The sequence below is a fragment of the Sphaeramia orbicularis genome, chromosome 24 (assembly GCF_902148855.1).
Source record: "Sphaeramia orbicularis chromosome 24, fSphaOr1.1, whole genome shotgun sequence".
In the NCBI taxonomy this organism is placed as follows: domain Eukaryota; kingdom Metazoa; phylum Chordata; class Actinopteri; order Kurtiformes; family Apogonidae; genus Sphaeramia; species Sphaeramia orbicularis.
The window spans coordinates 46,090,201-46,162,289 of NC_043979.1; the positions used below are offsets into that span (position 1 = coordinate 46,090,201).

Here is a 72,089-nt window from a genome sequence, read left to right on the forward strand (position 1 = left end):
CATTTTCTTACTTATTTTGTTCAGTTTTTGTTTAATTTTTCAATAATTTTGTTGCAAATTTTTCGTCTTTACTCATTTTGATGCTTATGTTTGTCCATTTTTGATCACTTTTTTTTATTTTGTTAAATTTTTTTAATCAATCTAACATTTTTTCACGATTATCTATCTATCTATCTATCTATCTATCTATCTATCTATCTATCTATCTATCTATCTATCTATCTATCTATCTATCTATCTATCTATCTATCTATCTATCTATCTATCTATCTATCTAAATTGTGCCTCACTACTAAACATGAATGAGCTCAGATGATTCGCTGCAGTGTAATCGTGTTGACACTGATGGACAGACACACAATCACACAGTTCAACAAAACCTCTGTGGTCGGTCAGCCAGGGGTTAAAAACGGGAAAACACGGATCATTTACATGACGACTGACACCGAGACGGACTCCAAGAAGAACGTGAAGGGAGTGGGGAACCCTGGGTAATGGGGGGGGGGTTAAGTGTGTGTGTGTGTGTGTGTGTGTGTCAGCCTCCACCACTCAGCACCACTCCATTAAGTCAGTCTTTGTCACCACCTCAGTGTGACACAGACACACAAAGAGCCCATAGAAGCCATTCTATTAGACCAGAGTCATCCCAGTCTGAAAACCCTGACTGGACTGATGCATGATGGGAAGGAACTGACAGTGACACCGCTCATTGTGTCTCTGCTGTAAATGGTAAATGTCTTCTGTTTTGTATGTGTCTGTTTGTATTGTGTCGAATATCTGCGCTGATACCCAAACTTTTTAAGACGATAATATTTAGTTCTAGTATCTAATATTACACTGGGTTACAAAAAAATGTTTTTTTGTAAGTTCTCTAGGTTTTTTATTCTGTCTACAAGTGTTTTATTGGTGTGTTTATTGACACCAACGCATCATCACTTATTTTTACATCTATGATATAAATGGAAAATAAAGAATCTCAATCTATTTAAATCTCTGTATTATTCAGGTAAAATCAGGTATTTTCCTATAATTAATTTACTGTTTTCTATAATTTATCATTAACTGAACATAAAAACAAGTGTCTCAACAACCGTGGCTTAATTTTTTACACAAGAATAAATTGTTTTATTTCGATAAAGAAATTTTGTATTTAACCCTTAAACTCCTACAACTATTTTGGTGGAAAACCCCAAGCGAATATTTCCCTTCATTTGACATTTCCTAAGTGATTTATCACCAACTGAATTGTGGAGGATGACATTTTGTTGCCTGTTTTATTCTTTTTTCATTTTCTTCACTTTGTAGCCTTTTTTATTCATGTTACTTATTATTTTGCTAATTAATCATTTTATATTTTGTTAATTTTATTGAACACTTTGGCTGTTTTTGCTCATTTTGCTGCTAATTTTATTCTTTTTTACTTCATTTTAGTCTAACTTTTTCATGTTTATTATTTTTTTTTACTTTTTTTATTCATTTTTGTTCATTTTATTTACTATTTACTGGTGAATTGAAGAAGATGACATTTTGTTGCCTGCTTTTTTAAAAAAAAATTTCATTTTGTAGCTTTTTTTTATTCATGTTACTTATTATTTTGATTATTTCATATTTTGTTAATTTTATTGATCACTTTGGCTGTTTTTGCTCATTTTGTTGCTTATTTTACTCTTTTTTAACTTAATTTTACTCTAACTTTTTCATGTTTATTCCTTATTTTGTACTGTTTTTTTTTTATTTTTGTTCATTTTATTTATTATTTAATATTTCTAACCCAGTGTGTCCATCCACTGTCACTGATCCAACTCCATGGGTTTTACTGGTGAATCAATGTTGTTAATGACAGTGTTTCCACGGTAACTATGGAGCCTCTGAACGTCCAAAAGGGTCATATCTGATGACCATGAAAAGACGAATAACTGCATTTTACACCAATTATTTATATGGATTGACAGGTTTAGTAGATCAACAGGTATTAACCAGTTTAGATCAGTAGATGCTTTTGGTTCCTGGTGGATGTTTAGGTCTTTGAGGGTTAAAAACAGCATAAAAGTTTGCTAATAGTACATATATTCCAAAATTTTAAATACATCTGCACTGTACATACTTGTCCACTACAGGTGTATGTGTGTGTGTGTGTGTGTGTGTGTGTGTGTGTGTGTCAGTCAAATAAAACAATGAAATTGAAGTGTTTCGTCCTCCTTGACATGGAAAACTGAACCAAATAAACACTGCGCAGGCCTTTTCCCACGATAACCTGAGCTGTTTACATGACACAGGTCTGTTCACAGCACCTGCAGCTGCTGACTGCACATCCAGCTGATCGCATTTGTGTATCGGAGGACAGATAAGAGGCAGACGGCGGCCTGCACGACCAGTTCCACCTGCTTCAAATACTGAAACTACCAACATACCTGTCTACATATGTGTGTGTGTGTGTGTGTGTGTGTGTGTGTGTCCTGCAGAACCAGTTGGTGCAGAATCAGCTGGTCGACTGAATCCTAAGAACAATGGGATTATGGGTATTTGGCATCTATTCCGTCAAGTTCATAAACAGTGATTGAACTTAAACAACAATGAGATTAACACCTCAGACAATATGTTCACATTCAACTTCTATTCAGGAGGGAAATTCCACTGAAACCTGAAACACCTGTTGAAACAAAGCCTTGGTAAGAGCTAATAGAGTTCCTTCAAAACAGAGTAAAAGTGTGTTAACATTTACATACACTACAAACAAAAAGTGAAGGATAGTTTTATCTCATCCAGGAGCTATTGTGATCACTTTGCTTTGTGTGTGTGTGTGTTTGTTTGTTTGTTTGTTTGTTTGTTTGTGTGTTTGTAACTTTACAGGAAAACTCTTCCACCCATCTTTCCCAAACCTTCCCCACAGATAGGCCTAGGCCCTGGGACCAACCCAGTACATTTTGGTCCCAGTAGGCCAAAGTTCAAGGTCACAGCAAGGTCACAACATCTACAATTTTCCATCTGTCATCATTGAGCAATTTTCCAAAATTCATCAAAAATTCAAAACGACTCTGATTAGCCTCCAATTGGATCCAACTGTAGCTTAGAACAATCTCTTGTATCTGGGACAAAACTGTCCACATCCACAGTGGAATGTGGACTCTGTGGACATTTACATTTAACACTGAAAATCCCATTTGCCACATTTTTCATTAGAACTCAACAAATATTGATGTGAATTGAATCTAATTGGACAGACACATGACTGGTACCAAGCTTCAACTGTTTCTGCTGTATGGAACAACCTGGAAACTGTTGAATTTAAACAGAAACAGTCCATCCACACATGCACACTGTTCAGGGTGCTTGGCGGAGGTTTGCGTTCTCTGAACACTAGTTAATTTTTTGACCATTTTTTTAGTTGGGATTAGGGATGTCCGATATTGGCTTTTTTTGCCAAAAACCGATATGCTGATATTTTCCAAAGCTTAATTTCCGATTCCGATATCTACCGATACCGCTGCCGATATATGTGGGATATTAAACTAGTTTTAGGTAACATCACATATCTCCTGTCATGGAATTAACACATCATGCCTAATTTTACTGTGATGTCCCATTGGATGCATTCTCAAATGCAACAGGCTTTCAAAATGTAAACACTGTCTGTGCAAAGAATACATACTTCAACTTAAGTTGTGGAAAAAATGCCAGATTTATTTATTTTCTCTCCCTCCCTCCATGACTCTATCACAGTGTGGCAGCTCTACTGTACAGTTCTGAAAACTGCACATTTCTTTCAGCTACAAACGATGCTTCATTTACATGTTGGTAAATGCCGCTGAAATCAAGGCATTATTTTATCGGTTTTAATGATAGGCAAAAAAAAATGATAACAATATTCACCAATATTACATTTTTACGCCAATATCAGGCCGATAATATCGGTGGGCCGATATTATCGGACGTCCCTCGTTAGGATTCTTGCACAGCGCTTCTTACTTTTTCGTGTGTGAATTGAATTGAAACACATTTTTTAATGACCAGACATAGTTTTATTTACAAATGGTAAAAATGCAAAAAAAAGACAAAAAAAAAAAAAAAAAGAAATAGCCTTAACTTTTTGTTTGCAGTGTGTATTCTAACGTTTACAACACGTACAAGAACTAATGCTGTGATGAAAATACTGCACTACAAACTAATCCAGATTCATGTTATTTAACTAGTTTTGTCCTGACTTTTCTCTAAATGTAACCTTTCTGAAGTGATTTATCACCACTTATTTACATACTTTCCCCTGCATTTTGCATTTTTTCCACTCAAAATCAGGTATTTTCTTACATTTAACCTCCAGATTATGTAGATGTTCAGAAAAATGTGAAGTTTATTGCACCAAAACTGAGAAAGCCAAAGAAAAACTCACTTTTCCAATAACAAACAAGCATCTCCATCCACTGTCATTTATCAAACTACACTGGTTTTACTGGTCAGCCAATGTTTCAGAAGATGATGATGGAAAATTAATTTTTCTCCCTATTTTACTGTTAAGTGATTTATCATGATTTATAAAATTATCCTCTATTTTGTATTTTTAGTGTAAATCTTGTATTTTCCTCATTTGAACTTCCTATATTTAATGTATATGTTCATTAAAGCTCAGAGTTAATTCAAAGGTTATTATATCAAAGTTTATTATGTCACAAAAGAATAAAAAAGAGGAAAAAGTAGATTTTTTTCAAAAGCATATACCATTAACTGAACATAAAAACTGGCATCTACCCCCTTATTTTACTTTTATTAATTTTACCTCTTCTGTTTCATTCATCTTGTTACCTAACTTGTGACTTTTTTTCAATTTTTGTTCAGTTCAGCTTATTTTTTACATTATTTTTGAACTATTTTTATTCATTTTTTATTCACTTTATTATAAAAAATAAACCAAGTGTGTCCGTTCTCTGTCATTTATCAGACTACATGGGTTTTACTGGTGAATTGTAGAAGATGACATTTTGTTGCCTGTTTTATTCTTTTTTTTTTTTTTTCATTTTTCTTCAGTTTGTAGCCTGTTTTATTCACATTACTTATTTTGTTAATTATTTATTACATATTTTGCTAATTTTATTGATCACTTTGGCTGTTTTTGCTCATTTTGTTGCTTATTTTATTCTTTTTTACCTCAATTTAGTCTAACTTTTCCATGTTTATTTATTATTTTGTACTTTTTTTAATTCATTTTTGTTCATTTTATTTTTTATTTATTGGTGGATTGCAGAAGGTGACATTTTGTTGCCGGTTTTATTATCTTTTTTTCATTTGTATTTAGTTTGTAGCTTTTTTTTATTCATGTTACTTATTATTTGGTTTATTATTATATATTTTGTTCGTTTTATTGATCACTTTGGCTGTTTTTGCTAATTTTGTTGCTCATTTTATTCTTTTTTTTAACTTCATTTTAATCTAACTTTTTCATGTTTATTTATTATTTTGTAATTTTTTTTATTCATTTTTGTTCATTTTATTTATTATTTATTAGTAAATTCTAGAAAATGACATGTTGTCTGTTTTGTTCCTTTTTTTTCCCAGTTTTCTTCAGTTTGTAGCCTTTTTTATTCATGTTAATTATTTTGATGATTACCTCCGCCAAGGAGGTTATGTTTTTGCCAGGGTTTGTTTGTTTGTCTGTCTGTTTGTTTGTTTGTCTGTCCGTTAGTGTGCAACATAACTCAAAAAGTTATGGACAGATTTGGATGAAATTTTCAGGGTTTGTTGGAAATGGGATGAGGAAGAAATGATTAAATTTTGGTGGTGATCGGGGGTGGGGGGGCCCACGGGGGGGGGCACTGATCAGCCTTGGCGGAGGTCTGCGCTCTCCGAGTGCTTCTAGTTAATTATTATATATTCTGTTAATTTTACTGATCACTTTGGCTGTTTGTGCTCATTTTATTCTTTTTTACTTCAATTTAATCTAACTTTTTCATGTTTATTTATTTTGTAATTTTTTTTTATTCATTTTTGTTCATGTTATTTATTGTTTACTAGTAAATTCTAGAAAATGACATGTTGCCTGTTTTGTTCCTTTTTTTTTTCCATTTTTCTTCAGTTTGTAGCCTTTTTTATTCATGTTACTTATTTTGATGATTAATTATTATATATTCTGTTAATTTTACTGATCACTTTGGCTGCTTTTGCTCATTTTATTCTTTTTTACTTCAATTTAGTCTAACTTTTTCATGTTTATTCATTATTTTGTACTTTCTTTTAGTCATTTTTGTTCATTTTATTTATTATTTAATATTTATAACCCCAGTGTGTCCATCCACTGTCACTGATCCAACTCCATGGGTTTTACTGGTGAATCAATGTTGTAGAAGATGACGGTGTTTCCATGGTAACCAAGGAGCCTCTGAATGTCCAAATGGGTCATATCTGATGACCATGAAAAGATGAAGAACTGTATTTTATAATAATTATTTATATGTATTGATAGGATTCATGGATCAGAGCTTATTAAATATATTAGATGAGTAGATGCTTTTGGTCGTCTGTTTTTGTTTTTTTTTTTAGGCGTTTATGGGTTAACATAAAGTCTGTACCATCAGTAGGGTACAGATTGTAGACGGTCACTGCAGCCCAGTGAGACTAAATAAAGACGCTCCACTTTCCCTTTGTTGCTGTTTAATCGCTTGTTTGTCGAGTAATGGGTGAGTTTGTGTGAACTGGACATCACATTGGATCTGTGTCAAAGAAACGAGGCCGACAAAACTAAACGAACAAGAACAAGAGGGATCAGAGAGGAAAGTGACCCACGAGGACTGGATGTAGGACAGACGGTGGAGCAGAGGGAAAATAAAGAAGAAAAAAAAGACTGGTCGATACACAGAGCCCTGTTCCAACAGAGATACAAACGATAACGACTAATGTCAGAATATAGTTTTATATGATGGGATAAATATCATTGCATTAGTTAGTTAGTTTGGGTTAAATTGTTATCTTTGTTTCCAAAATGCCTCAGAGATGGTTTTGACTTAATTTTTCTTTTTTTTTTTTAATCCATGACTATGATTTTAAATGTTCTTCCTCTAAATTTCTAAAATATTTTTCTTGCTCTGACTCTAAATAATAATTTTCTAACACTACTAACCATCTACTTTCTTTTTTTGTCTGTATTTTGCTCATTATGACACTCTTTTCTTCATTTTTGTTCATTTTAATGCTTATTTTGTTTGTTTTCATGCTTTTTTGTTCTTTTGGATGACTGTGTTGTTCATTTTTATCAACTTTGTTGCTTATTCTGTTACTTTTTACTGATTTTTTTTGCTAACCCTCTTCTTCTCATATCTTATACCTACAGAACGTAGATGGTTAGTTGTGGTAGAAAATTATTATTTACAGAGCATAAAAAAACTACTTTCTTTCTCATTATCTACATTCTTCACATCTCACTGAGGATGAAAAATCTCCCTTTAAACTTTAAGGAAATATTTTGAATTGAATTTTGAATTGAATTGTTTATTCGCATGTATACACGACAAAAAAACATAATAATAATAATAACAGTAAAAGACATGCCGGGGAAGCCAAAAACCAAAGTGGTTTATCGAGGGCCTCCCCAAAGACTTGAAATAAAAAAAGTATTTGCTGTGTCTAATAATGACATACAATCATAAGTAAACAAAATTAACTAAATGAAGGAAATAAGTCATAAACAAGTATAACAAAAAACAAAGAATAAATAAATAAAATAAATGAATAATGAATAATATTGATGTTCTTATCTCAAATCCTCATGAACAGGACATCTTACAGCTGTAGACATGATGTGTCCCAATATTTATGTCCAAATAGTTTAGACACATCAATATTTCCTTAAAGTTTAATGGGAGATTTTTCTTCCTCAGTGAGATGTGAAGAAAGCAGGTGGTTAGTTGTGGTAGAAAATTATTATTTACAGTCAGAACACGAAACATATTTTAGAAATTTAGAGGAAGAAAACCATAGTCATGGATAAAAAAATATATATATAATTTTTTTTTTTTTTTTTTAAATCACTGTTGAGAGAAATTAACCCTGTAAAGCCTGAACCATTAAATCATTGACAGAAAATTCCACTTCTTTGATCTTTGGTCCTTCGGAAACAAAAAAAATTGCTTTTCAAATATCAATTTCCATGTATGATTTTCAATTTTGTATCATATTTGATCCATCGGGTCTCAGTGCTCAAATATTATTTTTGAACAAAAACATAACACAAACATATCGAGAAACTTGTTAATTCCTTTTCTAAATGGTCCCAGTTCTTCCTCCTTCCTCATTAACGTCAGTCCTCTAGTGTCACTAAAGGCCTCTGGAGAATCAGCTCCTCCCCCTGGTGGATTATCTGTGTATTGCATGTATCTAATTGTATACATCAGGTTTTCAAGACAAAAACTATCACACTGATCATGTAGAGGGCTTCAAAACTCATGGATCAAATATGATATGTTCAGCGTTATATGGTTAAGTTAAAACCATCTCATCTTGAAAGAAAAAAACAACAACAATTTAAACCAAACTAACCAACGTAATGATATTTATCCCAAAATGAAACTATATTCTGTCATTAGTCATTATTGTTTTTAGGGATGCACCGATACCATACCGATTTTTCCAGACCGAGTACGAGTACGAGTACTTACATTTGAGTACTTGCCAATACCGAGTACCGATACGAGTTCTTAATAATCCCATTCCAGTTGTTGATTCCTTTTGTAAATGTGCTTTATTGTCGTTGTCATTAGTCTGACTGGAACAAAGCGCTGCTACTGACATTTAATGTGTTGGAATGAGCGTTTGTCAATTAATCCACCAGGGGGCGCCGCTCTGAATTAACCATACTGGACAAATACCACGAAGAAGAGGAACGTTTTTTGAGAAGAAGAAGAAGAAAGTCAGTAATAACAAACATGGAGACAACAGAGGGAACACTAATGCGATACTAATGTTGCAGCATTTTCTCTGGTAAGGTTTAAAAGTTTAGCTTCAGCAGGAAGAGAAAAGAGACATGAGTGATCAGTTTGGTTTTCACTTCTGTTGGCGGTGGTCCGCACCGTTCTGTACACCTGCTGGTATTCTCATTCTGGGTACGCATCTGCCAGCACCTGGAAAACAGATGGAATGTATGCAGAGGACGGACAGAACGCTGCGTCTGTATCTTGTCTGTGTCTGGAACGTTACTGTCAGTCAGCGTTACTTTTATCACCGTCATTTATTTTGAAAAATCTCCACACTCTTCACACTCACACATTATTCCTCCTCCTCGTTCCTGCTGCACTGAACTGGGAATGTCACACGGCCGTAAGTGGTATCGGTGCATTTGTACTGGATTACTTTTACGAGTACAAGTATGAGTACACACACTGAGTATCGGAGCCGATGCCGATACTCGTATCGGTATTGGTGCATCCCTAATTGTTTTGTATCCCAGACCCCTGTTACAAAAAGAAACACCTGAATTCAATGTGTCCACATACTTTTGTCCATATAGTATATGACTTGGGTATTTATGCAACAATGAGGCTAACGATATGGAAATGAAAATAACACTTGGACTTCTTGAAACTGCGAAGGACTGTGCAGGTTGTGTGGACGTAAACACCCTGGAACAAAACCTCAGACTAAACTCCTGATGATCTTTGGGTGTAGCAGACCTTCTGATAAGCGCACGAACCCATGTCTTTAGAAATAAAAAAAACCCCTCCTGGTTCTCTGCCATCCCTGCAATAAAGGAAACACTTAAGCTGCCTACGTTTCCCACAGTCCTCAGCTGCACAGAGGTAGAAAGGGCTGTAATTTGCCTGTCTAATTACCGGTCTATTTAAAGTTGTGCGACTATGCGAGTGTATGCGCTCTATTATACAGCACGTACACATTTATACACACACATCACAACGCCCCGAGCCTCACACTAGAATAGAAACACACACACACACACATAGGACCGGGCGCTCCCAGCAGCTACAATAAAGCTGTCAGAGTCTGTAGCAGAGCAGAAAAAGAGAGGATTGAGAGATAAATGGAGAGCAGACAAAGAGAGAGCTGAATAATTCATGGAAGTCTTTTTTTTATTTTTTGGGATGGAGCTTTCCTTTGTCATCATCTGTGGATATCTGCACCTCGGCTCACACACACACACACACGCACGCACGCACACGCACACGCACACGCACACACGCACACGCACACACACACACACACACACACACACACACACACACACACACACAGCACTGAGCAACCACAGGAAGCGCCTTTAACTTCACTGGGATTTTTACTGAGAAAAATCACCAGAACAGCAACGGAATCCGTGATACGAGGCAGTTTGCGCTGCATCTGTAACACGTTCTGGATACTAGGCTTTTAATTTTTCAAAGATCATCACAGAAAGAACAGGAATGAGATCGATAATGGTGTACGCAGGAAGTTAGGGCAGCTTAAACAGGCGATATGTACATGATATGGACAAAAGTAATGGGATACGTTGAATTCAGGTGTTTCTTTTCGAACAAAACAATAATGACAAATGTTAGAATATAGTTTTATATTGGGATGAATATCTTTGCGTTGGTTAGTTTGGTTTAAATTCTTATCTTTGCTTCCGAAATGCCTCACAGATGGTTTTGACTTAACTTCTCTCATCATTGATTTAGTTTTTTTTTTTTTTATCCATGACTATGATTTTAAATGTTTCACTTCTAAATTTCTAAAATATTTTTCATGTAAGTAATAATTTTGTACCACAACTAACCATCTACTTTCTTCACATCTCACTGAGGAAGAAAAATTTACCATTAAACTTCAAAGAAATATTGATATTTATAAGTTAAATCCTCATGAACAGGACATCTTACAGCTGTAGACATGATGTGTCCACATACTTTTGTCCATATAGTTTAGAAACATCAATATTTCCTTAAAGTTTAATGGGAGATTTTTCTTCCTCAGTGAGATGTGAAGAAAGTAGATGGTTAGTTGTGGTTAAAAAAAAAAACAAAAAAAAAAAAATATATATATATATATATATATATATATATATATATATATAGTCAGATCATGAAAAATATTTTAGAAATTTAGAGGAAGAACATTTAAAATCCTAGTCATGGAAAAAATAAATTAAGTCAAAACCCTTTCTGAAGCATTTTAGAAGCAAATATAACAATTTAAACCAAACTAACAAATGTAATGATATTTATCCCAATATGAAACTCTATTCTAACATTAGTCATTATTATTTTGTATCCCAGACCCTTGTTAGAAAAGAAACACCTGAATACAACGTGTCCACATACTTTTGTCCATATAGTGCAGCTCCCAGTAACCCCCCCCCCCCCATATCACACCTCATATGTGCAACCATGATGTATATTTGTAAATAAGATTTAATTTCTAATTCTACTTCTTTATTTATATAAATATCGAATTACTTATTTTGGTCTTTATATTTTCACTTTTCACTTGTTTGTGGTTTTTCGACTCGTCTTTTTCACTGCACTTGCTTGTTGTTGCTGTTAACTGTGAAATTTCCCCACGGTGGGATGAACAAAATCTTATCTTATCTCATGACATGATATTTGAGAACACAAAAACATTGACATCCATATTAGGGCTGCATGATTTTGACCAAAAAATAAAATCCAGATTTTTTCCGCTAAAAACTTGACTTTCGATTTGTGTGTGGAGACCAAAACTGTGGAGGCCGCTCTCACAGTTAGGAGGAGGAGCTTATGGTAGCCCAGAGGAGGAGCCTATGGTAGCCCGGAGGCGTGGCCCAGAGACACAAAAGATGAAATTCGATCTGATGATTACCCTTTTTTAAACATTGTCCTAATTAAACCATAAGGACCCAGTTCCTAAATTAATTTTTCTCTCTATTTAACCTTTCCTAAGTGATTTATCACCATTTATTATAATATCATCCTCTGAATTTAGCATTTTTTCCCAGTGAAAATCATCTATTTTCATATTTTAATTCACTGATCATGTAGATGTTCATAAAAGCTCACAGTAAATTCAAAGGTTATTATATCAAAACAGAAAAAACAGAAGAAAAGTTGACTTTTTCAGTCCAGTCCAAGGTTATTATCGTTAACGAAAACGAACGAAATGACGAAAACTAAAATTGAAAAAACATTTTCGTTAACTGAAATTAATAAAAACTCTAATTAAAAGAAAAAAACGATAACTAACTGAAACTGTATCGTGAGCTTACAAAACTAACTAAAACGTATAAAAATTATGGATACAATTCCCTTCGTTTTCGTCTTTGTCAGTGTCGGATTGATATGAAATTGATTTATTTGGCTCCAGCAGTTTGAGCTGGTGACACCATACGACACTTCACAGTCTGTCATGTCTGCTCACTGTGGTTTCCAGTGGTCTTCTGGTCCCCACTCTACCTGGAACATACAGACTAAAGCTGGGACACAGCAGCACAGTCCTGTCTGGGGTTTACTGTAGTGATACATGGGTGGGTTTTTTTTTTTTTTGGCGTACCGTGTGTGTGCGCGTGAGTGACAGAGACAGAGCAGAGCTAAAGGACAGAGTCAGTGTTGAACTAGCATCCAGGTTAAAACTGGAGAGTTTATCACCATGAAAAGACCTTCCAAGCCCTGAACTGCACAGTTTAGAAGAGGAGAAAAGAGGAGGATGAAAACTAATCCAATTACAGAGGTATGGAACCTGTTAGAATGGTAAAAAACGTTTGATGTTACAGCTACAGCTAGCTGAACTGAACTGAAGCAAAGTTGGCTAATAATGGAACTGGAGATGATTAAGAGATGAGAGATCTGCTAAGGTGTGGTTTACTGATGAGGAACTGGGTTATATATGTTTATAAGTGGTTTATATATGTTTCTGTATGCTTTAACTGCTGGTTAGCTGGTTTATATGTTTCTGTCTGCTTTAACTGCTGGTTAGCTGGTTTATAATATGTTTCTGTCTGCTTTAACTGCTGGTTAGCTGGTTTATAATATGTTCCTATCTGCTTTAACTGCTGGTTAGCTGGTTTATAATATGTTTCTATCTGCTTTAACTGCTGGTTAGCTGGTTTATATATGTTTCTATCTGCTTTAACTGCTGGTTAGCTGGTTTATAATATGTTCCTATTTGCTTTAACTGCTGGTTAGCTGGTTATATATGTTTCTATCTGCTTTAACTGCTGGTTAGCTGGTTTATATATGTTTCTATCTGCTTAACTGCTGGTTAGCTGGTTTATATATGTTTCTATCTGCTTTAACTGCTGGTTAGCTGGTTATATATGTTTCTATCTGGTTTAACTGCTGGCTGCTTTGTGCATCTCCTCTCATGCTTTGCACATCTTCGCATTGTTTCACGTAAGTGACGTTGTGTATGGATTGCACCCCCCCTCAACCTGCTATAGGGAATTTAGACATTGTACGGTACATTGTGTCTCTGCTCAGTCCATGAGCCGCCCTAACCCGACCCCCAAATAAAGTGTCCAGGGTAACACATATCCATGCCTCACTAATTTCTTTGAATAGGATGATGAGGAAGATAAAATATATGAAATAACTAAAACTAATACTAAAACTAAACTAAACTAAACTAAAACTAAGCATTCAGAAAAAAAACGATAACTAATAAAAACTAACAAACCTGCTCTAAAAACTAATTAAAACTAACTGAATAAGAGAAAAAAAAGTCAAAACTAATTAAAACTAAACTATAATTAAAAATCCAAAACTATTATAACCTTGGTCCAGTCTCTCATTAACTGAACATAACCCCAGTGTGTCCATCCACTGTCATTGATCCAACTCCATGGGTTTAACTGGGGCAAAAATCTAACTCTTACCAAGTGTATTTTTCTCATTTCTAGTCCAAATATCTCATCACACTTACAATAAGACAGAATCACCTAAAGAGGAACTTTTCAGTGAGACAAAAGAACTGATTTATAGACAGTAGATCTGGAAAATCTGATTTCAAGAAATCTGATCAAGATAATTTTCACTTGTTCCACTGGCAGATTTTTTTGCTTGAATTAAACAAAAAAAATCTTGAATTAAGCATGCCTTTTTAACAGTATCATGATACACCAATAAATAAATAAATAAATAAATAATTGAGGCGACACGGTGGTGCAGTGGTTAGCACTCGTGCCTCACAGACAGAAGGTCCTGGGTTCAATTCCAACACCAGTCCACGGGGGGTGGGACCTTTCTGTGTGGAGTTTGCATGTTCTCCTCATATCTGTGTGGGTTCTCTCCGGGTACTCTGGCTCCTCCCACCATCCAAAGACATGCACTGATAGGTTAATTGGTTAATCTAAATTGCCCATAGGTGTAAATGTGACAGTGACTGTTTGTCTCTATATGTTCAGCCCTGAGATGAACTGCAGACATGTCCAGGATGTACCCCGCCTTCACCTGTAAGTAGCTGAGATAGGCTCCAAGTGACCCCCGTGACCCTGGTGAGGATAAAGCGGGTTCAGAAAAGGAATGAATATCATGATCCACTATTGTGATTGGATTGTATTGCCAGATTCTTGCCGATACACAGCCCTAGGGATTCCAGTGTTTCTCATCATTTGTTCAAACATGTGACTGTTGTTGGTTTGCGTGTGTGTGTGTGTGTGTGTGTGTGTGTGTGTGTTCGCTCAGTGTCATTCTCATAAATAAAGCCGTGGAGTGTTGGGGTCAGCATCTCTCTGCTGTCTGCTCATTGTGCTGATGGGAAAAAGCAACAGTAACAGCCCTGCACATGATGCACCATGTCAGCAAACACAGAACAATGGATCGTCTGGCGTTCACACACACACACACACACACACACACACACACACACACACACACACACACACACACACACACACAGGGAATGTTTAGGAGTGACTCCCGGCTGTCACCAGTGGAAAACACAAAGCCTGTTGGCAATATGCAGTGGAGTACAAACACACAGGGAGAAGCTGGCGGGGATAAAAACAGAATACCACAGCATCCTTCAGCAGCAGACGACAGCTTTAACGGCTTCGAAAACACATTTGACTGCAACAACTGAAGATACTGGAGCAAAAAGTGCAGATTGTAGAAACCAGGTTATACACCACGGCTAAAATGTGCTTAGAGGTCTTATTTGTGTCTTTGTTCATACTAAATCAATCTCAGTGAATCCAAAGGAACTTTGTGTTGGTAAATGACAGTTGTTCAAATGGACAGGATTTCAGTTCTGTTCAACATGTTGATGCTCATATGAACTATGTTTTCAGCTCCAAAATGAACCATTTCAGCACAATTAATGCTATATTTTCATCTCACAAATGGACAAGTTCTATTTGAACTGAATTTACCTGAAAAACAAATCTTCTGTTCTTTTAGATTCCCCAGTTTTTCTTCCCAGATTCTCTCCTCCATTTCACGTTTTATTTGTACAGGTTCAATCTGGAGTATGGTGCTGATCCATCCTGCTTCTGTTCCACCAATACATACATGAAGAATGGCACACAGCACTGTTTACATCAACAGTTTTACAATAATAAGCATTTTTATACACAAAGAACAATTCTATATTGTTCTTTCCTCTTTAGTCTGATGATAAACTATCCAATAAATAATAGTGCTCCTAGTTTTTGCACAGGGATCATTAGTGTAAACGCTGACATGGCTGCAGAGCATCAGTATGATGGGATCCACAACAACCATGTCACATCCGTCCACTGACACATTTAGTGTTTTTGTGTCAGCTGGGATTGTTTTAGATCCACAATACCAACATTTATGAAGAAGAGCAGAATTAGCAATTGTAAATCTATAAGTTTATTCCTAATAAAGTACTGGTACTGACCAGAGCATCATGGGTAATGTCACGTCCGTCCACCAGCAAAAGTTTTCACATACACGTGCTATTCCAAATCCAATATTTATGAAAATAGAGCTTCCACTGTCAGAGAATATCAGTAGTCTGTGCACAAATGGATTAGCATTATTTACACACAGTTCTGTGCATTTCTGACAACTTTTTTTTTTTTTTTTGACAAAAATGGCCACACATTTGACCCCCTAAGGAAATTTTAGCTGACTTCATCCTATTATTTTATAAGCACTTCTCTAAAACTGCACTAATATGATAATCTGAGCTCCAAAATTAATGAATATGAGTCTAAAAATAAGTTTATTCATCATGAAACTGGCACCAATTATCACTCAGAATACATAAAACACTCATAATTACCAAGAAGTATTACAGCTATACTGAAAATTAAATAAATATGATACTTCAGGTCATAAAATAGTCACAATATGAGGAGAAAAAGTTATAATTTCATGAGAATAAAGTCATAAAGAAGGACAAACACCAGAAGGACATGAAGGAAAATGAGGAATAAAATATACTTAACTATTGGCTTCACAAGTAACAAAATACTCCAATTTTATTCTCATTGAAATACAATTTTTAACTCATACAGTTACAAGTTTATTCTTATACTGGAGCAAAATGTGCAGATTGTTGAAACCAGATTATACACCACACCCTATCAGTTTATAAGCACTTCTCCAAAACTGCACTAATATGATAATCTGAGCTCCAAAACTAACAAATATGAGTCTAAAAATAAGTGTATTCATCATGAAACTGGCACCAATTATCACTTTGAAAACATAAAACACTCATAATTACCACGATGTATTAGAGCTATACTGAAAATTAAATAAATATGATACTTCAGGTCATAAAAAAGTCACAATATGAGGAGAAAATGTTTGAATTTCATGAGAATAAAGTCCTCAGGAAGGAGAAACACCAGAAGGACATGAAGGAAAATGAGGAATAAAACATACTTAACTATTGGCTTCACAAGTAACAAAATACTTCAATTTTATTCTCATCAAAATACAACTTTTAACTCAAACAATTACAAGTTTATTCTTATTCTGCTCTCAAAACATTGCAACTTCATTCTTGAAATATTTTGACTTTTTTCTGCCCAAATCTTGACTTAATTCCCTAAATTTTAAGCCGTTTTTCTTCCTAATATTCTGGCTTTTTTCTTGAAGTATAACAATTTTATTCTTGCTATTTTACGACTTTTTTGCATGAAAATTATGAATTTATTTGTGAAATATTTGGACTCTTTTCTTCAAATATTCTGACTTAATTTCCATTGTTTCATGCCTTTTTTCCTCATAATATTCTGACTTTTTTCTTGAAATATAACTTTATTCTTGCTATATTATGACTTTTTTGCACAAAAATGATGAATTCATTAGTGAAATATTTTGACATTTTTCTTCAAATATCCTGACTTAATGCTCACAATTCTATGTTTTTTTTCCCTCATAATATTGTGACTTTTTTCTTGAAATATAACAACTTTATTCTCATTATATTCTGACTTTTTTGCTTAAAAATTATGACTTTATTCTAATGATATTTTTATTTTTTTCTCTAAAGTTTCAGCTTTATTCTAGTTATACTATGACTTTTTCCCCCCAAATGATGACAGCTTCATACTTGTGATATTTTGTATTTTTTTTGTATATTATGACTTCATTCCTTTGTTACATTTACTTCTTTTCTTAACAAATTGGACTTTTTTTTTTTTTTTTTTATAACATTCAGGCTTTTTTCTAAACAGTGAGACTTTGTTTTTATTATATTCATTGTGACTGTAATCCTCTACTGTACAAATAAAAACATGAAGCTTTACATAAATTAATCTTTATACCTAGCTGAATGATTCTTAACATAACTCGGTATTTTATTGTAGAAGATTTTTTTTATTATCTTTTCTTTGCACTTCATTGATTGTATTTAGTACAAGAAACGATAAGTAAGTTCAATAACTTTTACTATAAAATTTGAATGATATAATAAATAACAGTAATATATAATTTTTTTGCACCATTTCAGTGCAAATTGAATATTTCTAGATTTTACAAAACTGTACATTTCAAGGACACAATTTCACTTTTCATAGCGTAAACAGACAAGAAAACAAATGACACAAGAGGTCAAAAATAACTCAAACCCACATAAAAGCAGGAAAAACTACTGTGTTCGTTCCCTCTTCGCTCGCATACTTGACATAACACACATGGAGACAAAGAGCGGAGCCACCGGCCAAGAAACTAAGGATGAGCTCATCTCTGGTTAAGCTGCAGAAAATACAGAAACCGCTAATGACGGCCAAGTGAAATACCCGCACATGTGACGGCGGCTGGCGGAGGCCGACACCTAAATACAGCGTCAGAGGCCCACAGCTAAAAGTGGAGCTGCACTTGTGTCGAATTCTACTCCCCCTTCTTAAGTCAGCCATGAAGAAGATAATACTGCAGTTATGTTTTTTATCTGTTTAATGTTAAAGAATGTGCAAACTAAAGGAAATCAACAATATGATAGGAATGGACGTACCATTTGATTTTATCGTAAACTACCTGGGTAACCTATAGGGGTGTTAGAAAATATCGGTTCAGCAATATATCGCAATATTTCATTTTACAATACTGTATCGGTATTAAAAAGTACTGTATCTTAAATTAAATAAATAAAAAATTACAAAAATTAAAATAATAATAATAATAATGATCATAAAGTACTGTATTGATATTTTTAGGTATTTATTCAAATACAGATATGGTGAAGGTTCATTTCGGTTTTTTGGTTTTCTTTCCTGTTTGTATTTTATTTATTATTATTTAACACTGTTTTATTACTTGTATATATTCAACATTATCTGTATATATTCTATATTACCTGCATATATATTCTAAATTACCTATATATATCCTATATCGTCTGTATATATCCTATATCGTCTGTGTATATTCTATATTACCTGCATATATATCCTATATTACCTATATATATCCTATATTGTCTGTGTATATTCTATATTACCTGCATATATATCCTATATTACCTATATATATCCTATATTGTCTGTGTATATTCTATATTATCTGCATATATATCCTGTATTGTCTGTATATATTCTATATTACCTGCATATATATTCTATATTGTCTGTATATATTCTATATTGTCTGCATGTATATTCCATATCATCTGTATATATTCTATAATACCTGCATATATATTCCATATCGTCTGTATACATTCTATAATACCTGCATATATATTCTATATTGTCTGTATATATTCTATATTATCTGCATGTATATTCCATATCGTCTGTATATATTCTATAATACCTGCATATATATTCCATATCGTCTGTATACATTCTATAATACCTGCATATATATTCTATATCGTCTGTATATATTCTATAATACCTGCATATATATTCCATATCTTCTGTATATATTCTATAATACCTGCATATATATTCTATATTGTCTGTATATATTCTATAATACCTGCATATATATTCTATATCGTCTGTATATATTCTATAATACCTGGATATGTATTCTATATTGTCTGTATATATTCTATATTACCTGCATATATATCCTACATTGTCTGTATATATTCTATATTGTTTGTATATATTCTATATTACCTGTACATATTCTATATTGTTTGTATATATTCTATATTACCTGTACATATTCTATATTGTTTGTATATATTCTATATTACCTGTACATATTCTATATTGTTTGTATATATTCTATATTACCTGTACATATTCTATATTGTCTGCATATATTCTATATTACCTGCATATATATTCTATATTGTCTGTATATATTCTATAATACCTGCATATATATTCTATATCGTCTGTATATATTCTATAATACCTGGATATGTATTCTATATTGTCTGCATATAATCTATATTACCTGCATATATCCTTATCTGTTGTACATATTTTTCATTTGTAGTATACAGTTAGCTTTTGTACATTGCAGTAGTTGTAGTAGTACTTCAGTAGTATATGTATATTTAATATTTTATCCTATAGATTTTTGCACATGCCTACATTTTTTCAGTATTTGTTTTTTTTTTCCCAAGTGTTTTTGCTGCTTTTCATTGTTCCTGTGACAGTGAAAATAAAGATCTGTTCTATTCCATTTTTTGGCTCTGACGTTGCTAAAACTCCTCCCAGGTCTTGGGGTCTGTACACATGTTCGTTCTAACTCTGCTCACATTCGGACCTGAAGCCCGTCGGTGTCTTCGGTCCAGAAGGATCAGCGTCGGCCTCCGTCTGTAAAAACTCATCTCAGTCTGATTCAGCCCGGTTCACACACAGGTCTGGGATTCCAGGAGGGATTTGAGCCAAAACGCCCCAGGATTGGGTGAGAAAAGAGTGTGGAGGAGGAGGAGAAAGTGTGAGAGCCATGAGGGAGGGTTTTTTCCCATGACTGGGCCTGGGTCCGACAGGTAGAGGTCTGAGATTAGACTGTGTGACCCGGCTCAGGGTGGAAGAATGAAGCCTTCCTTCACAGCTCCGGCTGACCTACATGAGGCATTAACCCCCTTAGACAGCATCAAAAGAACACAAAACCCCATAATCCTCTCCTTATGCGCCAATATTCAACTTACTTTTCACGCTGTAGAATAAAAAAAATGTAGAAAAAGAACAGTCGGTTATGGTTTTCTTTTAGACGATTATGTCTCTGGCGTCACATTTCTCCATTCACTGTCATTCCGACTGCGCTAACTCCTGATCCGTTTGATCTGTTGACAAATTCAAATGGCATCTGAAAGCTGAGATTAGGAGCTTTCATTTGATATACAACACATTAGGTTCGAGGGCATTAGAGCAGAGAGCGGCAGAGAGCGGCAGAGTGCAGTCGGTGAGTGAGAGATGGAAGATTTTATTACTTTTATCAATGTTTTAGTGAGGTTTTAGCGATGTTTTATGGTGAATTCTTGTAAATAATTGTATCTACTAGTGACAGTGCTGTTTTGGAGCGTTCTACTAGTGTGCGTTGTTTTTGGCTACGTTCAGACTGCAGGCAAATTTGGCCCAAATTCGATTTTTTTTGCCCATATGTGACCTGTATCCAGTCTGTTAAAGACACTTGAACAGCACAAATCCGACCCAGGCCACTTTCATACGTGGTCCTAAATCCGATATGTATCTGATATTTTGCAATGTGACTTCAGTCTGAACCAAGGTTCTAATAGTTTTGGATTTTTCATTATAGTTTAGTTTTATTTTTTTTTCTGTAATTCACTTAGTTTTAATTAGTTTTTAGAGCAGGTTTGTTAGTTTTTATTAGTTTTCGTTATTTTCTAAATGCTTAGTTTTTTTTAGATCTTTTCTCTTCTTCTCTGTCGTCGTATTCAAATAAATCCCAGACAGGACTCTGCTGCTTTCTCCCAACTTTAGTCTCCATGTTTCCAGGTAGAGTGGGGACCAGAAGACGACTGGAAACCACAAGTGAACACAGGTTAAATATCATTTGGCGCCAGCAGCTAAAATTGCTTGAGGGAAACAAATCAATTTTGTATCAATCCGACATTGACAAAGACGAAAACGAAGGGAATTTTATCCATCATTTTTACACATTTTACTTAGTTTTATAAACACACAATACAGTTTCAGTTAGTTATCATTTTCTTCTTTTAATTATAGTTTTTATTTATTTCAGTTAACAAAAATGTTTTTACAATTCTAGTTTTCGTCATTTCATTAGTTTTCGTTAACAATAATAACCTTGGTCTGAACAGCCAGGTTGCATTTATCCGACCTTTACATCATTGAAATGCAACAAATATCCCAATTCTGCGTCCTGATTTGATCTCAAGTGGGCCGGACCAGTAAAATAATAACATAATAACCAATGGATAATGACAACTCAAATTTTTGTCTTTGTTTTATTGCAAAGAAACCCATTCAATTATGAAAATAGTTTCTTTTACAAACTATCCAAACAAAAAAAGATGTGAATCACCTGAAAAAACAGAAATTTCTGAAGAAAAATAAGTGCAATTTTAACAATATTACGCCTCAACTTACCATTTCTCCATGTGCATTATGGATCAGATCTACAAAGACACTAAACACTGAGGAACAGGAAGAAAAGAGTTCAAATTGTGCTGAATTTTCTTTAGACATTTCAGGTTGTTCATATTTGTTCACGTTATTCACATTTTACTGTTACAGGATAGTTTGTAAATGTAAATATTTTCCTAATTGAATGTTATTTTTTGCACTAAAACAAAGACAAAAATTTGAAGTTGTCATTATTTATAGGCATCATGTAATATTATTTACACATCAAACCGAGAAGAAAACATGGAGTCATTATTTTTTGTAGGTTTTTATGCTGTTATTTTACTTGAGATCACATATGGAACCTGCACTAAAATGAATTCGACAGCCTTGACAGTGGAATTTTTGCACAGACACAGGCTGAATATTCAAATTAACATCTGATTAAAGTGGTTGTAACTAATCATCTGGATGTATCATGATGTTCCAGATGATGACGTGGTGTAAAACTGATCCATATTTAAACGTGTTCTTCATATTCGCGGTGTAGCTGTAAATGTTCAGACTGATACCGAGGGAACGGACTGATAGTTCACAGTCCAAACAGATAATGCAGTTTATGACGGTTCCACATTCCTTTAAAATGACTGAAATAAAACGTCACACAGACACAAACACCCTCAGCTGACTGCAACACGCCGGCGTCTGATTGGTCGGTTTGATTTAAACTCTGTTTCCTCGAGCGTTTATTGGCTGAAGGAGTAAGAACTGACCTCTGAGTGTTCACATAAACACACACACACACACACACACAGAGGCCTCGGGCTAAAGAATTACAGGTATTAGAGCGGCAGACAGACAGGTATGTCTGAGCAGACTGGCCCAGGGCTTTTTAATAACAGACTTTCAGCCAGAACATGTGTGTGTGTTCAGGAGGAGAATGTTTTATCTGTTACACACAAGAAAGAAAGGCGTTATCGTATTAAGTATTAACTGAGTTTATCACGACCAAGGTTATTAACAAGAACCAAATGACCAAAACTAGAAGTGTAAACACATTTTCGTTAACCGAAATAAAAATTATAATTTAAAAAAAAAAAAAAAAACTATAACTGAAACTGTATTGTGCGTTTACAAAAACTAACTAAAACATATAAAAATTATGGATAAAACTCTGTTCGTTTTCTTCTTTGTCAAAGTCGGATTGATGCGAAATCGATTTATTTCCCTCTAGCAATTTTCTCTGCTGGCACCATATGATATTTAAGGGTCCGTCACTTGTGTTCACTTGTGGTTTCCAGTCGTCTTCTGGTCCCCACTCTACCTGGAAACATGGAGACTAAAGTTGGGAGAAAGCAGCAGAGTCCTGTCTGGGATTTATTTGAATACGACGACAGAGAAGAAGAGAAAAGAGACGACTGAACTAAAATTAATACTAAAACTAAACATTTAGAAAATAACGAAAACTAATAAAAACTTGCAAACCTGCTCAAAAAACGAATTAAAACTAACTGAATTAGAGAAAAAAAAGTCAAAACTAAATAAAATTAAACTATAATGACAGTGATATAATGCACTGATAAAAGCTTCTGTTGCCCCACGACCACTCCGCTCGTCTGGGGAACGTTGTCCGGTGGTCCCGAAACCTTGTACAAGACAATCCAGGCTCTTTTCATGGGTCGTTCCACGTTGATGGAACGTTCTACCGAGCACTACCAGAACAGAGGCGTCCCTGCCTGTATTCAAGAAGCTCCTGCAGACCCAGCTCTGCACAGAGCACCTCCTGTCCTGGCACTGGCAGACATTCCATTTTGAATATATTAATAAGGTCTTCCAGGATCATCTCTGCTTGTTTGTTTTGTGTACAATACCTTCTTGAAAAAAAAAATTATATAAAAAAAAAATTGCACTGATTCTTCTTAAGACATTTCAGGTTGTTCAAGAGTGAGTAAGTCCTTTGGTTTTGTTGTTGAATGAATCAAAGGTTGAGATGAAATTCCATTGAACATGAATGCAGGTCATTTTGACCCACCTGTGGAAGCGAAAGTTAAGTTAAAAATTGAAATGGCGTGATGTTAATAACATGTTTTTTGAGGAATACCTGGAATATAAAATAACAACTTTACATTACAAAGTTATTACAAGAAAACCACTTTACCTGCTCATTTTGACCCACTTATGCATCTAAGGCTGTGGTTTCCAACTGTTTTTTACTCCTGACCCCATTTTAACATCACAAATTTCTGGTGACCCCAGACATTCAAAACGGAGACATTTTTTTGTTTTTGCTAAAATTAATTTGGTTTTGATCATGTAATAGTTTGCTATAGTATGTTGCAAATGAACATAAATTTTAGAGGACATTTAGTCTATATAATGTATATTATTGTGGACAGAGGCAGTAAATCCAGGTGTAGATTACTGCACAAAGGGAGAATTTTATTTTCCTTGGTCAGGATCTGTCCAGTCAGTCCAGCTGTGATTTACAAGGAGGACAATTAATACTGAACAAACAAGAACTGAAACTATGAATTATGAAAGAGCTGCAGCATCTGAAACTGACCACAATGAACATCTGACAGATAAACAGAACCACAGCGCTGCAGTTTCACACTCAGTTTGTCATGTTTTTTATGGATTATGATTGTCTCTGTCAACTCACCGTATATTTTTATTACTAAGTTTTTGTTTTATTATCAATTACTAGAAATGTCAGGCGACCCCAAGGCTGAAAAACACTGTTCTTAGGTTAATGTTGTTGACCAAAGTTTTATAATAACAGTAAAAATTCAGAAAACTACAGAAAAAAACTCACTTTTCTAACTATCCATAAACATTTTGTGAATAACTCGCTCATCCTGGAGCTGTTTGTTACTGTACGAGGCAGGTTTAACATGTTTGGATGAAAGTTCAACCTGCAGCACTAGGGAGGAAACAAAAAGAGTGAAAAAACCAGAGCAGATAGTGTGGGAGAGGAAGATAAAGGTGAAAAAGTGAGGGAGTTGCAGAGCGCTGTGACGAAAGGCAGACGGCGAAAAATAGAAATGAAGGAGATGTTTTTGTGCAGCCTGGTTTTTGTTTTTTCTTTTCTTCTGCAGGTTTAGAAAAGGCTGTGGATTAGAACGTTAAATGGAAACAACTGCTTGGGAGGTGAAATGTGCGCAGATTTCAATCAGGATTGGATGGGGGCAGATGGTGTCTTTCTATAAACCAGACTCATCTGAATCCTTTGGTTTTGACTGTATGTGTGGGCAGGTCAGAGCTGGAACACACCAGTATTCTAAGATCACTCTAATGTGGCTTCAGCTGGTATTAAACTGTCAACTCATGTTATTCACATTATTTTATATGTGAAAGGAGTGAACCGAACATTCAGAAGGTTTGTGTAAAAGTCACAGCACTGTAAAGTAACAATAACTTCACTCTAATGACTTTATTTTAGAATCACGTCATTATTAATTCAAGGTTCAGAGTGTGATATTTGGTGATGTATAGTTTTAAAGTTTTATGTTCCATTAGAGCCAGTGTTTGTTGGTCTCCTCTGGGCTTTTTAATGAAGTCCATGTCGCTATTTCTGTTCGACAGTAGTGTACCTTATTAACTAAAAAGGTAACGGACATTTAGGGATTCAAGGAGACTGGGTCCAAACAAGAACATGGAACATGAGAGGAACAAAATCAGTTACTCAAGTCCCAGTAAAAAAGACAATACCATAAAAGAAACTATAAAAATAGACAATACATCATTTATATTATACCAAAATATTATGTTTGTCAGTAAAAATATAAAATTTTATGTATTATTTTGCAACATTATCACTATAATTTTATACAAAATCATAGTGAGAGCTGGAGCTGATTATAACCAACATCAATTCACACATGATTTGAATTTGATTATGGTGCTGTAACAAAGTCTGATAATGTTACAAAAACACAAGGAAATAAAGAAAACACAACTTTTTGTGTTTTCTTAACTTATCCATAAACTAAGTTTATATTTTGACAATGTTACTACTTGTAGGATACAGTGAAAAGATTGGAATTCACCTAAAAAGGTCCTAAAATGTAGCGTGATGTAATTTACTTTAGTAAAAATATCTTAAATAGTGCTTCAGTACAACAGTACAATACTTCGGTTTTTTGGGGGTTTTTTGGGTTTTTTTTTCATCAAATATCAGAACATAACTATAAATTAATGAGTTTTAATTCATGTTTAAGTCAGTTTTTGTTAAAAAAAAAAAAAAAAGAAAAGAAAAAAAAACACATATCTGGTGTCTATTTCACTGTACGTTATGTGGAGTACAGATTTAAACACACTGAACATTCTGAAGAAATAAATTGAGAAAGATGTGATAATATTTGGAGAATAAAGTTGTAATTCTTTAGTAAAAATTACAGTCAAAATACTTTTACTTGCATCTAAAAAGACTAAATATGAAACCTGTGCAATAGTGTAACACAGATTACTGCCTTTGTGATGAAATATTATAAGTGTATTTTTGTTTTTTTTATTTTTAGTGTGTCCCTCATCCTCCTTTATACTTACCATCTCAGTTCATTTGGGTAGATGGTAATAAACTGATGTTATGTTGATGTTTCATGCAGAAAATACACACTACGTTTGAGAAACAGGAGCTGAAAGTGTCAGATTAATACTGTAGATTTGGAGGATATTAATACAGAGTAATAATACTTTAAAAGTTCTGGATGTTTTGAGGATAATTGAAGGTAAGGTTCTGAACTGCCATCAGTCGGTGGTCTCTGTCTCCCTCTAGTGGCCACATTCAGGCTCATTGTGTCATAGACTAAAAGACCTTTTTACTTAACACATTGAACACATCTAATAATTTTTGGTATCCACTGTCTCCAAATGTCTCTATATATTATTATCATATAGGTTATATATAATATCCTAGCATAAAAACACCCGATATTAGGAAATAATAATATATACAGGCTGGGGAAGCAAAATTTACACTGAACATTTAGTTTTTTCTCAGCAGACACTACGTCAATTGTTTTGAACCCAAACATATACTGATGTCATAATCATACCTAACACTATTATCCATACCTTTTCAGAAACTTTTGCCCATATGAATAATCAGGAAAGCAAACGTCAAAGAGTGTGTGATTTGCTGAATGCACTCGTCACACCAAAGGAGATTTCAAAAATAGTTGGAGTGTCCATAAAGACTGTTTATAATGGAAAGAAGAGAATGACTATGAGCAAAACTATTACCAGAAAGTCTGGAAGATACTATTAAAGAAGAATGGGAGAAGTTGTCACCCCAATATTTGAGGAACACTTGCGCAAGTTTCAGGAAGCGTGTGAAGGCAGTTATTGAGAAAGAAGGAAGACACATAGAATAAAAACAATTTTTATTATGGACATTTTCTTGTAGCAAATAAATTCTCATGACTTTCAATAAACTAATTGGTCATACACTGTCTTTCAATCCCTGCCTCAAGATATTGTAAATTTTGCCTCCCCACCCTGTACATAAAAGGTCCAAAGGTGTTAAAAGTTCGCTCAAAACACCAGACGTTAAAGTACATTTAAGACTAAAAAATAATAATAACTAATGCACAGGTGTTCGAACATATTTCCACACATTAAACTGTATTTTATCCTCATCTCTGTTAAACTACTCTATTAAAATTATTTGCTCTTAACATAAATTTAATTACTGGGCATATATTCCAGTATTTTCCTCTGAATTGCAGTAAAGTAAATGTATGGAGCTTGTGGAAGTGCCTTTCAGTCGTTCTAAACTCAGTATTACTACGACTATACTTAGGATTTGACTGGTCACTTAAGGACAGCCGCTGAAATGCTGCTTCTGCTGCTGAATAAACACAACAACAAACTTCATTTTCATTTATTACGTACATCTGAAGACAGTTTGTCATGGTTTTTAATCTTTGTTTTTTGTGTGATCTTCATTTCATAGATAACTAGAAGCACTCGGAGAGCGCAGACCTCCGCCAAGGCTGATCAGTGCCCCCCCCCCCCCCCCGTGGGCCCCCCCACCCCCGATCACCACCAAAATTTAATCATTTCTTCCTTATCCCATTTCCAACAAACCCTGAAAATTTCATCCAAATCTGTCCATAACTTTTTGAGTTATGTTGCACACTAACGGACAGACAAACAGACAAACAAACAAACAAACCCTGGCAAAAACATAACCTCCTTGGCGGAGGTAAAAATCCATCCTTTCATCACATTTGTTTTCAAGTTTTGCACGGCACACCCCACTTTTTTTAATGCTCCAAACTAGATGCCCCGCACTCCAACTTCCATGACAACTGAATCAACTAGAGCGGGGCGAGGTGGGGCACAGAGGAGGGCCTGAAGAGCAGTGGCATGGTCACACCTTACGTATTAGAAGAGTAAATGGTAAATGGACTGCACTTATATAGCGCTTCACAAAGCCTCACATTCACACTAGGGATGTAACGATATGAACATTTCATATCACAGTAGTTGTGACCAAAATTATCACGGTTATCATTATTATCGCGGTATTGTTGTAATGTGTTCAAAATGTTCAAAAAGTACTAATACACACTGAAATAATGGAACCAAGTTGTATTTTGAAAAAAAAACCCAAAAACAAATAAATAACACACACAATGTACTTTCTGTGGCAGAAACATTCAAATATTAACATGTCAACATCAAACATACAAATGTGTATTAAAGACAGCACCTGACGGCCATAAGAGATATCTGCACCAGGGGTGGAAATAATAGGATTTTATCAACATTAATGTTATTGTGGATTCTGTTTACCAGTCCAATTCCTGATCAAGTCTCCTATTGATTCCTGAGTGGTTTTTTTTTGAGTGGGAAAAAAAGGAGTTGGACAGGTCTGTCTGCTGGATGAGGATCTGAAGCAGTGTGGGGGGGGGGGTTTACAGTAAAGCAGACCCGGTCCGTGCGCGCTCGAACGAACCAGGTCCGCGTACTCGCTCGCTCGGACGGACCCGGGTCCGTGCGCACGGAATCGGACGGACCGGGTCCTTGCGGGAGCCCATTATCCCCAAACTGTGGAGCTGTGTCCACGCAGGTTCCTTCCACCATGTTTTCAGAGGCCAAACATTACAAACTGCACACACACGCCTGCAGTGGAGCTGCTTGACCAGGAAACGAAGAGCATCACCGTGATTTTCAAAGTGCGGTAATCGAACACGGTTATCATAATAATTAGAATTTAAACGGCAAAACTGACCGTCGGAAATTTTACCGCGGTTTATCATTGTACCAGTAATCGTTACATCCCTAATTCACACTTACATTCATACACCAGTAGGCGGCTGCATACAAGGACCTACTGGGAGCAATGGAGGGTTCAGTGTTTTGCCCAAGGACACTTCAACATGTGCACAGTCAAAGCCAGGATTCGAACTGCCAACCTTCAGTCAATGGGCAACCCGCTCTACCAACTGAGCCACATAGACACAAACACAATTCATACACAGGACAAGTAATTGTACAAATGTAAAACAGGTGTATGTGTCACTTTTAGCAAAAAAAAAAAAAAAGAAGAATGTTTTCACGTTATAGCACTTTGAAATGTGTCCCATTAGAAACTAATGGGGATTTGTCAAATTTCAAAAATTCATAAAAAAAATTCCAAAATCTATATTTTCTAATTCTTTGAACAAACTTTGCAGACCTTACCCCAAAGATCTTCCACAACAAATAAAGTCATTCTGACTGACGATTTCAGAGAAGAAGATTCTTGAAAAACTGTTTATGGACAGACGATAACTCATACCAATAGTCCACTGGACCTTTCAGGCCGCTGCACTAAAAAAAAAAAAAAAAAAAAAAGTTGTCAACGTTAAATCAGTGTAGAGTGAATCAAAAATCCAGATTTCATTATTTTCATAAATACCATTTAAAAATCTAAATGGCATAACATCAATAACATGTTTTCGAAGAATACCTGGAATATGAAATAATAAGTTTTTATTACACAGACATTAGAATAAAACCCCCTCAGTGGGTCATTTAATGCATGTAAGGGTTAATATAATGTGTGTCAGGTGTGAGTGTGGAATTAACCCACATACTGGTAGTGGGAGATAAGCCGATCTCTGGTGAAATCATGTCAGACATTACAACATGGTTCCGTTATTATCGATTAGATATCGTCACATTATAGTCCCATCAGGGTTTAACCTGCTGTACGTTCCACAACACACAACAATAAACCACAGAACCACACCAAAGTGGACTTGAACAACAGGGTGGAGGAGTCCATAAACATCTGATTAAACCGCAGAATCAACTGCACAAACACACCTTCAACTTCATGGATTCATGCAGTTCACTCTGAGATTTGAATCGACATTAAGTCACACTCATTTCTTATGTGAACTGCTCCAAAAGTCCACCTCGCCACGGTGACACATATTGTTACTGTTATCGTTGCCGATAAGTGCAGCCGTTTATAGATGAGGCTGTTACTCAATAAAATCTGACACATTTATCGGACGTCAGAAGGAAATGAGTACAGATGAGTTTAAAATAGCAGATGAAACAATGGTTTTGTGTAGAAAACCAGTGCTGGTGCAGAAAATTTAATGTTTCATGTATTTATAGTTTGCATTAAAGACGAATGTTCAACTGTTTGACATGTAATAGGGCCTACCGTTAACTTAAAAAAGAATTAAACATGTTGATTACTTGTTTTTTTCATGATTTAACCCCCCCCCCCCCCCCCCCCCCCCCCCCCCCGTTATTTTTTATAAATCGCACCCTGGGTCCAGTGGAGAAATAGAAAACTACAGACCTAACACGCTGCTGATTCTGTCAACAGTTACAGATTAAATTATTAGCTCCTCTATGAAAATGTAGTTTTTTATTATTACTATTTTTTTTACAATTGTGTCAAACAGGTACTTTTTAAACTGTGTTTAAAAAAGTTTTGATCTGTTTAACGGCACTTTAAAAAAATATTATTAGTAGTATTATTAATATTATTACGCTTTAAAATGGCAAAAAAAACTAACAAAATAGAATAACCAAGTAATTTCAAGTCTTAAAATGATTTAATTTACAGTCAGTTTTAAGAATTCTACACAAGCAAATTCAGAAGATTTTTTTTGCAGAAAACCAGAGTATTTGATCAAATTTAAGAATATCTGACACATTTCTAGAAGGGCTGTTTTGGGTTCACTGACAGAACTGAAAATAGATTAATATAAACTTTAGTGTCATTTCTTATATTTCTTAGTTTCAAACACATCCATCTGTCTGTTTATTTCCACTTGTACTTTTAAAGGTGCAATTGCCTGTTTTTCCACTTTTTTTCCACGTTTTTCCACTTCTTGTCTTATAATATTTCTTACATGTGTACGTTTGTTGTTGTGCTACTGAAACCTTAATGTCCTGAGGGTTCTGTCCAAAGGACTAATAACGTTCTATCCAATCCAACCTAACCTAAACCAGACAATCCAATCCAATCCAATCCAATCCAATCCAATCTAATCTAATCTAACTGCAGGTTCTTGTAATACTGTAGTGAAATAAAAGTCTAAGTTTGCAGAAACTGTAAATACTCAGAGTTGAATTCCAGACAAACGGAGGTGACCTGAGGTCCAGCTGAGATAATAATAACATGTTCCTTAGGTTTTCACTTTTCTCCCACCAACAACCAACTCACTCTGTAAAAAACAGGTCATCAGGGGGAAAACAACCACAAACTAAACCTTTGCACTGTGTTCATGTATCAGCTGTTAAATAGAGGGAAACATACGACTGGAAAACCCAAAAAGAACTGAGAGAAAAAAAAATAAAACCGGAAAAACTAGAAGGAAGCGTCTGCAGCGACTGGGAACGTGACAAGACACGACTACCGCCCCATATACGACGGGATTACAACTAAATCCAGGAGGAGAATGATAAGTGCGTGTTGAGTCAGGGCTGGACTTTGGTCTCAGCTGGTTCTGGTGTGTGACTTTATCAGAGCTCAGTCAGTTCCAGCAGACGGAGGCTGATCAACCACACTCCTGCTGCGAGCATTCCCATTCACTGGGAGCGGTTTGAAGGGAAAAACTGATTTTTTTTTAAAATAGTCTGGAGAAGCAGCCATGGTCAGCCGGAACTTTAAGAACGTTCTGGTGGTCTCCATCGGGTTCCTGTCCCTGTTCACGGCGTATGGAGGTCTGCAGAGTCTACAGGTATGTGGATGCACTGATGGAGCCCAGGTAGTCCCACTGAGACTATACAAGATGGGGGGGGGGCAAACATACGGTCTGCGGACCAAAACCGGACCGCCAAAGCGTCCAGTCTGACCCCTGGGACCACTTATTTTCAAAACCACTTTAGTTCAGGTTCCACATTCAGACCAATATGATCTAAACTTGATCAGACCAGTAATATAACAACATAATAACCTATAAATAATGACAACTACAAATGTTTCTCTTCAGTGTTCGTGTAAAAAGTAAAATTTCATAAAAAAGTTCACATTTACAAATGATCCTTTCACACAAAATGTGAGTAACCTGAACAAATATGAACAAAATGAAATGTCTGAAGAGAAGTCAGTGTAATTTTACCAATATTCTGACTGTTATTAAATGTTTAGTGTATTTAATATTAAAAAAAAATTCAGATTGTTCATGACATTCACATTTTTAAGTAAACTTTGTAGATGGGAAACACTTTCATCATGTAATTTTACTTGTTTCAAATATGAACCTGAAATATTTAAAGAAAATTAAGTGCAACTTTATCAGTATTCTGCTGTTACTATGCACTGATGAGCCCAGGTAGTCCCACTGATACTATACAACCCAGGTATCAAACATAGGGCCTGTGGACCAAAACCGGACCGCCAAAGGGTCCAGTCTGACCCCTGGGACCCCTTTTTTTCAAAACCACTTTAGTTCAGGTTCCACATTCAGACCAATATGATCTAAACTTGATCAGACCAGTAATATAACAACATAATTACCTATAAATAATGACAACTACAAATGTTTCTCTTTAGTGTTTGTGTAAAAAGTTAAATTTCATAAAAAAGTTCACATTTACAAATGATCCTTTCACACAAAATGTGAATAACCTGAACAAATATGAACAACCTGAAATGTCTGAAGAGAAGTCAGTGTAATTTTACCAATATTCTGCTGTTCCTATGCACTGATGGAGCCCAGGTAGTCCCACTGATACTTTACAACACAGATGTCAAATATACGGCCCACGGACCAAAACCAGATCACCAAAGGGTCCAATCTGACCCCTGGGAGGAATTTAGAAAATGTAGAATTTATATTATTCATATTTTTTTTTCCAAAATCATTTTAGGTCAGGTTCCACATTCAGACCAATGTGATCTAAAGTTGATCAGACCAGTAAAATACTATCATAATAACCTACAATTTTTTCTCTTCTGAGGAGGTAAAATTCCATAAAAAAGTTCACATTTACAAATGATCCTTTCACACAAAATGTGAATAACCTGAACAAACATGAACAAAATGAAATGTCTGAAGTCAGTGTCAATGTCAGTGTAATTTTACCAATATTCTGACTGTTATTAAATGTTTAGTGTATTTAATATTAAAAAAATTTCAGACTGTTCATAATATTCACATTTTTAAGTAAATTCTGTAGATGGGAAACATTTTCATCATGTAATTTTACTTGTTTCAAATATGAACCTGAAATATTTAAAGAAAATTAAGTGTGACTTTACCAGTATTCTGCTGTTACTATGCACTGATGAGTCCAGGTAGTCCCACTGATACTATACAACCCAGGTATCAAACATACGGCCTGTGGACCAAAACCGGACCGCCAAAGGGTCCAGTCTGACCCCTCGGAGGAATTTATAAAATGTAAAATTTATACTTGAGGTGTTAAAAATCATTTTAGTTCACTTTCACAATTCCTAAGGACCGACCCCAAGTTGTTTTTTCTGAGACAGCTACCGAGAGACGCATTAAAGAACGAAGACAAAGAGCTCTTTAAAATTCTTATAATCGCTTCCATACGGCCATTACAGGGAACTGGTTCAAAACTGATGCACCCTGTGAGGATCAGTAACAGCAGAGGAAATCTACTCCATGGAAAGACTGACTTATCAACTGATCAAGGGACATATTTTCATAAAGCGCTGGAGAAAATGTCTGGACTATAAAAAAACACAATGCATAATTATTACTGTGTCATTTACATATTTTGTGTTCAACCAATGACTCCCTAGTTTCTGTTGTACTGTCTGTTGATAAAACGACTAAAAATAAAGTAGAAAAAAAAAAATCATTTTAGTTCAGGTTCCACATTCAGACCAATCTGATCTGAAGTTGATCAGACCAGTGAAATATGATCATAATAACCCAGAAATAAGGACTCCAAATTTTTCTCTTTTGTTTTTGTGTAAAAAGTAAAATTCCATAAAAAAATGACATTGACAAACTATCCTTTCACACAAAATGTGAATAACCTGAACAAATATGAACAACCTGAACTTTTATAATGTGTAGTAGTTTGTGTAGTCATGTTGTACTAGCACATTGAGTGGGTTATTATGAGTGGGTTATTGTGAGTGGGTTATTATGAGTGGGTTATTGTGAGTGGGTTATTATGAGTGAGTTATTGTGAGTGGGTTATTATGAGTGAGTTATTGTGAGTGGGTTATTATGAGTGGGTTATTATGAGTGGGTTATTGTGAGTGGGTTATGGTGAGTGGGTTATGGTGAGTGGGTTATTATGAGTGGGTTATTGTGAGTGGGTTATTATGAGTGGGTTATTATGAGTGGGTTATTGTGAGTGGGTTATTATGAGTGGGTTATTGTGAATGGGTTATTATGAGTGAGTTATTGTGAGTGGGTTATGGTGAGTGGGTTATTATGAGTGGGTTATTATGAGTGGGTTATGGTGAGTGGGTTATTATGAGTGGGTTATTATGAGTGGGTTATGGTGAGTGGGTTATTATGAGTGGGTTTTTGTGAGTGGGTTATTGTTCAGTTGTGGTTTGAGTTGTATAGTCTTATTGTGTCCATGTAGCAGCTGATTTTTGTCACTTTTGCTTCAGTTTGGACATGAAAAATGTAAATTTTTTATGAACATCTACATAAATTAGTAAATTAAATATAGGAAAATAAATGATTTCTGCTGAAAAATGTAATATGCAGAAGATAATGTTATAATAAATGGTGATAAATCACTTAAGAGTTAAATGTTGAGATAAAATTGATGTAGGAGTCGCAAAGTTCTGTTAATATTCTGATTTTTTTTTTCAAAGTCACTTTTTCATACATTTTCTCTGGTTTGATACAATAACCTTTGAATTTATTCTAAGCTTTTTGAACATACCTACACGATTAGTGATGGTATTTGATTTGTCCCTTAAACTCCAGAATACTGAAGTGAATTAAATCAGTTGTTTGTTATATAATATCTTATCTGCTGTAATACAACATCACTAAATATTACGTGTTTCTAGAATATGTGTATGTTTGTGTCGTCATATGATGTCATACTGGAGGTACTACATCACTAGTTCTACTTGGTGTCCTGTTGTGTTCAGAGCAGCCTCAATGCGGAGCAGGGGATGGGCGTGGCCTCCCTCAGCGTCATCTACGCCTCCATCATCATCTCCTCCATGTTCCTCCCTCCCATCATGATCAAGAACCTGGGCTGTAAGTGGACCATCGTAGTGGGCATGGCCTGTTATGTGTCCTACTCCTTTGGAAACCTCTACCCCGGATGGTAAATACACACTACTAATACTAATACTACCAATACTACTACTAATATTACTACTACTAATACTTCATCTTCTACCTTCATCTCCTCCTCCTCCTCCTTCGTCTTCTACCTTCATGTCCTCCTCCTCCTTCATCTTCTACTCTCATCTCCTCCTCCTCCTCCTCCATCTTCTACTCATCTCCTCCTCCACCTTCTACCTTCATGTCCTCCTCCTCCTTCGTGTCCTCCTTCATCTTCTACTCTCATCTCCTCCACCTTCTACCTTCATGTCCTCCTCCATCTTCTACCTTCATGTCCTCCTCCTCCCTGTCCTCCTCCTCCTCCTCCATCTTCTACTCATCTCCTCCTCCATCTTCTACCTTCATGACCTCCTCCTCCCCTCCATCTCCTACCTTCATGTCCTCCTCCTTCATCTTCTACCTTCATGTCCTCCTCCTCTTTCCTGTCCTCCTCCTCCTCCATCTTCTACTCTCATCTCCTCCTCCATCTTCTACTCTCATCTCCTCCTCCATCTTCCACCTTCATGACCTCCTCCTCCTCCACCTTCATCCTCTACCTTCATGTCCTCCTCCTCTTTCCTGTCCTCCTCCTCCTCCTCCTCCATCTTCTACTCTCATTTCCTCCTCCATCTTCTACTCTCATCTCCTCCTCCATCTTCCACCTTCATGACCTCCTCCTCCTCCACCTTCATCCTCTACCTTCATGTCCTCCTCCTCTTATACATTCATGTCCTCCTCCATTTTGAACCTTCATGTCCTCCTCCATCTTCTACCTTCATGACCTCCTCCCCCTCCATCTTCTACCTTCATCTCCTCCTCTTATACATTCATGTCCACCTCCTCCATCTTGAACCTTCATGTCCTCCTCCTCCTCCATCTTCTACTCTCATCTCCTCCTCCTCCATCTTCTACCTTCATCTCCTCCTCCATCCTTCTCCTCCTCCTTCCTGTCCTCTTCCTCCTTCATCTTCTACCTTCATGTCCTCCTCCTCTTTCTCTTTCTTTCACTATCCTCTGTCTCCCTACCATCTTCTACACCTTTAACTCTTTTCTTCTCACATCAGTCCTGACACTTTTCTCCAACTGTTCCATCCTTCCTGAATCTCCTCTTCACCTCCCCTCACCAACCTCCTCACTGCTCCCAACACTTGACTCTAACCCCTGTGCATCTGTCTAATGACCCCGGAGCCAAAACTGTACAACAAACTGCTCTAAAATCATCATATATCAACATTTTTTCTGCTTTGTTTCTGCATAAATCACTAAAAAACAACTTCAGCTCCACTCAAAATCACCAAACTCATTTTCAGGATTTTAACCCTGCACCCGTTTGTCCTTCAGGTACACCCTCATCCCCACCTCCGTCATCCTTGGTCTGGGGGGTTCGCCGCTGTGGTCGGCCAAATGCGCCTACCTGACCATCTCTGGGAACCTCCAGGGCGCCGCCGAGGGCAAACGGGGCTCGGACATCATCAACCAGTACTTCGGCATCTTCTTCTTCATCTTCCAGTCGTCGGCCGTGTGGGGAAACCTCATGTCGTCGCTCATCTTTGGACAGGACACCAAATTAGGTAGAAGCACAAGCGACTTTAAGCATTTACATCCATTTCATTTCCTACCTTGAGCCATGCACAAAAAACTGCTATAAAACCATGTACTTTTTCTGCTTCAATCTCTTAAACCACTTCAGCTCTGTTCAAAACTACCAAAAGTTCAATCATGTTCACAATTTTAACCCTTTCAATGTCAGTTTGAGTACATGACGCCACTTGTTTTATTAAAAAAAAAAAAACAGGACCAATGGTCCTGTATCTTACCGGCCAAATTCAAAGCTTTGGGAAATGTATCCAGATCCATTTATTCTCCCCCAGTTCTGTGTATTTATTCTATTTCAGAAATAGTCCATGTTTTGCTCATATTCCAATCAGATCTGTAAAAAATTCAAATTCCAACTTGATATCATTGATACTGATTTATTGGAACAATCCACTTCCTATCTGTTCTAATGGGAACATTTTTCAAAGTCACACCAAATCCAGAATCAGATCCAGATCCAAATAGTTTCAATCCCTTGTGTTGACATCATCATACAGAAGCTGTATACCAAGTTTGAAGTCAATCAGAACTGGAGTTTGGGAGGAAAAGATGATTGAAATGTTTTCCCCATAAGAGCCCATGTGAAATTTTCTGTCAGTTCCAGATTCAGAAGAAGATCCTGATCAGCATGTGGACATTATGTTTGGGTCATCTCCCCATCAGGGCTGGACTGGAGACATTTACACTGGATATCACTTATATTTACTGAGTTACTGCATCCATCCACTTCCTATCTCTTATAATGGGGACATTTTTCAAAGTGGCACCAAATCCAGAATCAGATCCACATCCAAATAATTTCACTAACTTTTGATGACATCATCATAAAGAAGCTGTATATCAAGTTTGAAGTCAATCGGAAGTCTAGTTTCAGAGAAGAAGATGATTGAAATTTTTGTAACAGACGACAGACGATGACGCTGGACTGATATTTTTACTGAAAATTGGTCAAAGTGTCTCACAGTTACAACATAAGTGAGCCACTTTGACCAGTTTTCAGTAAAAATATCAGTTTTACATCTCAGTTTAAATGTGATTCTCTCCATAACACATACAGTTGGATTTTTTTACGGTCTTTTTTTGCCGTACAGGACCACCCAGCCATGCAATAACTGACATGTGACATGTCATGTTAAGGAAACAGTCGTATTTAATAGTGTTATTTTTCATCCTTTGCTCTTAGTTTTCCATCTGGTGGTCCAAAACAAACCCATCAGTGGACCAGGTCTGAATGAGCTCAATCTCTCTGTGAATAAAACAGGGCGTGGGTCCACGAGCGTCGATAGTGTCGATGTGCAGTTGATTATTTTATGGCGTCTTATCAGCATGTGGACAATCACTGGCACCTGCTGAGGAGCAGTTCTTGGAACAGGACGCAGCTTTTAAAACTGTTTCCGTCCTGACTTTGGACGCATTGTAAACATACTCAGATTTTTATACTCCAACATTTTAATGTTTACAACGTGTTAAAGCTGCAGGAGCTGAAGTAAAACTGAAAATGGCATTCAGCTTTAAAGTACTTTGAGGTTTCTGTTTTAATATGAGAAGAAAAATTTGTTGCAGCCAAAAAGTCAGTATTACATGACTTGCATTTGAGAATACCCACATTATTTCTACCTAAATTAAATAGTTCCAATGTCCCTCTATGTCAGCGGAAAGTTCGATCAAGAATCAGTGAGTTGAATTTGTGAAGTTGTCCATGTTCCAGTTCTGTGGTCTGGATGCAGATCAGTCTCCCAATAGAAGTGGGTGGTACTTTTACTGGAGGAGAACTCAACTAATTCAGTCCAAGTCCATATATGACTTCTATCAGTGATCAATAGGAACTATATTGATAACTGTAACCACTTACATGTTATAAACCATCAAAATATGGACCATTATAAGTAAAGGCACATTTTTAATATTACAAAAATTAGTCAAAAGTTCAAAAATCTAAATTTCTCAAAATTGGTACCTAACTTTGTGACATTGTCCCATGGAAGACCCATAAAAAACTGAAATGAATCTGACCAGTAGTTTCAGAGAAAAAGATGGTTGAAATCTAAACACTGGTGACCTTGAGTTTGACCCTTCAAGGTCACACAAGGTCAAAGGTCAAGGACCTAAATGAAAGTCCACATATGACTTCGATCAGCGATCAATAGGAACTATATTAATATCTGTAATTATTTACATGTTATAAAGCATCAAAATATGGACCATTAGAAGAAAAGGCAAACTTTTTATATTTCGAAAATTTGTCAAAAATTCAAAAATCTAAATTTCTCAAAACTGATAAACTTTGTGACATTGTTCCAAAGAAGATACATGAAAAAACCTGGAATGAATCCGACCTCAGAGAAGATGTTTGAAGAAACTGCCAACAAAGATGATGACGTCCTGAGCTACTAACGAGTTGAAACCTGTGAAATGACTCATTTTTTTTTGTTTTTTTTGTTTGACAGCAAATATCACGGCGGAGCAGCTGCAGACCTGTGGAGCGGCTGACTGTGGCCTGGATATCAGCTCCAACAGCACCACCTCCAGGCCGGCACAGTCACTGGTCTGGACGCTGGTCGGATGCTACATCGGTAACCTTTGACCCCCAAACCAGACTCAGCCCTGGTTGTTTTTGTTTCTATGGATAAATGTCATAACATACACATGACAGATGGAAAATAGACATGCAATAATTCAGATCAGTCCCTTTTAAAACACTTCATTTATCATAAACATAACAGAAAACATGTATGACTGTTAGATCACTATTTTACATTTTCATAATCATCATCTCTATTCACCTGTATAAAAACTGGTGAAACCAAGAGAAATAACAGTTTAATTTATCACTGTTTCCACATTATTTTCCATCTTTGACTGGTTTCCCTTGTTTAATATTTCAGTTACATTAAGTCTGCCCACATAACTTTATTTATGATCCATTTTGGCCTCACCACACAGTTTGTTTCTATTTTGTTACATAGTTAAAGCAATATTTTTTATGCTTTTTTCAGTATAAATTCCTAAAATCAATTAAAATCTGCTCAAAATGACCAAAAGTTTAATTGTTTTCAGAATTTTAACCCTTTTAATGACAGTTTGAATATATGTCACTGTTATTTATGGAAAAAAAAGATTAAAGAGATTAAAAAATATGCTCTTTTTTTCCCTAAATCAGTGCAGCTGTTTTTTGACATCTGGTTGAACTGAGCGTGTACACGGTCAAAAAAAAAGAAAAAAATGGCCAACAAAATGAACAAAGTAGCCAAAGTGATCAATAAAATGAAGAAAAATGAATAATAAACCAACCAAATAATGAGTAACATTAAGAAAATAAGCCACAAACTGAACAAAATTGAAGATAAAATAATCAAATGAAAAACAAAATGTGGAAAAATAAACAATATAAGCAACTAAATGAACAAAAACAAATACAACATTTACAAAATACTAAATAACATGAAAAATACACAAAAAAGAACTAAACAAGTAGGCCTATTTGAATTTGGTCCCAGTAGTTTGTGTTTTTGGACTACTTTTTACTAAATCCCTCCAGCTGCTCTTTGACACCTGGTTGAACTCCAAAAAGCAGTTCCAAGGTCAAAACTCAGTAAAAACACAGTAAAAAAAACAAAAACAAAAGAAAAGCACCACAACACTGGAAACAACAGTAAAAACATAAAACTACAAAGCAAAAAGGTGTAAAAACAAAGCGCAAACTGACTATTTTCATATTGAGTCCAATTCTACAGGTAGCAGGGGATGAACTGAAAAAGGTAGAAAAATAAACAATATAAGCAACTAAATGAACAAAAACTAATAAAATATTAACAAAATACTAAACAACATGAAAAAATACACACAAAAAAAGAACTAAAATGAAGTTACAAAAAAAAGGAAGAAAATAAGCGACTAGTATTTGAATTTGGTCCCAGTAGTTTTTGTTTTTGGACTATTTTTTTCTAAATCAGTTCATCTGCTTTTTGACACCTGGTTGAACTGCAAAAACCAGTTACACGGTCAAAACTAGAGCTGCAAGCGATTAATCAATCAGGTGCTTGAAGCAAACGCAAAAATTCACGATTTGATTAATCGACTTGAACTGATTAAAGGGAAATATTCTATTGCAGTTTTCCTGAATTGAAGCTTCTTTGTGCGTCACAATAAGTGTCCGTGTGAAACACAACCGTGGAACCAATGTTTAACAGCAGAAAAATGAAGGAAACAAAGCTTTGTTTCAGGAGAACTGTGGTTGAAGGATTTTTCTGGATCACTTTGAGTCGATTAATCAGTTACAGCTCTAAACTCAATAAAAAAAAATTTTAAAAAAAAACAAAAGGAAAATCACTACAACACTGGAAACAACAGTGAAAACTACAAGGAAAATGATGAAAAAACAAACAAAAAAAACTTTATTTTTATAGTGAGTCGGTTTCATTCACTGCTCTGTTTTACCCCCCATTCCACAGGCGGTGTGTGTGTGTGGGGGGGGGGGGGTGAACTGAGCATGCTCAGATGTCTATGGAAAGAACAAGGCCTACTCCATGGGTCGGCAACCTTTGCTATCTAAAGAGCTATTTTAGGACCGAAATAGAAAAAAAAATGTGTCTGGAGTCAAAAGATATCCTTATGTGTTTAACTGCAATCCAAGTTTCAGTGCATTTACAGAACTACGAATAAATTACAGAACTAAACTAAAGAAAACGGTTAAATCTGTCATCATTATGTTGTTATAAAATAAAAAGTCGTCTTGTTTTAGTATCACTACAACTACTACTTTTTCATTCATTTGGAGTGTAGTTACATTTTTACAACTGCATAAGATCAGAATAACTTTATGTTTGCAAAAGTAATATCAAACTGTGTTAAAAAAAAAAAAAAAAAAAGAACTGTTTCCATGTTTTTTGACAAAGCCACTTGAAAAGGGCCGAAGATCCAAAAGTGGGCCAGGAGCCTCAGGTTGCCCACCCCTGGTCTGTTCTATCTGCATGTTTTCACATTCTTCCTTTTGAGCCAATGGTTAAATTTCTCTGAATATTTCAAATAAATCCTACATTCAGAACGCTCACCACAGACACGTCAGGGGTTAAAGGGTTAAGTGTCCATATTTGATCTTCAGGGGTTCCTCAGACCTACACAAAGCCTCTGTAAAGCTGACGCCCCCCCTCCTTCCACCCTCCTTTCTTTCCCGTCCTCACCTGTGGTCCTTCCTCCAGGCGTGGGCGTGCTGGCCATCCTCATCGTGGCCATATTCCTGGACAACATCGACCGGGAACAGGTCAGCCAGTTCCGTGGGAACCGTGAACCATTCTGCCACACCTTCATGGCCACGTTCCGTCTGCTGAAGGACTGGAGGCTGCTGACGCTCATCCCTCTGACCATGTACAGCGGCTTCGAGCAGAGCTTCCTGTCTGGAGAGTACACCAAGGTCCCAAACAACTAAACCCATGTGTTTATGCACTCAGCTGCAGACACTTTCAGTAGATCTAGTTTGAATTTGTAAACTTCACTTTGGTGTTTGATTTCAGTTTAGTTCCTTTATTTTTACTGAACCGAGAATTGTTTTTGGTTCAATGTGTTTCTTTTTTTGTTAACACTTTAGCAGTAGAACTATAGGTTAAATTCATACCAGATTGGGTTTATAGATTGCCAGTGACCCAGAACAGATGTGATTACATTTTGGGAAAAAGAGGTCAAAGCTAAAAATTTTTGAGGAATTTTTTAAAATCTACTTTTTCTCCATTTACTTACAATGGGCGAAATTTGTCTATGCTGACATCAGCACCAGGGCTGTGTATTGGCAAAAATCTGGTAATACGATACAAATCACAATACTAGGATCACGATACAATATATCACAATATATCATGATACTGTTAAAAAGAACATTTTTTTGGTTTCTTTTTTAAAAATTATTATTTCCTTGAAGAATTGAATTCCAGCAGAAATCTGCACAAATACTAAACACATTTTATTTGATCACAACAGGATCTAATGTTATATCATAAAATGTTCCTGTGTTCAAACTGAAATTCTGTTTTACAGACATTACAGTTTCAGATCCTGTTCAAATGTTCAGATTCTATTAGTTCACAACTAACATCAGAACAGGATTTTTGTGCGATTCCAACAAAGGAACTAACATTATTTAATAGATTCATTCATTCATTTTCTGAACCCGCTCTATCCTCACTAGGGTCACGGGGGTCTCTTGGAGCCTATCCCAGCTACACAGGGGCGAAGGCGGGGTACACCCTGGACAAGTCGCCAGTTCATCGCAGGGCTGAACATATAGAGACAAACAATCACTCTCACATTCACACCTTATTTAATAGAGTGTTAAATAATAACGAATAAAACATAAACAAAAGAGAAAAACAAAAAAACAAAAATGAACCTCCACAATATCTGCATTTGAATAAATACCTAAAAATATCGATATAGTACTGTGAAAGGAAATATTGCGATATATTGCAGAACCGATATTTTCTTACAGTCCTAATCAGCACATGGATAGACATGATGACATCAGCTGGATCGATCCCAAAATAAGCTCCAATACGTGCGAGGGGTGGGGTATGTGGGTTGTGCCTGGATCCACTTGTTTATTTTTTCTTTCTGATTTGACTAGTTTTATTTTTATTTTATTTTTTTTATTTATTCATTTCCAATATGCAAAGAAACAAAATAAACAACTACACCTTCTATAACTTCTATGATTTAAGAGGTTCTAGAATTTGGAGTTGTGATTCTTCATAGTTCAGGTTCCACATTCAGCCCAATTCGATCTGAAGTGGGCCGGACTAGTAAAATAATAGCATTATAGTCTATAAATAATGACAACTCCAAATGTTTCTCCTTCTTTTAGCAAAAAACAACACACAAAAAATGTTAAATTATGAAAATATTTACATTTACAAACTATTTAAACAAAAAAGATGTGAATAACCTGAAAAAACTGAAATTTCTTAACAGAAATAAATGAATTTTAGCATTACTACGTGTGCATTACAGATCAGATCTATAAAAGGCACAAAACATTTAATAACTGGCAGAATATTGTTCGTTTGTTTCTTTTGAACATGCAAAGAAACAAAATCAAACAAAACGAAGCCAATTAAGACAAAAACAATATAACATTTAAATGAACAGAATCTATCTTCCAGTATATACAAGTCTGAGTTCTGCACGGTCGAAAAGGAGTAGGAAGAAGTATAAACTTATTTAATCCTTCCGTCTTAGTTTTATTTAATTTTACATTTTAAGTCATTATGAAAAAATAAAAAAGGTAAGACCATAAAAATGGAAGATATCAAAAACTAGACACTTCTGTGTGTTTTAATGGCAGTTGGAAAACAAGCTGCAGGTGCATTTACTGCCACCTACTGGACTGGAGTGTGGAGATTTAGCAGATTTGGCCTGGAAAAAAAAAACAAAAAACAAATAAATTTAAAAAACAACAACAACAAACCTCTTCATTAATCCTGTTGCTCTAAAAGGGGGGGGGGGGTCAAACTCATTTTAGTTCAGGTTCCACATTCCGTTCAATTGTGATCTCAAGTAAAATAATAGCATAATAACCTAGAAATGATGACTCCACATTGAAATCAATAGTTCATTGTAAAAAGTCCATATCAGATCAGTATCGGCAAAACCAATTTCAAAAAAAAAAAAAAAATCGGATCGGAAGCAATAAAATCCAGATCGGGACGTCACTGCCTCAACCTGACCTTGGGTGACTCACTACTCCCTCTAGTGGTCCCATAAATCACTGGAAATAAATTCTCTTCATATCTCTACAATCCAAACTAGCATCAGCTCTTTATTTTACATTTTAGGTCATTTTTTTATATTTTAATGGTATAAATACTGCATAAAGACGCTTTAAGATAAAAAATCATTCACAGATTTATCTCTTGTGTTTTATTTTCCAGAACTACGTGACGTGTGCTTTGGGAATCCACTTTGTCGGCTTTATAATGATGTGTTTCGGTGCCGCCAACTCACTCTGTTCTTTCCTGTTCGGGAGGTTGGCCAGGTACACCGGCAGGGCGGCGCTCTTCTTCTTCGGTAAAGTCACTCTGTTCATCACACTGTAAAGAAACTGTTACGTTACGGTTACAGCCGTCTGTTGATAACACGTCGACCACATCTGAATGAATCTGATCACATGGAAAAGCTGTGTTGAACCCAGTGTTAGGTTTAATTATGGGTAAAAATAAAGGATTCTATGATTTAAGAGGTTCCACAGGTTCCACATTCAGTCTAATTTGATCTGAAGCGGGCCGGACTAGTAAAATAACAGCATAATAGTCTATAAATAATGACAACTCCAAATGTTTCTCTTTCTTTTAGCAGAAAAAAAGAAGTTAAATTATGAAAATATTTACATTTACAAACTATCCAAACTAAAAAGATGTGAATAAGCTGAAAAAACTGAAATTTCTTTAGAGAAATAAGTGCATTTTAACAATATTATACCTCAAATTATCATTTATACATGTGCATTATGGATCAGATGTACAAAGGCACAAAATATTTAGTAACAGACAGAATATTGTTAAAATTACACTTAATTTTTTTAGACATTTCAGGCTGTTCATATCTGTTTTATTGCTCAAGGATATTTTCAGAATTTATTGTTATTTTTTTTGCACTAAAACAAAAAGAAGAATTTGGAGTTGTTGCCAGACTAGTAAAATAATAGCATAATAGTCTATAAATTTTTTTTTTTTTCTTTTTATTATTTTGTTAAGAGAAATAAGTGCATTTTAATGATATTATGCCTCAAATTATCATTTACACATGTGTATTATGGATCAGATCTACAAAGGCACAAAAAGTTCAGGAACAGGCAGAAAATTATTAAAATTACACTTAATTTTCTTTCGACATTTCAGGTTGTTCACATCTGTTTTATTCTTAAAGGATAGTTTGTTAATGTAAATATTACCAGCATTTATTTTTTATTTTTTTGCACTAAAAGAGAAGAACCTGGAGATGTTATTGTTTATAGTTCAGGTTCCACATTCAGTCCAATTTGATCTGAAGTGGGCCAGACGAGTAAAATAATAGTATAATAACCTATAAATAATGACAACTCCAAATGTTTCTTTCTTTTAGCACAAAAAAAAACAAGTTAAATTATTAAAATATTTACATTTACAAACTATCCAAACAAAAAAGATGTAAATAACCTGAAAAAACTGAAATTTCTTAAGAGAAATAAGTGCATTTTAACAATATTACGCCTCAAATGATCATTTATACAAGATTAATTTGTAAATGTCAACTTTTCTACGGAATTTTACTTTTTCATTCATTTGTTTATTTCGAGCATTTACAGAATACATGTGAGTTCAGAATTCCAAAATCATTCATTTACATTCAAAAAGGAGTGGGAAGAAGAAAAATTTATTTAATCCCACCTCCATTCTCATCATCAAATAATTTAACATCCTTGATATGTACAGCAAGTTTGTGTTTTGTGTAGGAATTTAGGGTAGGCTGAAGAATGGGAATAGGGGGCGGGAAATTGTAAGTTAACCTTTATCTTGCTCCTTTTTGAATGTTGGACTTTCTTTTATATAATCCTTTGGTTGTTTAGCTATAATGCAAATTCGAAATAAACAAAAAAACAAACGTAATATTTTCAATACTCACTCCTGTCCTTAGACTTCAATCCAGAATAATGAATAAAATTGGGGAATACCAAATTAGAATAAACTCATTCAACAGTGTTTACATTATAGAACCAAACTTTTTACACAAAAACAAAGGAGAAAAATGTGCAGTTGTCATTATTTATAGGTTATCATGATAGTATTTTTCTGGTCTAATCAACTTTAGATCATATTGGTCTGTAAGTGAAAAAAGTCTTAAGAAAAATAAGTGTATTTTTTACCAATATTCTGCTTGTTATTAAATGTTTTGTATATTAGTAGATCCACTGTGATCTGTACGTTATAATGTGCATGTGGAAATGATAAACTGAGGTAGAATATTGGTAAAATTACACTTATTTTTAAGACATTTCAGGTTATTCATGTTCTTCACCCTTTTAAGGAAACTTTGTAGATGTAACGGTTTTCTTCCTGTAATTGTACTTTTTTCACTGTTATTATTTTACTGGTTCTGATCCACTTTGGATCACATTGGGCTGAATGTAGATCCTGTTCGTCACCCCTGGACTCGACGATGTTTACACGGTATTTACGAAAGCGATAAAATTGCTCTGGTCACATTTAAGAACAGATCAGGGTTCAGGTTTAAATATTAACAAAGCAGTGGGTAATCACTTATCACATCTTTATGAACTGTTTCTGTGATAGAAGAAGCCCTGGTGTCTTTTCTCGGACCTCATCATCTGCTTTTAGGGCCTAAATAAAACTGTGAACCAACTCATAAAAGCTGAACGGTGGCGTCATCAAAACCAGCAGGAGGGAAAACATTTACAAGAACACAGAACTGGACATTAGAGATCCAGTGGGTAAGCAGAAGTCCAGGATGTTCAAGTCATTTCAGTTCAGGTTCCACATTCAGACCAATATGATCTAAAGGGCGGGGTCAAGGGGCGTCGCAGATGGACCGCCCACTACTGTTTGATTCATAACTTTTGAACCAGACAAGTTTACGACAAATATTCCACAGAATTCTAAAGGTCTAAATGTCATCTTAACCCTTTCATGCACAAATTATGACAACCATAGTCAAGATTTTTTTCTTTCTTCTTGTTTTAATCCCCCCCTCAGGCATGAAAAAAAAGCAATTGAGTTTTTTTTTTTAATGAAGTTACAAAAATGTCCATGCGTTTAATTTTTTGAAGTAACAAAACGTGTTTTAAAAAAAACCCAATATAAGAAAGTGAGATAAAAACAAATGAAAAGATTTTAGTCCTACTAATCTGATGTTTTCTCACATTTTAACATATTCTGCTGCTAGTTATTACTCACTTCATGGAGGTAATATGCAAAAAAAAAAAAAAAACTTTTTGTCTAACAAATAACAACTGATTTAGACTAAAACATGTTAGTGCAGGTCAGGTTTATCAAGAACAGCAAAGTTACAGTAATGGGATGAATTGCAGTTTATGGGATGATGTATAAGCGCCCACTGTGTTGGCTGAACTAAAACAACAAAACCCATGAATATACAAGAGAACAGCTGGAGAATAATTGTCCACTGAAGTGACCACTATGCATGAAAGGGTTAAATATACTCTAAGGGCAAAATTTTGTTTCAAATATTTTTAAATGAAAAATATCCAAAACTACTGCGTCAAAAATGTACGTCAATTTTTTTGCAAGAATTCCAAAGTTCTCCAAAGTGAAGTTCCTCTGACATTTTCATCCTCAAATGTATTCAGTGTAAAACTTAAACCCTTTATTTTACAACCCAACAACTGGTTAGAGGAAAAAAAATATTTGCTCAAACCGAAATAGAAAGAGTTTGGAAAAGTGGCAGCATCACAGATGGACAACAAAAGGAAATATTAAATTACACATTTTTTACTTCAATTATCAATATCATATACATTTTCTTTTTATTTTTACAATATTTACAACATGCACATAATGTTAACATTATATTCAAATGTATTTTGTATAAATATATGCATTTATTAATTTATAATATATCAAATATCACTGTATTTGGAATAAATGTAGTTTATGGGAGTTTATAAAATGAACCCAAAACTTTGTCACTTTCCAAACATTCACACTCATAAAACTCCCCAATTTTTTTTTCACAAATTTTTTCTCATTTCAAAATACATTTTCCTGAAAATATAAGTAATTACCAACTCAAAAATACACATTTGCATGTGTAGATTATTGTAATTTCCTTTTATTGACCAGATGTTAACCTTCCCTTGACTTCACCCTAAAGTGGATCAGACCAGTAAAATAATAACATAATGAGCTCTAAATAATGACAACTACAAATATTTATCTTTTAGTATGAAAAAATTTAATTACATTATGAACATGTTTATAATTACAAACCATCCTTTCACAAAAAATGTCAACAACCTGAATCTGAAATGTCTATTTCAATACAATGTCTGAGTTTATCGTTTGACTATTTCCTAATTCAGAATCATCTGAACATTTTATTAATCCCAGAGGGGAAATTATTGTGTGTTACAGTCGCTCCATTCAAGTAGAATAAAAAGTAGCAGGATAGAAATTATAAATGCAACAAAAAAGAAAAAAATATATAAAATTATACATAAAGCTCTAAATATATAGAAACATATATAAATAAATAAATAAACATACATACATCTAATATATATAAAAAACACTCTATTAAGAACAGCAATTTGTACAATATGTACTGGACAATATATTATCAATATAACTAAAGAAATATACATTAAGTGTGCAAAAATATTGCTGTGTGGCAAGGTTATAATAGTTTTGGATTTTTAATTATAGTTTAGTTTTAATTAGTTTTGACTTTTTTTTCTCTTATTCAGTTAGTTTTAATTAGTTTTTAGAGCAGGTTTGTTAGTTTTTATTAGTTATCGTTTTTTTCTGAATGCTTAGTTTTAGTTTAGTTTAGTTTAGTTTTAGTATTAGTTTTAGTTATTTCATATATTTTATCTTCCTCATCATCCTATTCAAAGAAATTAGTGAGGCGTGGATATGTGTTACCCTGGACACTTTATTTGGGGGTCGGGTTAGGGCGGCTCATGGACTGAGCAGAGACACAATGTACCGTACAATGTATAAATTCCCTATAGCAGGTTGAGGTGGGGTGCAATCCATACACAACGTCACTTACGTGAAACAATGCGAAGATGTGCAAAGCATGAGAGGAGATGCACAAAGCAGCCAGCAGTTAAAGCAGATAGAAACATATTATAAACCAGCTAACCAGCAGTTAAAGCAGATAGAAACATATATAAACCAGCTAACCAGCAGTTAAAGCAGACAGAAACATATATAAACCAGCTAACCAGCAGTTAAAGCAGACAGAAACATATATAAACCAGCTAACCAGCAGTTAAAGCAGATAGAAACATATATAAACCAGCTAACCAGCAGTTAAAGCAGATAGGAACATATTATAAACCAGCTAACCAGCAGTTAAAGCAGATAGAAACATATAAAATAAACCAGCTAACCAGCAGTTTAAAGCAGACAGAACATATATAAACACGCTAACCAGCAGTTAAAGCAGACAGAAACATATATAAACCAGCTAACAGCAGTTAAAGCAGACAGAAACATATATAACCAGCTAACCAGCAGTTTAAAGCAGATAGAAAACATATATAAACCACTTATAAACATATATAACCCAGTTCCTCATCAGTAAACCACACCTTAGCAGATCTCTCATCTCTTAATCATCTCCAGTTCCATTATTAGCCAACTTTGCTTCAGTTCAGTTCAGCTAGCTGTAGCTAGTACCATCAAACGTTTTTTAACATTCTAACAGGTTCCATACCTCTGTAATTGGATTAGTTTTCATCCTCCTCTTTTCTCCTCTTCTAAACTGTGCAGTTCAGGGCTTGGAAGGCCTTTTCATGGTGATAAACTCTCCAGTTTTAACCTGGATGCTAGTTCAACACTGACTCTGTCCTTTAGCTCTGCTCTGTCTCTGTCACTCACGCGCACACACACGGTACGCCAAAAAAAAAAAAAAAAACCCACCCATGTATCACTCCAGTAAACCCCAGACAGGACTGTGCTGCTGTGTCCCAGCTTTAGTCTGTATGTTCCAGGTAGAGTGGGGACCAGAAGACCACTGGAAACCACCAGTGACCACACATGACAGACTGTGTAGTGTCGTATGGTGTCACCAGCTCAAACTGCTGGAGCCAAATAAATTAATTTGATATCAATCCGACATTGACAAAGACGAAAACGAAGGGAATTGTATCCATAATTTTTATACGTTTTAGTTAGTTTTGTAAGCTCACGATACAGTTTCAGTTAGTTATCGTTTTTTTCTTTTAATTAGAGTTTTTATTAATTTCAGTTAATGAAAATGTTTTTTCAATTTTAGTTTTCGTCATTTCGTTCGTTTTCGTTAACGATAATAACCTTGCTGTGTGGTTTTACATGAATAAGTGCAGTTTAACAATATGTATTTACACACGTACATTACATTTTACAGATCACAGTGGTTCTACAAATACACACAGTAAGACATTTAATAACAGATAGAATATTGTTAAAATTGCACTTATTTTTCTTGAGAAACTTCCAGTTGTTCATAGGTTATTTGCATTTTTTGTGAAAGGATAGTTTCACAAAATAATGTAATTATACTTTTGATATTTTCCACATTAAAGCAAAGAGCTAAATTTGGAGTTGTCATTGTTTACGGGTTTTTATGCTATTATTTTACTGGTCTGACTCATTCCAGATCAAACTGGGCTGAATGTGGAACCTGAACACCCTTAACTGTTAATATGTTCAGTGTAATTTTTGCACTTTGAAAATTCATCCCACGAGCCTTATGTTTGACAGCCCTGGTTTAAATAAATCCTTAGGGAATCCTTCACTAACTTAATGGAAGCCAACCACCCAGTGTCCATGGGATTAAACACATTACACCCTTAAATAGAATGGCATTCACTGCATGTAATCCTCAACTTGGCCACTAGATGTCCTCGGTACATGTGGTCTGTTGTATATGACTGAACAACCAGATAAACAGCAATACTCTGAAGATGATCACTTCTTTATCCATGGGTTTTATTGATGTCACAAAAAACTAAACCATAAAAGTAAATCAACATTGATCTTCTACAATATCATAAACTAAAAGCTCAGTCTTTAAAACGAGTTTAATTATCAATTTATTGTTTTTTATATTCTAGATTGCATCTCATTATTATGTTTTTAGAGTCAAATATAATATATAACATTGTGGATAATTAAAATCCGCCTTATTTAATGTCATCATCAGTGTGCATTAACTAGAGTGAACATGTTTTAATTTCTAAAAAAGAGGAAACTTGATACTTAAATGATCACACACTACTAAAGGTCGCTTAGAATTATTTTATCATTCTATCAGCAGACGTGTGCCTTTGAATACCGTAACGTCTTGAATATAACTGGAAAAGTGTTTTTTTTTTTTTCCGGTGGTTTTTGGAATAATTCACTCATAGCGACAGTTGTGGTCATCGGAAGTGCGCATGCGCCAACGTGTCATTTACGGCCGCTCCGATTTACACAGTTTGTCAGAAGAACAACAATGGAAACTGGAAATTTTTACTGTTTTATAAACCCTGCCCCGGATGTTCTCGACAAGACGTGAAAAGAAGACATGTTCGAGGTTAAAAAAAAAAAAAAAAAAAAAAAGGACGTTTGGTCACCGTTCATTAACTGCGGTCAGTCCAGCTGACTCTCCTTTTTACGAAGTCAGTCCAGCCGCTCCAACATTTCCAGTGCTCCCGTATTACACACTTTACGGTAAAAACACGGAGGTGGTTGAGAAAGTCAGAGCAAGGATGCTACAGCGTGGATCATCTTCCGGTTTTCAAAATAAAATGTGGGTTATTGATGGGCAATAAACAGACGTGTCAGTGTGATTCTTCACTGGTTTTGAACCATTCTATCGTCCGCGGTGACTTGCCGTACGTGTTTGCCGGCAGCGGTGATTCAGGATACACCCCAGACCCTTTGAACAGATTAAAACATTTTGTTTCAATCTGTTCAATGAATATTTATCTTGTATTGAGCTACAATGTTAACATTTACAATGTTAATTTAATTAAAAATAGGGAAATTATTCAAATGTAATAAAAAGAGGTGTAACTCAACCAGCCCATGGAGTACTACGATCCTGCAGTGATTTGGGGTCAATAGGTCACATGACCTGTAAGCTATTGAGCTAAAATGCTAATATTTACACTAAAAAAATCATTTAAAATTGCAACAGTGTTAAAACGTCACAAAAATGACCGTAACTCATTCAGCCAGTATCCTATTACAATTCTGCAGTGATTTTGGGTCAATAGGTCACATGACCTGAAAGCTATTGAGCTAAAATGCTAATATTTACACTAAAAAATTCCTTAAAAATAGCAACAGTGTTAAAACGTCACAAAAATGACCGTAACTCATTTAGCCAGTACCGTACTACGATCCTGCAGTGATTTTGGGTCAATAGGTCACATGACCCGGAAGCTATTGAGCTAAAATGCTAATATTTACATTAAAAAAATCATTTAAAATGGTAACAGTGTTAAAACGTCACAAAACTGACCGTAACTCATTCAGCCAGTATCCTACTACAATCCTGCAGTGATTTTGGGTCAATAGGTCACATGGCCTGAAAGCTATTGAGCTAAAATGCTAATATTTACACTAAAAAAATCATTTAAAATTGCAACAGTGTTTAAAACGTCACAAAAATGACCGTAACTCATTCAGCCAGTATCCTATTACAATTCTGCAGTGATTTTGGGTCAATAGGTCACATGACCTGAAAGCTATTGAGCTAAAATGCTAATATTTACACTAAAAAATTCCTTAAAAATAGCAACAATGTTAAAACGTCACAAAAATGACCGTAACTCATTTAGCCAGTACCGTACTACGATCCTGCAGTGATTTTGGGTCAATAGGTCACATGACCCGGAAGCTATTGAGCTAAAATGCTAATATTTACACTAAAAAATTCCTTAAAAATAGCAACATTGTTCAAACGTCACAAAAATGACCGTAACTCATTTAGCCAGTACCGTACTACGATCCTGCAGTGATTTTGGGTCAATAGGTCACATGACCTGGAAGCTACTGAGCTAAAATGCTAATATTTACATTAAAAAAATCATTTAAAATGGTAACAGTGTTAAAACGTCACAAAACTGACCGTAACTCATTCAGCCAGTATCCTACTACAATCCTGCAGTGATTTTGGGTCAATAGGTCACATGGCCTGAAAGCTATTGAGCTACAATGCTAATATTTACACTAAAAAATTCCTTAAAAATAGCAACAGTGTTTAAAACGTCACAAAATGACCGTAACTCATTTAGCCAGTGCCGTACTACAATCCTGCAGTGATTTGGGTCAATAGCTCACATGACCTGCAAGCTATTGAGCTAAAATGCTAATATTTACACTAACAAATTCCTTAAAAATACCAACAGTGTAAAATGTCACAAAAATGACCGTAACTCATTTAGCCAGTACCGTACTACAATTCTGCAGTGATTTGGGTCAATCGGTCACATGACCTGGAAGCTATTGAGCTAAAATGCTAATATTTACACTAAAAAATTCCTTAAAAATACCAACAGTGTTAAAATGTCACAAAAATGACCGTAACTCATTTAGCCAGTACCGTACTACAATCCTGCAGTGATTTTGGGTCAATCGGTCACATGACCTGGAAGCTATTGAGCTAAAATGCTAATATTTACACTAAAAAATTCTTTAAAAATAGCAACATTGTTAAAATGTCACAAAAATGACCGTAACTCATTCAGCCAGTACCGTACTACGATTCTGCAGTGATTTTGGGTCAATGGGTCACATGACCTGGAAGCTATTGAGCTAAAATGCTAATATTTACATTTAAAAAATCATTTAAAATGGCAACAGTGTCAAAACGTCACAAAAATGACCGTAACTCATTCAGCCAGTATCCCACTACAATTCTGCAGTGATTTTGGGTCAATAGGTCACATGACCTGAAAGCTATTGAGCTAAAATGCTAATATTTACACTAAAAAATTCTTTAAAAATAGCAACATTGTTAAAATGTCACAAAAATGACCGTAACTCATTCAGCCAGTACCGTACTACGATTCTGCAGTGATTTTGGGTCAATGGGTCACATGACCTGGAAGCTATTGAGCTAAAATGCTAATATTTACATTAAAAAATCATTTAAAATGGCAACAGTGTCAAAACGTCACAAAAATGACCGTAACTCATTCAGCCAGTACCGTACTAAAATCCTGCAGTGATTTTGGGTCAATAGGTCACATGACCTGAAAGCTATTGAGCTAAAATGCTAATATTTACACTAAAAAATTCCTTAAAAATACCAACAGTGTTAAAACGTCACAAAAATGACCGTAACTCGTTCAGCCAGTGCCGTACTACAATCCTGCAGTGATTTGGGGTCAATAGCTCACATGACCTGCAAGCTATTGAGCTAAAATGCTAATATTTACACTAACAAATTCCTTAAAAATACCAGCAGTGTTAAAACGTCACAAAAATTACCGTAACTCATTCAGCCAGTACCGTACTACGATCTTGCAGTGATTTTGGGTCAATAGGTCACAAGACCTGGCAACTATTGGGCTAAAATGCTAATATTTACATTAAAATAATCATTTAAAATGGCAGTGAAAATATTAGCATTTTAGCTCAATAGCTTGCAGGTCATGTGACCTATTGACCCAAAATCACTGCAGAATCGTAGAAGTACACTGGCTAAATGAGTACGGTCATTTTTGTGACGTTTTAACACTGTGCTATTTTTAATGATTTTTTTTAGTGAAAATATAGCATTGTAGCTCAATAGCTTGCAGGTCATGTGACCTATTGACCCAAAATCACTGCAGGATCGTAGGACGGTACTGGCTGAACGAGTTACGGTCATTTTTGTGACATTTTAACACTGTTGCTATTTTTAAGGAATTTTTTATTGTAAATATTAGCATTTTAGCTCAATAGCTTCCAGGTCATGTGACCTATTGACCCAAAATCACTGCAGGATTTTAGTACGGTACTGGCTGAATGAGTTACGGTCATTTTAGTGATGTTTTAACACTGTTGCTATTTTTAATTATTTTTTAAATGTAAATATTAGCATTTTAGCTCAATAGCTTGCAGGTCATGTGACCTATTGACCCAAAATCACTGCAGGATTGTAGTACGTACTGGCTGAATGAGTTACGGTCATTTTGTGGACGTTTTAACACTGTTGCTATTTTTAAGGAATTTTTTTAATGTAAATATTAACATTTTAGCTCAATAGCTTCCAGGTCATGTGACCTATTGACCCAAAATCACTGCAGGATATTAGTACGGTACTGGCTGAACAAGCTACAGTCATTTTTGTGACGTTTTAACACTGTTGCTATTTTTAAGGAATTTTTTTAGTGTAAATATTAGCATTTTAGCTCAATAGCTTGCAGGTCATGTGACCTATGACCCAAAATCACTGCAGGATTGTAGTACGGTACTGGCTGAATGAGTTATGGTCATTTTTGTGACGTTTTAACACTGTTGCTATTTTTGAGGAATTTTTTAATGTAAATATTAATATTTTAGCTCAATAGCTTCCAGGTCATGTGACCTATTGACCCAAAATCACTGCAGGATATTAGTACGGTACTGGCTGAAAGAGCTACGGTCATTTTTGTGACGTTTTAACACTGTTGCTATTTTTAAGGAATTTTTTAGTGAAAATATTAGCATTTTAGCTCAATGGCTTGCAGGTCATGTGACCTATTGACCCAAAATCACTGCAGGATCGTAGTACGGTACTGGCTGAATGAGTTACAGTCATTTTTGTGACATTTTAACACTGTTGCTATTTTTAAGGAATTTTTTTTTAAATGTAAATATTAGCATTGTAGCTCAATAGCTTCCAGGTCATGTGACCTATTGACCCAAAATCACTGCAGGATTTTAGTACGGTACTGGCTGAATGAGTTACGGTCATTTTAGTGATGTTTTAACACTGTTGCTATTTTAATTATTTTTTAAATGTAAATATTAGCATTTTAGCTCAATGGCTTGCAGGTCATGTGACCTATTGACCCAAAATCACTGCAGGATTGTAGTACGGTACTGGCTGAATGAGTTACGATCATTTTTGTGACGTTTTAACACTGTTGCTATTTTTAAGGATTTTTTAATGTAAATATTAGCATTGTAGCTCAATAGCTTACAGGTCATTTGACCTATTGACCCAAAATCACTGCAGGATATAGTACGGTCCTGCTGAACAAGCTACAGTCATTTTTTGTGACGTTTTTAACACTGTTGGTATTTTTAAATTTTTTTTTAACTGTAAATATTAGCATTGTAGCTCAATAGCTTGCAGGTCATGTGACCTATGACACAAAATCACTGCAGGATTGTAATACGGTACTGGCTAAATGAGTTTACGGTCATTTTTGTGACGTTTTAACACTGTTGGTATTTTTAAGGAATTTTTTAGTGTAAATATTAGCATTTTAGCTCAATAGCTTACAGGTCATGTGACCTATTGACCCCAAATCACTGCAGGATCGTAGTACTCCATGGGCTGGTTGAGTTACCCCTCTTTTTATTACATTTGAATAATTTCCCTATTTTTAATGAAATTAACATTGTAAATGTTAACATTGTAGCTCAATACAAGATAAATATTCATTGAAGAGATTGAAACAAAATGTTTTAATCTGTTCAAAGGGTCTGGGGTGTATCCTGAATCACCGCTGCCGGCAAACACGTACGGCAAGTCACCGCGGACGATAGAATGGTTAAAAACCAGTGAAGAATCACACTGACACGTCTGTTTATTGCCCATCAATAACCCACATTTTATTTTGAAAACCGGAAGATGATCCACGCTGTAGCATCCTTGCGCTGACTTTCTCAACCACCTCCGTGTTTTTACCGTAAAGTGTGTAATACGGGAGCACTGGAAATGTTGGAGCGGCTGGACTGACTTCGTAAAAAGGAGAGTCAGCTGGACTGACCGCAGTGTTCATTAACACCCTAAGAGCATAATTAGCATTAGCATTAGCATGTCAGGTGAAACTCAACCTCAGGCTCGAAACCCACAAAATCCATCAGAGTGTCAACAAACACAATCTACAACTGTACATAATAAAGACAATACATACCCACAACACTGCAAAAACCTCAGATGTTTGCTAATGCTCCAGGATTTGATAAAGAATCACCATCTAATGCTTCTCCAAGCCACGCCCACTCATCCGCACCTGATCACTGGGCGCATAATTATCTATCACATGGTCACGTGACGGTCCATGACTTCCTGTCACCGGCATCCAGTGACGTCACCAGCAGGTGCACAAAAATAAATCAGTTCTTTTTTTTTTTTTTTTAGTTGACAATATACAAATATATAAACAACATGGCATGAGTATTAAAGAAAATACAAAGGCACAGGTGCAAAAAGGAATACATATATAATATATAAATAATAATTCAGTTTGTTAACAGACACTGTTCATAAAGTTGGAATAGTTTGGTTTTCAGACACATTTCTATCTTTGTATTCCATTTAATCACCTTTAACCAGATGTAATAATCACATACTGAGTCCAGTTACACTTTATTTATCAAATATAAATCACACTGTCACAATCATTTTGTGAGAAGAGATACAAAATATTTCATTCCAACTTTACAGGCACACATGATAAAAATATTGGCACATTTGAACATGTAAATACAAAGGGTGGATGTGTGCTATTTTTATTTCTGGTTTCAAGCCATATTTTTGGTCAGGTAAAAATTTTCAGAAACCAGATAGTTAACTGTGGTTTTATTACTATTTTTTTCTCTTATTTTTTATTTTATTTATTTTTATGGTGAGAATATCTCATCCACTTTTGGGTCGTGGCCCACCAGTTGAGAATCCCTGGTCTGGTACATATTGTACAAATTTCTGTTCTAATTGTGTTTTAATCTGTATATTTGGTATATTCATGCATTTATATGGGTGCTTCTATGAAACTGGGTTTATTTTAGTATCTGTCACTTTTCCAGCTTTTTAGACCCAATAATAAAAGAGAAATGTAGACATATTTCCCCCCAGGATGGACCTAATGATGACCTCAGAGAAATGCAACAAAAATTGTACTCTTACTCTGAGCCATCCCATAATTAATGAATTTATAATAAAAAATATTGGGTCCAAAAATAGGACCCAAATATGGACATTAAATCTCCCTAGGTGTCAGTGCATTAGCTGTGTAAACATGTAAATGCTCTTCTACAGACTCTAAACACAGACGCTGTGTTCAGTGTGTGGATCCTGGGGGTTTTTCTCATCCACACATGTGGGTTTTTCATCAGTCTCAGTCTCATTCCAGGTTTGGTGTAGAACCCATTGTGTCCACTGGTGTTACATACAGAACCTGAACATTTAAATAGAAATAGTCATTTTTGTGAAACAGTCTTTCTTGAATATTTACTTCGATTCCCAAAATGTACCTGAGAGACTAAAAAGACATTTGAAAAAATAGTAGTATGTAATTTTCGTGTCCTTTTTACCGTGTTACATGCAGATTTTTGTATAAAATAATATAAAAATAACATGAAAATGTGTTTTATCTGAAAAATACTTCCTCTTTTATTTCAATAAATCTTTCTTTTTCAAACAGACCCCCAGTGCTTCTAAACCTGCTTCCTAACATTCGTCTACGTCTGGTTTAATTTTCAGCCCCATGTCCTGTTTTTAGGAGCAGTTTCACAGAAGCACCCACAGACACTTTATTTACTGTTTTCTTTTATTTTCAGTCTTGTGATTGTGTTTGTGGTGAACGCTCTTCCTCTTCCTCCAGCGGCTCTCACTAACTTCGCCTGCATCTTGGCGCTCCTGTTCTGGCGTCCTCATCCTGACGACCTGCCGGTGTTCTTCGTCTTTCCCGCTCTGTGGGGAATGGCCGACGCCATCTGGCAGACTCAGACCAACGGTAAGCCCCTCCCACCCCGCGGCGTCGTCCTCGACCCTCCCGTTTGCGCGGTACTGACCCCCTCTGTCTCCGCCTCCAGCTCTGTACGGCATCCTCTTCCCCAGACACAAAGAGGCGGCGTTCGCCAACTACCGCATGTGGGAGTCCCTGGGCTTCGTCATCGCCTTCGCCTACAGCACCTTCCTGTGTCTGGAGTACAAACTGTACATCCTGTTGGCCGTGCTGCTGCTGACGCTGCTCACCTACCCCATAGTGGAGTACCACGAGCACAAGCACCCCACCCCCCCCATCGAGGAAGGCACCTACACCAGCGGCAGGAAGCAGGTCCAGGAAAACGACAAGGACGTCATCTGTCAGACACACCTATAGAGTAGACCACCACAGACTGCCACAGACCACCACAGACAACCACAGACCACCACATACAACCACAGACCACCACAGACAACCACAGACCACCACAGACCACCACAGACAACCACAGACCACCACATACAACCACAGACCACCACAGACAACCACAGACCACCACAGACCACCACAGACAACCACAGACAACCACAGACAACCACAGACCACCACAGACCGCCACAGACAACTACAGACCACCACAGACCGCCACAGACAACTACAGACCAGCACAGACAACCACAGACCTGCACAGACCACCACAGACCACCGTAGACCACTGTAGACCACCAAAGACCAGCACAGACCAGCACAGACCACCGTAGACCACCGTAGACCACCACAGACCACCACAGACTACCACAGACCACTGTAGACCACCACAGTCCACCATAGACCACCACAGACCACTGTAGACCACCGTAGACCACCACAGACCAGCACAGACCACCGTAGACCACCATAGACCACCACAGACCAGCACAGACCACCATAGACCAGCACAGACCAGCACAGACCACCAGAGTCCACCACAGACCAGCACAGACCACCAGAGTCCACCACAGACCGCCACAGACCGCCACAGACCAGCACAGACCACCGTAGACCACCATAGACCACCACAGACCAGCACAGACCACCATAGACCAGCACAGACCAGCACAGACCACCAGAGTCCACCACAGACCAGCACAGACCACCAGAGTCCACCACAGACCGCCACAGACCAGCACAGACCACCACAGACCACCATAGACCACCACAGACCACCAGAGTCCACCACAGACTACCACAGACCACCGTAGACCACCACAGACCAGCACAGACCACCACAGACCACCACAGACCACCATAGACCACCACAGACCACCAGAGTCCACCACAGACCACCACAGACCACCATAGACCACCACAGACCACCAGAGTCCACCACAGACTACCACAGACCAGCACAGACCACCACAGACCACCCGACCACCACAGTCCACCAAAGACCACCACAGACCACCACAGACCCCCTTAGACCACCACAGACCACCAGAGTCCACCAAAGACCACCACAGACCAGCACAAACCACCACAGATCACCTTAGGCCTCTGTAGACCACCGTAGACCCTCATAGACTTCCACAGACCACCATAGACCATAGTCCATGGACCGTATGTTTGACCCCCCTGCCGTGGACTATTTAAAACTGTATTTTTTAATGATGCCAAAAAAAGGACGATCCAGCACAAATCTATGAACTTTGTTGATGTTTTTTTGACAGCTGCTCCAAACTGCACCTGGACGCTCATCTGTGTTCTGTTGTTTTTCTTTGTTGCGTTCACTGTCATTAATAACTAGAAAGGCTGAAAATCTGCAAAGGATGCTGGGAAAAATGGATGCAGACGAAGCATCCAGTTATTTTTTTAATGCGTTTATATCCAGATTAATTATTTTAACGCGGCAAGTTTTGTCATTATAATTAAATTAATTAAATATTTAAAGGATTTTACAAAATAATAATTTATCATAAAAAAAGAAAAAACACCAGATCTGGAGTTGGATTTGTTTGTGACGGACGATTAGAGTCATGTTGAAGAATAAAGAAATATGATTGGAATTTTTTTTTTTTTACCCGGCAACACATGACGGTGAAATCTGATTGGACGAACGCCCTAACACACACACACACACACACACACACACACACACACACACACACACAACCACACACACACACACACACACACAACTGGAAGCACTGACCAAGAGAAAAGATCTGAACTAAATGAATGAACGCGTCTTCATGGAACAAAAACCAACAGAACTGTAGGTCAGTGGTTCTGGTCCTTCAGACCTGATGGAACCAGCTCCAGGATTTTATTTAATACAAAGAAAGTCCAGTTTGAGATCCGATTAATGGAGAGAAAATGTACAGATGGACCTGATGAGCTTTTAGAAGGTTCACATAAAACCACTGAGACTGGAAGGACTCCTGGAAAAAAAAAAAAAAAAGAAAAGAAAAGGATTTTCAGAGTTTTTTTGCACCACCTAGTGTCCATCAGTGGAACTACAACATTAACATAAATTTACACTGGCTTCATTTCGGAGGAGACCCCTCACCCATACTGACAATATTAACCCTCCGGTATCCAGGTGCGCCTTTTAGGCACACTTTGCACTTCATGTTAAAAAACTTCATATTATTTTCACAATTTAAATAAGGTTAAAATTCAAAAGTTGTCATTTGTGCATGATCTTTAAAATTCTGTCCACCAACTAAACTGCGCACGTTGTAAACAAAAGAAATGACCAGACTAGCATCTGTCTGCCAAGTGTGCATAAAACGCACTATTTCTAACATTTCATCTGTAGGATTAGGACTGAGCTGGATTTACAAAAATAAAATCAAATTAGAGCAGAAAATAAATCAATATATAATATTTAATAGTTTGATTTATAGGTGTGCATTTTACGCACACTTGGTGACAGATGCTAGTAGTTTTGAACATTTGACCTAGCGCCAAAAATAATAATGCAAATTAACCAGTGTTGGAGTTAATAATTGACAAATGCCAGGATGAAAAAATCAAATAATATGTGATCCACTTTTTATGGAGTATATTGAAAAAAATTTTGTTTTGTTTTTTTTTGTTTTTTTGCATCCAAAAAAAGGGTTTGTTTACATAACAAACACGGCATTTAAAGGGTTAAAAAATGTGACAATTATTGAGTATTTGGTATTTTTATTTACAGCTCAAGTTGATGAATGAAAAAGTGTAAAAGAATTAATAACAAACTGTACGAAAAAATTTTTGACATTATTCTACAAGTGTGCCAAAAAGGCACACTTGGTGCTTAGTAAGGGCCTCACTGGACGGGACACCGGAGGGTTAAGACTTATTCTGAAATATACTTTTATTTTTTTTTTAAAGAATAACTACAAGGTTTTATGATCCAGAAAACATCTGAATTTACATGTTTTTCAGTTTTGTCTTGTTTTTTTCAGTTCTTATTAATCTGAAAATGCACATAAGTGTCAGTAAACAGGTGGTGATGGCAGACATTTGGGATATTTTGTCACTTTTTTTAATTTCTAAAGGTGAACAACTTAAAACCCTGGTTAACCAGGTTATTATTGTTGAACAGCAAAGGAGCTATCTGTTTTTGTTTTGATCAGATATAAAATAGATTAATAAGTGTTTTTGGCCTTTTCTACACTTTGACCCTTATGAATAATAATAATAAACATGTCGGTTTAATATTTGCACCTGAGAACATCCATTTTTCATCCAGTTTTATCCTTCAAATACATTTTTCGTACTGCAGAAGTATTTAATACTTCTGGAACTGCCTAATATAAAGTACAAAACTAGTATTTGCAATTTCCTGGAATAATATGATTAATCTTTGTGTGTTTAGAAAAAAGTCATTTAAAATTTTGTTTTTTTTTATAAAGGTGAAAAAAAAAAGTCTGGTTAACAGGTTATTGTTGTTGTTTTTTTTATCAAATATAAAGTAGATTAATACGTGTCTTTTTGCCTTTTCTACACTTTGAAGCTTATGAATAATAATAATAATAATAATAATAATAATAATAATAATAATAATAATGATAATAATAATAATAAACAGGCTGATTAAATATTTACACCCGACAACATCCATTTTTTTTATCCTTCAAATCCATTTTTCTTACTATGGAAGTTCTGAATACTTCTGGAACTGCCTAATATAAAATACAAAATTAATATTTGCAAATTCCTCAAATAATATGATCAATCTTCTACGTGTAAAAAAAAAAAAAAAAAAAAAATATATATATTTTGTTCTTATTTATAAAGGTGAAAAATGTTTTTTTTTTTTTAAACCTGGTTAACAAGATATTAATTTTTTAAAAATAAAATCTAGATTAATAAGTGTCTTTTTGCCTTTTCTACACTTCGAAGCTTATGAATAATAATAATAAACAGGCTGATTTAATATTTACACCCGACAACATCCATTTTTTTTAATCCTTCAAATCTATTTTTCTTACTGTGGAAGTACTGAACACTTTTAGAACTGCCTAATATGAAGTACAAAATTAATATTTGCAAATTCCTGAAATATGATTAATCTTCTCCATGTGTAAAAAAAAAAAAAGTCATTTAAAATATTTTGTTTTTATTTGTAAAGGTGAAAAAATGTTTAAAAAAACCCCAAAAAAACAAAAACAAAACTCAACAGGATATTATTCATTAAAAAAAAAAAATCTGTGATAAAGTAGATCAGTAAGTGTCTTTTTTTCTTTTCTATTGTGATCCTTATGAATAATAATAATAAACATGTCGACCTAACGTCTGCACCGACAACATCCATTTTTTATCCTTCAAATCCATTTTTTCTTACTGTGGAAGTACTGAATACTTCTGGAACCGCCTAATATAAAGTACAAAATTAATACTGGCAAATTCCTGAAATAATATGATTCATCTTCTACATGTAAAAAATAAAAAAAATAATAATAATAATTTTAAATATTTTGTTATTTATAAAGGTGAAAAATGTTCTTTTTTAACCTGGCTAACAGGATGTTATTTATTTATTTTAATCAAATATAGATTAATAAGTGTCTTTTTGCCTTTTCTACACTTCGAAGCTTATGAATAATAATAATAAACAGGCTGATTTAATATTTACACCCGACAACATCCATTTTTTTTATCCTTCAAATCTATTTTTCTTACTGTGGAAGTACTGAACACTTTTAGAACTGCCTAATATGAAGTACAAAATTAATATTTGCAAATTCCTGAAATATGATTAATCTTCTCCATGTGTAAAAAAAAAAAGTCATTTAAATATTTTGTTTTTATTTGTAAAGGTGAAAAAATGTTTTAAAAAAAACCCAAAAAACAAAAACAAAACTCAACAGGATATTATTCATTAAAAAAAACAAAATCTGTGATAAAGTAGATCAGTAAGTGTCTTTTTTTCTTTTCTATTGTGATCCTTATGAATAATAATAATAAACATGTCGACCTAACGTCTGCACCAACAACATCCATTTTTTTATCCTTCAAATCCATTTTTCTTACTGTGGAAGTACTGAATACCTTTGGAACCGCCTAATATAAAGTACAAAATTAATACTGGCAAATTCCTGAAATAATATGATTCATCTTCTACATGTAAAAAATAAAAAAAAATAATTTTAAATATTTTGTTATTTATAAAGGTGAAAAATGTTCTTTTTTAACCTGGCTAACAGGATGTTATTTATTTATTTTAATCAAATCTAGATTAATAAGTGTCTTTTTGCCTTTTCTACACTTCGAAGCTTATGAATAATAATAATAAACAGGCTGATTTAATATTTACACCCGACAACATCCATTTTTTTTATCCTTCAAACCCATTTTTCTTGCTGTGGAAGAACTGAATATCTCTGGAAACCGTCGGCGGACAGAAGGTACAGGACGGACGTGGTGCATTTCAAATGGTGCTTTTATTGCAATGTGTTGCATTCCCACATTCATAGATGTTATAGATTTGTTAGTCAAAGCATCATTTCCTCAAGGTTGGCATCCTCACCTTGGAAATAAAAAGCAGAGGGATCAAATGCACGAGGTTGTTTGTGTTTTTGAGTGTAGTAGAGAAGTGTGTGTGTAAACTTGAGCAGCCACGAACCATATGAATGAACAAACCTCCAAATTTAGACTTCCAGTAGATGCAAATAAAGAGTTTTTTTTTTTTAATAAAATCGTCAAACAAAACAAAACAAACAAAAAAAAAACCAAAAACAAAAAAAGGGCGTTTGTCTATCAGCCTACAGGGCTCTCACTCCTGCAGGACTGGACCCGGCCTGAGACTGATTGTCTACAACATTCCAAAGAAAAGGTTAGATTTCTTTAATTCACGTTACACACCTGAACAGGGGGTGGGGGGGTGGGGGTTTGGGGGGAGGGGTCTGGGGGCTATTAAAGAGACAGAGAGAGAGAGAAAAAGAGAAAATATAACATGCATAAAATTCTCCCAGATGAACATTGTCACTCATATTGTCTTGTAATAGCTGCTCCGATGCCTCTTAAAAACAAACTTTACATGAGTGTAAAATACAAAACTGGACAAAAATGAGTAAAATGTATAATATATATAATATATATTATTATATTAATTTGTACAGGGGAGAAAGTGGAAACCTTGGTTTTTTTTTTTTTTTCTCAAATTCTCCAGAGAAAGCATCAACCCCCCCCACCCCCCACCCCAAAAAAAAAACAAAAAAAAAACACACAAAGTGGTGAGTTCATAATAAGAAGAAGCCTTCGTTACGAATCTCTGAACCATTTCCAACCTCAGTCCCAGATAAGGCAGCACTTACGATACTCGAATACTGACGCCGTTGTAACGTTCACGCAGAGATGAAGCTCTGGAAACCCTGCGTTAGGAATGAGCGGGAACACCACGGAGCAGACGGTGGGGGGGGTACGACGGACGCAAACCTGGATCAGCACAGTTTCAGTTCGAAAAGCCTGCGAAGTTCTGGCACGGAATTTTTTTTGCACTGAAATTAAGCATCTGAATTTTTTTTGTAAATTAAGTATCTGAATTTTTTTCACTGAAATTATCTGAATTTTGTTTTTTTCAACTGAAATTAAGTATCTGATTTTTTTTTTTTTTTTGCACTGAAATTAAGCATCGGAATTGTTTTTTGAAATTAAGTATCTGAATTTTCTTTTTAAATTAGGTATCTGAATTTTTTTTGCACTGAAATTAAATATCTGAAATTTTTTTTAAATTAAGTATCTGAATTTTTTTTTTTAAATTAAGTATCCTGAATTTTTTTCCTGAAATTAAATATCTGAATTTTTTTAAAAATTAAGTATCTGAATTTTTAAAAAAAAAATTAAATATCTGAATTTTTTTTTAACTTAAGTATCCGAATTTTTTTTTTTAATTAAGTATCTGAATTTTTTTTTTTTTTTTAATTAAGTATCTGATTTTTTTTTTTGAAATTAAGCATCTGAATTTTTTTTTTTGAAATTATCTGATTTTTTTTGCAATGAAATTATCTGAATTTTGTCTTTTTCAACTGAAATCATCTGAATTTTTTTTGCACTGAAATTAAGTATCTAAACTTTTTGTCTCTCAATTTTACTGTGTTCATAAATTTAGAATTAAAAAAAAAAAATTCAGACGCAAAATTTCAGAAGCAAAAAAATTCAGATGCAAAAATTCCCATCACACGTTCCAGGACACCAACGGATAAGCAATCGATTCTATCTCAAGTCGAACTGACAGCCAGCCAATTAAAATACATTAGGTTGGTCATGTGACGCGAAAAAATTCAGATACTTAACTTCAGTGCAACAAAATTCAGTGCTAGAAATTCAGTGGCTTTATTAATTCAAACCCGATGAGACAGATTTACTTCCGTAAAACACCGGTTAGAACCAACCACGGCCCACGACCGTTTTGCCTTCGCAGATCAAACTGAACCATTTTGTGGATATATTTAAGGTTTTTTTTTTGCAGTACATTATTCCCTACACCTACACCAGCAATTAGTCCGATCCTGGTATTAACACAAGCGAAATGTTTTTTTGACATTAGGCAGCGCAAAAAGTGACGATGACGAAGAACGAGAGACGAGAGGATGCGCAACACAAGTTTAAGTGTGTTTTACGCTTAGTGTCAGTGCACGGTTTTGTTTTGCTAGAAAGCAGTAGGTTAAGTCTCACGCAACCACTTTTTTCTGTTTTTACTAAAAACAAAGCGCTTTGTGTCCACCTTGGTTTAAGGAAAAACACGAAGTTCGAAGGAGGAAAAAAAAAACAAAACGTGAAAGGCGGCGAAAGTGTTGGTGTCGTGAGCAGGAATGTTCTGAGAGTTCAGCTGGAGGAGGTTTATCGGCAGAAAAGAGGAAGAGGAGGAGGAAGAAGAGGAAGAGGAGGAGTCACCTGAAGAAGACTGGCATAGTATATTTACTGAGGATCGACCGGCGAAGACGGAAAGAGAGAGAGAACATACAAAGAAGGTGAAGATGTTGAGTTCGGACGAGAACCTGATTCAGTTTGACTTCGAATTCCTCGACTAACGTATTCCTAATACATTCAGGGGGATGTGACTAATTACTGGATCTCCGAATACTGATCTGCTTGAAGCAGTTTCCGATGGCCTTTTCACTCTTGATATAAAGTGCAAAAATTAGATTGTATTTGCAAATTCCTGGAATAATTTGATTAATCTTCTACGTGTTGTAAAAAAGTCATTTAAAATACTTCTTTTTTTAATTATTATTATATTTATAAAGGTGAAAAAATGTTTTCTCTTAAAAAAAACCCTGGTTAACAAGGTTATTATTGTTAAACAGCAAAGGAGCAAACTTTACTGCGGAAAATATATATATACACGAGGCACCTCAAGTTTGGTATAAAGTAATGAGATTAAAAGCTGAGAACGTCATCAGATGTAGAACACTGAAGGGACTGGGGTGGGGTTGTTGTTGTTTTTTTTGTTTTTTGTTGTTTTGTTTTGTTAAATCTGCGTTTGATTTCTGTGTTGCTCCAGGTGAGGAAATGCTTGTTTCATTTAAGGTGCATAGCTAACGGTTGACATGTTTTTTTTTTTAACTTCTTTCCTGTAAACAAGTGATAGCACTTCAGGCTCAAGAGAAAAAAAAAAAAAAAAAAAAAAAAAAAGAAAAGACCTCGATTGGCAAAAAAGTGGAGACGTCTTTCTATCTAAACGGACCTGACTAGTACTGTTACTGCTGAGAGGCCCACGTTATATCGAACAGAAAAAAAGGACAGAACAGGCAGAAGTAACGGTGAAAAGGTTGCGCAGCAGAAGAAGAAGACAACGACAGATGTGACAGACCAGGGCCGCTACATTTACGTCCAGTGATGAGGAGGTTTGCATATGATATCTGTTAAAACATCTTGAAGCTTTGGTCATTTACTATTGACGAATGCAAGAAAAAAAAAAAAAAAAAAAAAGCTTCATCAATCAGACAATAAAAAAACAACAACATAAAATCCCACTCATAAACACAACAACCAGAACCAGGCGATGCTTCTCCATAAAACCAAGGCTCCACTCTCCACATCTGCTTAAAACGTTTGACAACAGAGAGAAAAAAAAAAAAAAAATTAAATAATATGGCCTTTTTTTTTGTGTTTTTTTTTTCCATTTTTGTTTTTTTTTTTTAAATTAACCCGTACAAAAAAAAGCCAGTCCACGCTGCTTTCTCTCTCAGTAAAATCACATTCAGCAGTCGCTTAAAACCATTCTCTGGCATAGTTTTATATCTGAACAGCCACAGGTACTGTGCAGGGTCTAAGAGTAAAAAGAAGAAAAGAATCAAACCAGGACATCTTCCCACGTTTCATCTTAGAGAACACCCAGATATACAGTATTAATCACTTACACACATACATACGTACGTACTTACGCAGCACTTTGATAGTCATATACATACATACATCATCAGAAAAAATAAAAAAGTAGAAAATCAAAAACATCAAAATAAAAACAATGACGGAGGCGAGTAGTTATTTTACCACAAACTCGAGGCACTACTTTTTTTTTTCCGTTGATTCTGAACAAATACATATTCACATTTCTCTGTTTATATACATTATGTTAACATTTTTGAAACCAATGTTATAAAAGAAACCTAACCTTGTACCTGTTATCGTAGTGAGGAGGAGGAGGAGGATGAGAAGAAGAAAGGGGGGGAGGGGGCTGTTGTTTCCTGTTGCGTTAGAACAACAAAAAAACACAAAAAAAAAAAAAAACACAGCTTCCATAATAAATGCATGGGTCGTATTGGCATGTTGCGTTTGTAGGATACGCTGACAGTTGTTGGAGGTTTCTGCATTTTGAACTGGGTTGTCACGGAAACCACTTCCATAGGAATGCCTATTCCATGCAGAAAAGTGAAAAGGAGAAAAAGGAGGGGGCGGGGTTAGGAGGGGAAAGGAGGCGGGGCTTATGTGTGAAATCATCAAACAAGAGGAGGCTGGCGCTAACAAAAATCCGTCGACAAATAATGTGTTTTTCTTTTTTTTTTGACCCACTTTGTGTCGACCCGAACGGACGGCGTCAGGAACCAGAACCACAACCGACGCCGTTTTCCTGATCCTGTTACCATGATGACGACCTACCTGTTTCACAGCTGATTTTTTTTTTTCAGTTATTTTTCCTTTTTTTTTCTTGTTTTAAACGCTCGTGTTTCGACATGTTCCTTTTTCAGTTTGTCCGTGGTGGGACGGTGGGACGTCTCTGTGTGGAGGTAGAGGGAGACTTTAAACAGAGACGCCGCCGCCGCCATCGCCACGGAAACCACATCCGGACTCATGAACAGGAAGGGTTAAAGGGCGTTCGGACGTCTGCGGAAAAGAGGCGGGACTCGATGACGATACATTCAGTCGCTTTCGCTTTCTAGTTCCGTTTCCGCAGAATAAAGGTTTTCGCCTAAAACCACGACGCCGTCTGAGGGTTTAGAGCGTTTCCAGGTCTGGATGAGGGTCTGGGTCTTTATTTGACCCCAGAAAAGGTCTCCATTTAGGACTGAAGCTGTGTAAATATTCTATCTGTCAATCATTTAAATCAAATGAGCCCAAATCCTCATCAATTCAGCATTTTCGTGTCTCTTTAGTGACGAATAAACTGATACCTTCACAACAAAATTCCATACGAAACCATTATTTAGGACTGAAGAAGGATTTTTTCACTATTTTTTGGACAATTTCGACACTATGTGGACACGTTGACATGTCCAGGTATTCTTTTCTAACAGGGTCAAATGTTATAATAGTTTTATATTGGGTTAGTTTGGTTTAAATCATTGTTATTGAGACAGTTTTGACTTAATTTCTCCCAAAATCGATTTTTTTTATCCAGGACAATGATTTTAAATGTTCTACTCTTAAATATTGACGTTTCTAAACTAAATGGACATAAATATTGGGACGCATCATGGCTACAGCTGTAAGATGTCGTGTTCATGAGGATTTGAGAAAAAAAATATCATTTCGGAAGCAAACTAACCGATGTAATGATATTTTTCCCCATATAAAACTATATTCTGACATTTGTCATTGTTGTTTTGTTGAAAAACAAAACAATAAATGACATTTTTATTTCAAATCCTCATGAACAGGACATCTTACAGCTGTAGACATGATGTGTCCCAATACTTTTATAGTTTATATTTAGAGGTAGAACATTAAAAATCATAGTCATGGATTAAAAAATAAACAAAATCAATACTGGGAGAAGTTAAGTAAAAACCATCTCAGAGGCATTTTGGAAGAAATTCACTGTGTCCCAATACTTTTGTCCATATAATTTCTAAACACCAATGTTTCCTTTAAGTTTAATGGTAGATTTTTCTAGTAGTTGTAGTAGAAAATTATTATTTACAGTCAGAGTCTGAAAAAATATTTTAGAAATTTAGAAGTAGATCATTTAAAATCAGTCATGGATTTAAAAAAAATAATAATAAAATCAATTTTGGGAGAAATTAAGTCAAACCATCTCAGTAACAATAACGATTTAAACCAAACTAAATAATGCAATGATATTTATCCCCATATGAAATTACATTCTGACATTTGTCGTTATTGTTTTGTTGAAAAACATAACAATAAATGATATTTCTATCTCAAATCAGCATGAACAGGACATCATACAGCTGTAGACATGACCTGTTAGAAAAGAAACCCCTGGATTCAACGTGTCCCATTACTTTTGTCCACACAGTGTAATTCTAAATAAACAGGTTGATTTTCTCCATCAGACCTCGGTGGAAACAGAGCCAATCAGCTGAAGGCGGCAGAGTTAAACAGCTGCTAAAAACCTACTGAT

General features: G+C 35.5%; 1 protein-coding gene across 1 annotated transcript; it reads left to right on the forward strand.

Annotated features, from left to right (window-relative positions):
* The first annotated feature begins 31,983 nt into the window (after window positions 1–31,983).
* Window positions 31,984–60,316, forward strand: LOC115415248 (protein unc-93 homolog A-like). The gene is made up of 8 exons (XM_030128760.1): window positions 31,984–32,073; window positions 35,433–35,614; window positions 36,955–37,184; window positions 39,657–39,782; window positions 42,408–42,619; window positions 45,126–45,261; window positions 59,708–59,839; window positions 59,919–60,316. Exons 1-8 carry the CDS (start codon window positions 31,984–31,986, stop codon window positions 60,206–60,208), a joined length of 1,398 nt encoding a protein of 465 aa, XP_029984620.1. The 3' UTR covers window positions 60,209–60,316.
* Window positions 60,317–72,089: the final 11,773 nt, after the last annotated feature.

Coding starts and splice junctions, on each gene's coding strand:
- LOC115415248 (XM_030128760.1), top strand. CDS start 31,984: ATGGTCAGCCGGAACTTTAAGAACGTTCTGGTGGTCTCCATCGGGTTC. Junction 42,620..45,125: donor TGTCTGGAGAGTACACCAAG/GTCCCAAACAAC, acceptor TTTATTTTCCAG/AACTACGTGACGTGTGCTTT. Junction 59,840..59,918: donor CTGGCAGACTCAGACCAACG/GTAAGCCCCTCC, acceptor CTCCGCCTCCAG/CTCTGTACGGCATCCTCTTC.